General features: G+C 37.4%; 2 protein-coding genes, 1 long non-coding RNA gene and 1 pseudogene across 4 annotated transcripts; 2 read left to right on the top strand and 2 right to left on the bottom strand.

The window, feature by feature from the left end:
- Positions 1–4,893: 4,893 nt before the first annotated feature.
- LOC105437772 lies at positions 4,894–8,493 on the top strand (annotated as a pseudogene).
- Positions 8,494–14,072: 5,579 nt separating this feature from the next.
- On the bottom strand, positions 14,073–19,736 carry LOC115928477. Its single transcript, XM_030995708.1, has one exon. It carries the CDS (start codon positions 19,734–19,736, stop codon positions 14,073–14,075), a length of 5,664 nt encoding a protein of 1,887 aa, XP_030851568.1.
- A 5,807-nt stretch (positions 19,737–25,543) lies between these two features.
- On the top strand, positions 25,544–32,825 carry LOC105437767 (zinc finger protein Xfin). Of its 2 annotated transcripts, XM_011664764.2 has the most exons (4): positions 25,546–25,743; positions 27,778–27,938; positions 28,665–28,775; positions 29,453–32,825. In XM_011664764.2, the coding sequence occupies exons 2-4, from the start codon at positions 27,809–27,811 to the stop codon at positions 32,278–32,280; spliced, it is 3,069 nt and encodes a 1,022-aa protein (XP_011663066.2). In that variant the 5' UTR covers positions 25,546–25,743; positions 27,778–27,808; the 3' UTR covers positions 32,281–32,825. The 2 variants fall into 2 exon arrangements, with proteins under 2 accessions (XP_030852814.1, XP_011663066.2); XM_030996954.1 differs by lacking the exon at positions 28,665–28,775 and having other exon boundaries at positions 25,544–25,743.
- Positions 32,826–49,705: 16,880 nt separating this feature from the next.
- LOC115928427 lies at positions 49,706–53,134 on the bottom strand. Its single transcript, XR_004066048.1, has 4 exons — positions 53,094–53,134; positions 50,931–51,024; positions 50,360–50,499; positions 49,706–49,805 (listed from the first exon to the last, which is right to left on the bottom strand). It is a non-coding gene; the product is annotated as an uncharacterized LOC115928427 (long non-coding RNA).
- Between the last annotated feature and the right edge of the window lie 8,368 nt (positions 53,135–61,502).

Raw genomic sequence — 61,502 nt, 5'->3', positions numbered from 1 at the left:
AATGCGAAGGGGAATTTTGGTTTCCCATTTATTGGCATTCTTTGAGTAGTAGATGACAAACGAAGAAACAATAGATAGTTTGGATAGAGTCTGTCGAACTTGTTTCACATTGACAGGTTTTCCAATTTCTTTCAACAGCTGCTTTAGCCTCGTCACATTGTCCGGCGAAATATGACCTCTAGAGCCGATTTCCAAAGGAAGATACACCACAGAATATCCATTAGCCTGTATATCGACAACTAACGGGGCATATTTGTTCGATTTATATTCATGTGCCTTAACTACATTCATTTCAAAGGGAACTGACAATTCAACTATGAGGATTTTCTTTAAGTTCTTCCAAAAAACACAAATGTCTGGGATGAGGTTGGTTTGGGTACACTCTAGTGGAATTGTGGAGATGCCTTCTTTTGTCCACCGCTCTACTTTCAGGTCTGTGTACATAATAGTGTCGCTAAGAGAGGCGATGCCTTCTTGAATAATTTCGGCAAGATACAAAAGTATGTTGTCATGGCGCCAATTATAGCGTCCCTCGTCAAGTGACACAGGGCATGCGTTTAATATATGGTGTACTGATTCTCTATTTTCACATTTTTTACAGTTTGCTGATGCCCTTTTACCCCATCTAGTAAGGTTTGCATTCGTATTAAGTGTATCTGAAAGCGAATTCATGAGAAATTTTGCAACTTTGTTGGGTAGGTTGTATATCAGGCTTTTCCATTCTACTGATTTTGATTCCAAGTTTGCAAGTTCAAAAAACTTGCCTTGGACTGAAAGTGACTGGATATGACTCAGCCAGTCCTGTGACCTTTTTTGTACTAGAGAGTCTTTAACCTGTTTCTTCAATTTTGGAAGAGTGTCATTAGGGTCTTGAAGCGATTGAAAAAAATTGTGACTGTTCACCACTGTTGACTTTTTTCTGGTCCACTGAGATTCTCTTTGAAGGGCAACATCTAAGCAATGATTAACCTTAGCATCACCAGTTGCTCTTATTCTTGTGTAGTTTATTGTGTGGGCTTCATAGTATAGATCAGAAATGTTGAGGATGTTAAGACATTCTGGCATATGAAGGAAGGCCAACGTGGCCGGTCTGGCAAGGCCAGACCATTTTTTCAAGTATCTATTGCATAAAGCATCAAGTAGTTTTAGATGAGTATCAGTGAGCTCATTGACTGTGAGGTGGAATCTCAGTGATGGCAGAAAATAGTCAGAAAATACTTTCAGTTTGAATTCATTACGTACCAGAGCTTTATCAATATTTGTAACACCGACTTCAATCATTGATTTTACATACTGATATTTATCATCTGATGAGTTGTCATACGATACAAGTGAACCTAGAAATTTGAACTCTTCCGTTTTGAGGGTTTCAAGTTCGATATTATCTAAGTGAAATTTCAAGTCAGTTGGTGAACCTCCAGATATTGAAAGGGTTCTACACTTTCTCTGTTTCAATTTTAAGCCAAGCGATGAAGTTCGACTAGAGATTGAATTCATGAGTCGTTGATGGGTTCTCTTATTACCTGTTATTAAACAAAAATCATCTGCAAATGGTGCAGTGATGAGCTTTTGGCCATCTAGCTCGTATCAAAATCGGCTGTTTTCCGACAGAACTTCAATTATTGGATTGAAGCAAAGGAGAAAAATTATCGGCGATAACGGATCCCCTTGGAATATGCCCTTTTTAAAACGAAACTGTTGTGAGTTCCATTCTTTAGTCGAAACAAAACCATTAAGGGAAGAGTACAGGTTCATGACATAATCAACAATCGGTCTAGGAATATTATTACGATTAAGACTGTATTCAATTAGATCATGCGGTACTGATCCGAAAGCATCTTCAAGATCAAACCAAGTAAAGTGTACCGTTCTACGGGACTTTTTCGTGTGTTTAATAATTTCATGAACCACTGTATTGTGGTCAAGACAACCAGAAATACCATGCAAGAATCCCTACTGGACAGTGCGATCTACAAAATCATTATCAGTGACAAAAGTTTCAATTCTATTAGCAAGTATTTGGTGAAATATCTTGCCAGTCGTGCTTGATAATGCGATCATTCGAAAATTCTCAGGTTGGCTTGTATCCCCCTTTTTATGAATTAACGATACTCTACTCCGAGACCAAGATTGTGGGGGAACTGGGTTGCTTAATAGTTTACTGTAAAGTGTTGCAAGAAAATGATGGGTACATGGCAGTTTTTTAAGCATACCGTAATAGATACCATCAGGACCTGGGGAAGAATGGGAACTTTTCCTTTGGAGAACATTTTTAACGTCCTTTGGTCTAATGGGATCTGTATTAAAGTCCGAAATTGGGTTCTTGAGCAGAGGAATCCAAGATAGACTAGAAGGGTCAACACTCGACGGGGACTCGTAACGTGATTTGAAGTAGTCATTGGCAGTATCTGCACTGCAAGTGGGCGTGGCACTACTAGAGTATAGAGAGTCTTTCACGATCTTTTTGCTGTAGTCCCAAAAGTTTCTTTTGAAACACCGTTCTTCATGTTGCGCGTTTCGCTCACAGGTTTGCTCATCGCGTCTTTTCTTAAGGTGAGTGTAGGTTGCGAGAGCTGCATGAAACATGTCTCTATCTTCTTTCGAGCTGGACTGCCTGAATGCACGACGGCGAAGACGATTCTTTATCTTCCGTGCCTCATCCAGAAGCTTTGGTTCACGTCGGGCGAATGATCTCTGTTCATTCTGATTGTTGACAAAGTCAGGTATTTCAGCGAAGAAATCTTGAAGAATAGATTCGAAGTTAGAACCCGCTTCAGCTGGCGTGAGCGTGTCTGTTGCTAGGTCATTATGCAATAGGCGTAGACGATCCGCGAGTCTGGTATTCAGAGAATTCCATTCTGCACCTGGCAACTGGGGTAGTGAGAACTTAATAACTGTTGCCAAAAGGCAGGCGGTTGCAAGGATAGGTATCATGATTTTGTATTCTTTCATATATATTTGACTTCTAAAACATTCGTTTTGAAAGTCTTTGCAGAAATGCGTTTCAAATTACATTTTTTTTCACATTATGATCAAATATAAGCAAAATTTTGCCATCCAATTTTTTGGGGTTTCAAACACTTTAGGGGGGTCTTTAACTCTCCTTAAAGTATACATCTCAAGTCAAGAGTTTGGACGACGGTTATGCCATTTTCAAGGGCAATCCAACCTTAACAAATATATGATGGAAAGCAAGGCATCGTTTTACAAAACCAGCTTCCTGAAAGTTGTATCTTTATCCACAACCTACAGAGATGTCAGGAAGTGGACACCTTATTTATTGTCTTTTTATACCACGACAAAGTGCTTTTTTAGTTTTACTTCTCACACGATTGATAAATCGGGTGGCTACGTGATGACCTAATATATAATTTCATATTTTATCTAGTGTATATTAATAGCTAAATAATGTTTTTTGCTCACTTGCAATATTTTAGATCCAGATGGTAAATCGTCGGGCTAGAGGAACCCACAGCCCTCACCCAAAATTCTGCCCATACATGTTTATGTATACAAGAGATGGAAAAAAAATTCCTCTTTTATGAATTTTGTATTGTGGTGACACAAAAATGTGTTGAACTCCTAAAAGGGTGCCTTGACTAAAGAAGAGGTTAAAAACAGTGATCTAAGTGGCTAAAGACTGGTGTCCCCCCCCCCCCCCCCCAATGACTGAGCCCCCGCTACGCCATTGTGTGGTACCATATGGACACCACTGATAATGGATGTTATGAGGTTGAGACTGGCGGAGGATTACCTAGTGGCCACCAGTCATTTTGATGGTGTGAATTTGTATCCCACCGCTGCCACCAGGGGGGCGTTTCACAAAGCCTTTTTTCAATGACAAATAACAAAAATCAATGACAAATCTGCCGATAACCAATCAGGAGCAAGGATTTCAGTAGCTTATATAACAAAAACTGTCATTTGTCACTGATGACAAGTTTTGTGAAACGCCCCCCAGAGGGATGGATTTAAAATTTCATTACAGACACTTCATGCATTAGTGGCCATTCTGCAAGTACTTTATTCAGATTCATCGCAATATTGTTGCATACACCCTTACACCATGGGCATAGTAGATATATTACCACAACACCCAGTATCTTTTATGCATACCCAAGTTCATGACTTACATTTAGTATTGGGAACACTTTGGGAATACCAAGGAGTTTTAAGAAATGGAGTCATATCTAGCTCATTCCCTTGTCCCATCTTAGATGCCGCCAGGAAAAAATATGTCGGGCATGTGTTTAACTGGATCTTCCTTGCAGATACGTAGACAAAAGTTTCCTGCCTAGCTCCAAACTAACGGGCCACTTTCAAAGGGAAATATGCTCTGTAATACCACTCGTCTGATAATACGAGCAATACACAGTGCTTACCTTTACAGGAAGCTAATCAAAATTACTAGACTGGGCATGTGTGGGCATTTATCTGACATAACATAAAGAACTGTACATTAACAAAAACACTTTTTATTTTCGTGAGCCGGAAGTAATCAGAAAAGTGTCAATTTGCAGGTTTTAGGATTGTAAAATGTTGCTATTTTTCACAAATAGAAACTATTATACAATGTAAGCAAATTTCTTGACACAATTAGGTTTTTGTATTCATATTTTATCATATGTTTGATTTCCCCTTGTTAGTTCAAATAAAAAAAAAAATATTAACGATATTTCTTTGTGAACAAAATCACTACTCAAGCTTTCCAATTATATTGGCGGCTTCGAACCTTGGACATCAAAGATAACAGCACACCTGTAGATTCTATTGTGCAACCTTAGAAAACGGCAGCTGCTTGGAATAATTTGTTGCCAGTTGGGACTCCAGCTCTCAAAACTCCTTTAGAATACACAATGCGTGAATGTATGTGTTCCTGCATGTCTTATGAAGATTTAATTTTTGTAGTCATCAAGATAAACGGTACATGTATCTTGAAGCATACAAGTACATCTGGACTCCTTCCTATTTTCCTAAGCATATTTTATGCTATTACTCTTTTTTCTCAGTTGGAAACCCCACAAGATCAAATCAGCAGCTGTCAGGACATGGTGAAGAATTGGACGAAAGGAGATGTATGAAGCCAGAAACACAGGGTAAAGTCTCAAGAAAAGGCAGCTCAACTGTTCTGCCAAATGCTGAACCATTGACCAATTGTGATTTATCTCAAAGAGACTTCAGGAGCATGATTAATAAATCTAATTCAAATGATGTTTCAGTTCGAGAAAGCGATTTGCTAAAACAGCCTCCAACAGCAGTGGACAGAGGTGGTGCTTCATGTTCCTATAGGCCTGAGCATGAAGGGATGAACAAGCAAAGAGAAAGTCCATCGGAAAAGCAGTGTTCTGATGGTGATGAAAGAGTTGCAAACACTGACAGCACAATAGACATGGTATCTAACAGAAGAGAAAAGCGGCATCAGTGTTCTCATTGTAACAAAAGGTTCATGAGCAAGTCTTCCCTCTATAGGCATATGAAATCCCATACCGGAGAAAACCCATTCCACTGCTCTCATTGTAATATGAAGTTCTCGCTGAAAAGTTATCTGTTATCTCATTTGAAAAGCCATTCAGGAATAAAGCCGTTCCAGTGTTCTATTTGTAGCAAACAGTTTTTAGGGCAGAAAAGTCTAACATACCACCTGATATTCTGTGATAAGACACAACACAGAGGAGGAAACACTAATTATGAGTGCTCTGTTTGTAACAGAATATTCTCTGTCAAGCGAAGTCTAAAAAGACACATGTTGACCCATAGTGGAGAAAAGCCTTTCAAGTGTTCTCATTGCAACAAAGTGTTCATAAGAAAGGTAAACCTAGATACGCATATGAAATCACACACTGAAGAAGAGCTGTTCCAGTGTTCTCATTGTAACAGACGGTTCTCAAGAAAGCGTTACCTAGATATACACATGCGATCCCATACGGCAGAAAAGCCATTCCAGTGTTCTGATTGTAACAAAGTGTTCATAAGAAAGGTAAACCTAGATACGCATATGAAATCACACACTGAAGAAGAGCCTTTCCAGTGTTCTCATTGTAACAGACGGTTCTCAAGAAAGGGTTACTTAGCTATGCATATGCAATCCCATACATCAGAAAAGCCATTCCAGTGTACAGATTGTAACAAAAGGTTCAAAAGAAAGCGTTACCTAGATATGCATATGCGATCCCATACAGGAGAAAAGCCATTCCAGTGTACTGATTGTAACGAAAGGTTCACCTGGAAGGCTGGCCTCAGCAAACATATACAATCCCATACAGGAGTAAAACCATTTCAGTGTACTGATTGTGGCAGAAGGTTCTCGAGAAAAGGTTACTTAGAAATGCATATGAAAATCCACACAGAAGAAAAGCCATTCCAGTGTTCTAAATGTAATAAGAAGTTCTTGCTGGGAATACATCTGGCAGGTCATATGAAAACCCACTCAGCGATAAAGCCATTTCAATGTTCTGTTTGTAGCAAACAGTATTTTGAAAAAAGAAGTCTAACAAACCACATGAAATTACATGATATGATGCAACAAAGGGGAGAAAAAATTCATTATAAGTGCACTGTTTGTAACAGAAAATTCTCATTCAAGTTAAATCTATCAAAACACATGAGGGTCCATAGCAAAGAAAAGCCTTATCTTTGTTCAGTTTGTGGCAGACAATTCGCTTGGAAGACTGGTCTAAAATGTCATATGAACACCCGTTGTGGAGAAAAGCTGTTTCCTTGTTCTGATTGTAACAAAAGGTTCTCTACTAAGGATATCCTTAACAGGCATATGCAAACTCATACAGGAGTAACTGCCTTTCATTGTTCTTTCTGTAGTAAAAGATTTGTTTGGAAGAGAAGTCTAATACACCACATCAAAGTTCATGATAAAGAAAATCCATATCGATGCTCTGAGTGTGGAAAAGTGTGTCCAAACGAGTCTTATCTCAACAGCCATCTGAAAACCCATATGAAGGAAAAGTCCTATCAGTCGTATCAGTGTTCTGTTTGTAACATGATATTTTCATGCAAGAGTGCAATAACACAACACCGGACGACCCATATAGGAGAAGGGCCTTTTCGGTGTTCTACTTGTAGCAAACAGTTTTCTTTGCAGAGAAGTCTAACATACCACCTGAAATTCTGTAATAAGACACAAGACATAGGAGGAAATACCCATCATGAGTGCTCTGTTTGTAACAAAATATTCGCATTCAAGGGAGGTCTAAAAAGACACATGTTGACCCATAGTGGAGAAAAGCCTTTCCAGTGTTCTGTTTGTAACAAAGGGGTATCAAGTAAGATGGTGCTAGACATGCATATGGGAACCCATACAGGAGAAAAGCCATATATCTGTTCAATTTGTAGCAGACAATTCACTTGGAAGTCTAGTTTAAAATGGCATATGAAAACCCGTTGTGGAGAAAAGCTGTTTCATTGTTCTGATTGTAACAAAAGGTTCACTACTGAGTATTTCCTAAACATGCATATGGAAACCCATACAAGAGAAAAGCCATTCCAGTGTTCTCAGTGTAATAAGAAGTTCTTGCTACAAAAATATCTGCTATTTCATATGAAATTCCATCTAGGAGAAAAGGCATATCATTGTTCTGTCTGTAGTAAACAGTTTGTAAGGAAGAGTAGCCTTTCACGCCATAACATCAAAGTTCATGATGTAGATAATCCAAGACCATGCTCCGAGTGTGGAAAATTGTGTCTAAGCAAGTCTTCTCTCACCAGCCATATGAAAACCCATACGAAGGAAAAGTCAGCTCAGTGTTCTATTTGTAACAAAATACTCTCATGCAAGAATGAGCTAAGAAGACACATGCGGACCCATATTGGAGAAAAGCCTTTCCAGTGTTCTGATTGTAGCAAATGGTTCTCAAGAAAGGGTTACCTAGATATGCATATGAAATCCCATACAGGAGAAAAGCTATTCCAGTGTTTTCATTGTAATAAGAAGTTCTTGCTTGAAAGTCAACTGTCAGATCATATGAAAAGCCATTCGGAGATAAAGCCGTTTCAGTGTTCTATTTGTAGCAAACAGTTTTTTTGGAAGAAAAGTCTAGCACACCACCTGAAATTCTGTGATAAGACACAACACAGAGGAGGAAACACTAATTATGAGTGCTCTGTCTGTAACAGCATATTCTCAGCCAAGGCAAGTCTAAAAAGACACATGAGGACCCATAATGGAGAAAAGCCCTTCCAGTGTTCTGATTGTAACGAAAGTTTCTCAAGGAAGGATTACCTAGATATGCATTTGAAAACCCATACATGAGAAAAGTCATATCTTTGTTCAGTTTGTAGCCAACAATTCACTTGGAAGTCTATTCTAAAATTTCATGACAATCCTCTCTGTATAAAATTAATATTAGTACAACTGTATTCTGTTGAAGTAAATTGTTTCTTTGAAAAAAGTAGTCTCATATATATCGTATTTAGTGCATTATTTATTATTTATTTATTTATTATTTATTCAGGGTTTATTTTAAAGGGACTTGGTAACATTGTTCAGATGAGAGATAGTGGTGCTAAGGTAGTGACTTCAATGCTAGATGTTCAATTAGAGATAATCTGAAAATTTGAGTGAAAACGGACCATTATTCATGGTATAAATTGGGAAAAACTGATCTGATCGATTCCTTAATTCTCCTCACTATATTATTACAATTTAATGACATTTTAGGAGAATGGAAATCTCACAAAGCAATAAAATGGCTCTACATTCCATTCTAGACATTTAAGTGTTGACAGATTTTTTATAGCCTGTTTTATGTCTTTTTTTCATGGAAAAACGGTTGGGAAAATTCAAAAATGGTTGGGAGAATTTACTGTTAATCACTGTTAGAGGGTGCCGTACATCAACGCCTTTAAAGAAAACCATAGATATCTTCGTGGTTTGAGAATTTTGTCAGGATTTTTTGCATGTCAGAGGGTTAGTACAGTATAAGGAATATAGTAAGTAACATTTTATACAAAAATTCAGCAATTTTTTTCATCAACCTTCAACAATGTTACCAAGTCACTAATAGAGGGTAGGTACATGTGTACATACAGTTTAAAAAAAAAAAACTGCTTTCCAAGTACGCCCTCTAGGATGACATTACAAGCATGTGATATACACAAATACTAGGAACACATGAAAATATAACATTCATAAAAACTAAACATCGACATATTTGACGTAATATAGAGTACAAACATAACATAAGAATAACAATTATACCAGTAAAATGATACAAGAACAGAGATTCTACTATAATGAATGCTTGGCCAATTGGCATCATCGCTTAAATGTTTCAATTGATTTGGTTGATTGAATTGAGAAAGAAACTTTGTTAAAACAGGGTGCTTACTTTATACAAGAATGATCTGTTTTTAAATTTGGTTTTGGGGTATATGTGATATAATGAAGAGAATTCAATGAATAGCAGGTACAGTAGTTGAAGGCGCGATAATTGATAAATGATTTTAAATAAGTTGTGGCCATAACATTTATAATTTTAAAAACTAACAAACAGTAGTGATATTTGAATTGTTGTTCGACCGATTGCCAATTTAAAGTTGTACGAAGCGTACACTGTGGTGTGTTGTAATCCTTATTCAAAATTAGTCTTGCAAATCTATTTTGTAACTTTCGTAGCTTCGATAAATTTTCCTTTAAGCAGTTTCCCCAAGCATGCTGTACAACAATAGTTGACATGTGGTCAAATTAATGCAAAATGGAGGTTTACAAGAGTTTTATTAGGTATTACAGTACTGTTGGTGTTTTATATGACGAAAACATCCAATAGAACAAGATATTTTAGTACTAATATATTTTATACGTTCAGACAACTTCAGTTGTGAGTCAAGTAAAACTAATATGTATTTTATTGTTTCGACACACTGTAAGTTATTACCATTTAATTTAATTGACAGACGATTGTTCTCCAACTCTCTTTTTCATCCAATGGACATCACCTTGGCTTTCTGAGGGTGTATATACATCTTATTTATACCAAACCATTTACATATTAAATCAAGGTCATTCTGTAAAAAAAACTTCAGAAACATTATTAGAATTATTTTAAAAAGACAGTATCGTCAACACAAAGTGATATCTTGAAATTATTATGAAATTTTAAATTATTAATATTAATATACAAAAAACAAACAAAAATCAAGGGGCCCAGAATTGACCCAGGTACCCCGGATTTAACAGTTAGATACTCACCACAATGATTATTGTTAGTGCCATATGGCCCTGTGGGAATACTTGTAGTTGGGTCTAAATAATATCTGACATAGACAGTGACTAGTCTTCATCCTAGACTTCTGTAGTGTATTACTGTGTAGGTTATGTCGTCTGCTACTGTGTAAATTCATTTTACTCCTTTCTATCACTGTCACTCATCACTTCAGTGTAACTGCTTAACTTCGTTAGACTAGGCTACTCGTTCCAAACACTCCACATGCAGCTCTTCTTTGCTCTCTTCATCGCTCTTTCAAGTCTCTGCTCATTTAATGTGCACACATACTTAATGACATACCTATGCCATCCCTTGCAATGATCTCGATGCGATTGTCGTCACACATGTTCCACATACCGACATTCGTGTAGCACAAATTGACTCAGTCTGAAAATGTCCAATTGTTTCCATTATAGTTATAATATCATAATCACATGAAGACTTCCGATGAACATATTCAAGCGATGATTAACAGAGGTCATAGTATAGAGTTCACTTTCTGCCTGTTATGGAGCTTATAAGCTTATGAAGGAGGTTGAAAACTGGTAGGCCTTCCGACATTCTTCCAACAACTACAAAATTCGTTTCCCTAGCTACCACGTTCTTCTAACCTGCCGCAGAGGGCCTAAATTCAATTTCTGCCAATAACATCCCGGCCCCTTAATTGTATTTCTTGATACAATTACAATCCACACTTATGCATACATGCACCTTTAATAGTGTAGCTTACCGGATACCACCAACAACTGAGTTACATACGTGCACCTAAATATGAAACAGATTTCCTATCAAACTGACTACAACCTTGTAATCTGGAACAAACTGCCCGCCTTTATTCACTGCGCCCCCTCTGTATCTCAATTCAAATCTCTACTCAAAACCTATCTTTTCAAATTGTAAATTGCAGTTGTGCGTCGGTCAATGGAGGTGCGCACCATATTTGTCTTTATTTAGTTGATTGCCACTTTTTTTTCTTACCTTATCTATGTTACTTTTGTATTTTTGCTTTTTCTTCTAATTTAATTCTACGGGTTATAGTCTTCTCTTAATCAGAACACTGTGCGCTTAGAAACATCAGTATTAAGCGCCTAATAAATGTTATGTATTATTATTATTATTATTGTAATCCTTACATAACTGCATTTCCTTTATCATTACGCATATGTAGCTGTTAATGCCCGAGGGCGACACAATTTCTATACCCTGTTTGCTCACTTACATAAAGCTATGCTGTCCAAAATTTACCTGAACCTCTTGCGTTTGAGCTAATCTGTCACATTGATCAGACATTCTGTTAAAATAAACTACAACCTCCATTTGCAAGTTACCTGTACAAGATGAACCTGAATTAGAATATGCCTGCTTCTGTCCATTTTGATTTTTTAAACAACAAAGCAAATTAACATTATAACAACCAACTGGCTGTAACAAAAAAAACTCAAAACCTTTGTCTTATCATCAAACAAACATATTTCAAAGTAATACACTGTATTCTTTGATAGCCCACACTTTATCGTTTCTATTTGTTTACATTATAAACTCCTTTGAACTAATGCAACTTCCTGTAAAAGGCAAACTAATCGAATCAAAGATGAATGACTCTTGTCATCAATCTGTTTAACCAAAACTGCTTCATATAAAATGTGTTTGCTAGAAATCATCACTCAACATCTTCATAAAACCTACCGGTATAAACAATCTAATAATGTAGACATACAGTGGATTCTTGCTACACCTGCATATGAGTTCCAATCAACGAACAATAATTTGCATTTTAATCCAATATCAGGTCTCCTTTTCCTGTGATGCATTTTAAAATAGATTAACACTAAATTAGTTTTGACCTTGCAAGTTGCATACTGATTCCACTGTAGGTCTGTGTTATAACCCTAACTCTTTGACCTTCAAATAAACATAATGGCAAGCAATATTTTTATAATAGCAACTAAACAAACATTAGTCAGCTATATTTACTTATTAACCTACTCGTTACTTATGCAGATTTTTCCCTTGAAACGTTATAAATACAAGCTCCGCACTCATCAAACCAATGCTATACTTTGCCATTGGTAGTTCTTCAAACAACAACATTTAACTGTGTCTCAAAACCAAAAACTGATTTCTTTACAACTGCATTCCAGTCAAATTAACAAACATTCAATTAACCATGCAATATCTTCACAATTAACAATAAGGTACGAGTCTTGGAGTTATCATAACCTTTGTTTACTCCCTATTAGAAACATTAACCAATTAACCCATAGTATCAGTTTTTAACCTGAAACTGAAATCAAAAATACCTTACAAAGCCATTCAAAACCACGAGCCTTTGATCATAATAAACATAATACATAAACTCCCATGGCTATAATAATGTGTTCTGATCCCAGTGTTTGCTTAAACAGGGATTGACGGTACTTTCGTCATATATTCTCAACTCTTTCTATGTTCACATGGTACTGTATACAAACTACCGTATGATGTAATGTCAACAAACATTATGCTGAGCAAACTATGACTTTAAAACAAACTCATCATTTAAGAAATCTTTGTTATTAAAGTTCGTACAATTATTAATTGATATACAATCTGTGTTACAAATGTTTGAAAAACATATGACAATGTCTTTTTGTCAGGTATTCAAAAATATAACAATCTAACAATAATTCACATCACCAAATTGTACATGTATGTGCACTTCTTTCTAGTGATTACTTTAATGGTCTTTTTATCCCAACAAATTCACAAAACAAGTTCAACTTTATCCAGCTTTGGTGTGACATGGAATCCAACCTACATTAGAGCGTCATGTACATATATTGTCTTGTATTACAACCTGTAAGTAACACTAATTCGAATTGAACAATTCAGCCATTGTTCCTGCACAAAATGCATATCTACCTTTGGAAATCTAAAACTCAAACTGATAATTCCAAATCTGAATTATATAAATTCTTTGCCTATGAAATCGAGGTGGCTGATCAAACAAATAGTGTCACTGCACCACTTGTGCTTTAATACCTGCCAAAATACAAAACATAATTTTGCAATTTTATCAAACGTTTAAAAACATTGTTTAGCCTGACAAAACATCAAATAAAAAACTTATTCAATTTCACAAAATCTTAAATACTCATGCAATGCAAACATTTAATATAATGTCCTCCTGTCTTGTTGCTATTCTCTGAAAGTCTGAAAGTTTATGGAACATGGACATCACAAATTGTTCTTCATATGTCTTGTTTTTTGTTCGAAGTTTGCAGTTAGTGAGATTCTTCTGAAATTACTTTATCAGCTGATCATTTATCACGCTTCAAACACTTGAATATCTGATGGAGTAAATTATTCTCCATCACAGAAGAAACTCGACTCGCGATTTATGAATTGCTTTCAACACACGGTGCTTTAATGTTGCTGGAAATGCTCTTGATCCAAAATAAATTGACGTTGATCACAAAATAATTTTCATTGGCGGCGCTTGGCTCGCACCAATTTTACAAAGGTATTTTATCACAATCCAAATCATTCTCTGTCACGGAAGAAACTCGACTCGCGATTTATGAATTGCTTTTAACACTCGGTGCTTCATAGTTGCTGAAAATGCTCTTGATCCAAATAAATTCACGTTGATCACAGAATAATTTTCATTGGCGGCGCTTGGCTCGCACCATTTCACAAAGTATTATATCAATTCCACATGGCGGTTGCAAAAATCGACGTCGATTACAAAATAAGTTTCATTGGCGGCGCTTGGCTCGCACCAATTTCTCTTTTTGATCCAAATTAAATTCACAGTGATCGATCCAAACTTCACAAAAAACATGCTATCACATTCCAAATGATACGAGTTGAGCACTATTCTGCTTCCAGGAGCGAACACAGCTTTATCACTGGCCTCGTGAGTGTTGTGGATTTTGTCTTTATCCTTGCACTGCGAACTAGACCATCTTTACCCGGATATACTTCCTCCACTCGTCCCATCTGCCAGGAACATCTAGGCGCGTCCTTATCAGCAATCAAGACGACGTCTCCCACTTGTAGACTGCGATTTGGTTGGGCCCACTTCTGCCGTTGCTGCAAGGTAGGAAGGTACTCACGCACCCATCTCCGCCAGAAGGTATCTGCTAGTAACTGCATCTGCCGCCATCTTTTCTTAGAGTATACATCCTTCTCTGAGAAGCGCCCTGGGGGTGGACTTGTAGTCATCTTGGCCTGTAGTAGATGATTAGGTGTAATGACATCCAGGTCACTGGGGTCATTTGAAGCTCTGGTTAGGGGCCGACTGTTTATAACTGCCTCTATCTCACACATTAAGGTGTGAAGCTGTTCATCACTCTGGGCAGTTTTCAAGTACTGCTCATGTAGTATGGCATGAAGGATTTTTCTGATAGTTCTTATTTGTCGTTCCCATACTCCTCCAAAATGTGATGCAGCAGGTGGATTGAAATTCCACTGAATTCCACGATTACAGCAAAAGTTCATGATCTGCTCCTGACTCCATTTCTGTAGAGCCTGCTTCAATGCACTACAGGCACCCACCAAATTTGTGCCATTGTCTGAATACATTGTCTTGACAGAACCTCTTCGACTAACAAATCGTCTTATGGCATCTATGGCAGAACTGGTGTCCAAGCTACTTGCCACTTCTATGTGTATCGCTCGGCTGGTCATACAGGTGAACACAACACCATAACGTTTCTGCATGCTTCGACCACGCCTCGTCTCGAAAGGTCCGAAATAGTCCATGCCTGTATATGTGAAGGGTGGTTCACATGCTGCAACCCTAGGCCTTGGAAGATCTGCCATCTTTTGTGTGTTTGTTTTGGCTTGGTACCTTCTGCATGTAACACATTTTCTGATGATTGTCTTTGTCAGCACACCTGCTCCAATTATCCAATACTTCTGAAGAAGTTCTGCTAGCACATGGTTTTGACCTTGGTGTGCTACACTTTGATGAACATGTCTTACTATCAAGGTAGACACATGGTGCTTTTTGGGCAAGATCACCTGATGTTTTGCATTTCCATCAATCTCGGCATTCCTTAGTCGTCCGCCAACCCTCAGTACATTGTCATGCATTTCTGGATCTAGCTTTATGATGCTGCTGCTCTTGCGTATGGCCTTTCCTGGCTGATTTCCTTTCTGATTCAAGGCTTCTACTTCTTCTTGGAAGGACTCAGACTGCACCCACCGAACGATAGCCAATTCTGCACCATTCACTTCTGCTACTGTAAGGGTGTCAGAACACACTTTATCCGAGGACAACTTGGCCCTTTCTTTCAGTTTTCCTTTGAGCCTTAGCCACCAAGCAACAGCCCTTCGTAGCCTTGTCCAATCTGAGAAATATGTGGTCAACTTGTGTACTGTTGAAACTTCTCCTCCAGGCCTTGTTAAACCCACCATGCAGGTTTTCTTAATCTCAAGCTGCTCATCCTTTCCATCACGAGACATGTCAGGTGTCTTAGGCCATTCTTCTTCAGACTTCAGAAGAAACTCTGGGCCACTTTTCCATTCTTCATTCAACAGTAATTCTTGTACTTTCAACCCCCTTGAGCCTGCGTCTGCTGGATTGAGACTTGATTTGACATAATGCCACTGGTCCGGACTAGAGCCATCTTGAATCACTGCTAGCCTATTAGCTACGAATGTCTGGAATCTTGCTGTTGAGTTGTGAATGTAGCGCAATACAGTCTGGCTGTCGGTCCAAAAGTAGGTCCTCTTGACTGGTATCTCTAACTCCCTTTTGATCACCTGATCTATCTTCACCGCCACGCTTGCAGCAGTCAATTCCATTCTCGGGATAGATACTTGCTTAAGGGGTGCTACTCTTGATTTACTCAGCAGGAATGAGCACCTGGTCTCTCCTTCATTATTTTCCATTCTGAGGTAGGAGACCGTCCCATATCCAACCTCGCTGGCATCTGCAAAATGATGGAGGGAGATAGATTCTGCTTGCTCATATGAGGCTGGCCTCAGACATCTTTCTATCTTGTACTCTGACAACATCGGTAGTTCCTCTAACCAGCCTTGCCACAATTTCATCTGTTTGGCTGGTATCTCATCATCCCATCCTATCTTGAGTCTACATAGGTCTTGTAGTAGTTGTTTTGCTGTTAAGATCACAGGAGACACAAAACCCAATGGGTCATACACTGAGCTGATGATTGATAGCATGCCCCTTTTTGTTGGCGGCCGATCCTTGATCTTGATGCTGTAGCCGAATGAGTCTGTTTCAGCATTCCAAAGTATCCCAAGAGCTCTTTCCTGTGGAAGCTTGTCCTTTTCAAAGTTTAGCTGTTGAACGCTGCTGGCTCTCTCGTCCTTTGGTATTGCGTGCAAAACTGCCCTATGGTTACTGTTCCATTTGGTGAGGTGGAAACCTCCTCTTCCACATGTGGCTTGTAGCCCTTTTGAGAGCTCTACAGCCTTCTCAACAGTAGAGGATGAGTATAGACAATCGTCTACATAGAAGTTGTGTTGTATGATATGTGCAACTTCTTCGTGTTCACACTGTTCTGCTGTCTGTTTCAAAGCATAGTTGGCACACGCTGGTGAGGAGGTGGCCCCAAATACATGGACATTCATGCGATACTCCTTGATTGGTCGTTCGATATTGCCATCAGGCCACCACAAAAACCTGTGGAGATCCTTGTCTTCTTTCCGTAGTCTTACTTGAGAAAACATCGCCTCAATATCTGCCATGACTGCAATGTGGTCTTGACGGAATCTGGTCAGAACACCCAACAGGCTATTTGTCAGGTCCGGCCCCTGTAGAAGATTTTGGTTTAGGGACTGCCCCCTGTAGGCAGCTGCACAGTCATATACAACTCGTAGTTTCCTTTTCTGAGGATGGTAGACACCATGGTGTGGGATGTACCAGACTTCACCATTCCTTTTCTGAAGTTCCTTGTCTGGCACCATTTCAGCATAGTTCTTATCTATTACCTTGTGCATGAAGTCCTTGTATTCTCTGTGAAATTGTGGCTGACGCATGAACTTCCTCTGTAGATGTGCTAAACGCTGTTCAGCCTGAGGTTTATTGTTAGGCATATTCATACTTTGGCTTTTTAGAGGCAGACCAATCTCATAATGCCCATCTACATGCTGAATAGATCCTTCAACTGAGTCTATAAACTGCCTATCCTGTCTTGACTTCTCAGGTTTATCATTTATCACCCTTTCACTGAAGTCTTGGTTGAACATATCTACCAGCTGCTGATTAATATCTGCTTGAACCGAAACATGATGAGCTGAGATCCTTTGTGACTCGTCAGACTTAGATAAACCACACACTGCCCAACCTAACAAGGTTCTAAATGCAAAAGAACCATCATGTTCACTGTGGATAACTTCCAGCGGTTCTGACGCTTTTGGAATGTTATTTCCAATTAGTATGCCCACATCCTCATCAATTTCTGGCAACTGAATATGGTGGAGGTATGGAAACTGCCTCAACTTGGCTTGTGTTGGAACTTCCTCTTTCCCGACTGGAATAGACTGCTGGACAAATGCTTCTCTGATTTGAAGGTTGTTCTCCTGCTTTAAGTCTAGAACCTCTATATCGTTGATTACTTCACAGTTTACGGCCTTACTCTGTGTCAAGGTTTGCAATTGTATGTTTTTCCTTTTTCCAGATAGCTGGAGCCTGTCCTTCATGTCTTGGCTAACAAAAACTGCATTGCTTCCATTGTCCAGAAATGCATATGTCTGTATTTGCTTTCCACTTTCCTTTGAGCGCACCACTACAGGAATCACAACAGGGAGGCTGCCGGATCCACTGCTGAAACTTGACAATGTGCGTTTTACACCATTCTCTGATTTGTCTGTAGCGGGGGTTCCACTGTTAGTAGAAGTAGCATCAGTGTCTTCATGTACTGTGTCCTTATGTACTGGAACTTCTTTCTGAGACTTTGGAACACCATCTTGGTTTGGAATTGAGGTTCCCTTTTGAAATTGTCTGTGCAGTACTGATGGATGCGTCCTTTGGCACAATGTACACTTCAGCCTACTCTTGCACTCCTTTGCAAAATGTGATGCTTTCTTGAGACAGGAGAAACATAAGCCCTGTGATCTGCAAAACTCGATGCGTTCTTCATGTGGCTTGGCTCCCAAATTTCTACAAGTCTCCAAATCGTGCGTTGATACCCTGCAATAAAGACAGTATTTGTCAGAACTTGACCTTTCTTGCCTTTGACTAGAAATGTTTGTAGCAAAGCCTTGTCTTTCATTCCTTTTTCCGGGCTGGCTAACATTGGAATGCGTAGTGTCACTTCTTCTTTGTGGCCCTTTAATGTCTCCGTACACAGGGTTAGATATCACACGAGCTGCCTTGGCCACAAACGTCACCACATCTTCAAACTGGATACACTTTCCCTTTTCTTCCTGAATGTAATCAGCAGTATGGCGCCATTTTTCCCTTAGGCGATATGGCAACTTGGAGATAGCTATCTTGACATTGTTAGAATGATCTATCTCATTGCACTGTTTCAAATCCTTGGCAGTGTTCAGGAGCTCGGTCAAGCAATGCGAAAAGTTATTGAGCTTCTCTGCATCATCGGTCTTTATTTCTGGCCACTCCTCCATACGCTTGATTATGGCATTTGTAATCCTGTATTTGTTGCCATAATTCTTCAGAAGAACTTCCTTGGCCTGCTTGTAGGCTATCTCAGGATCTGCATTGTACATGCAACTTCGGACCATGGTGTTAGCTTCACCCCTCGTGAATTGTTCTAAATAACATAACTTGTCTCTAGGATTCGAAGTCTTCTCCTCAACACTATGTTGAAATGCTCTCATAAAGGAATTGTATTGCAACGGGTCTCCATTGAATGGTGACAAAGTTCTCTGAGGCAATGATGCTCTTTGGTGGCATTCCACTAGAACCTTGGTGAGGTCATTTTGTCTTTGAATTACATTAGTTTGTTGCATTAAATATGCTGAAAGGTCAAACACTGGCTGGTTCTCACCTTGTACATTATCAGCACGTTGAGTTGTTCTCTCATGAGCTACAGATGAAGGAGGAATGTATCCTGGCTGTCTTTGTGAAGTTTCACTTGCAAGCTGTCTTTGAACTTGACCTTGACCTTGGTATTGTGAAGCTTCCACCTGTTGAATAGCTTCCAATCTTGCACTTGCTGCAGCTACTTCTGCTTCTAATTCTAACTGCTCCTTCCTTCTCTGCAGTAATTGTATCTCACTTTCTAGTTCATGTTTCTTTCTGAGAACTTCTGCCTTTACTTTGAGTTCTGCATGGCTTGCTGCTGCTTCGACTTTAGCCCGAGATGCAGCACTCCAGTTGCTTGCCCCACTGACAACCGAGTGTGACCCATAACTCTTCATCTTTGGTGCAAATCTTGGTGCACCAACATTTGAAATACTATCACTTGGTTCAATTAGTGGTACATTCCCAACATCATCTTTAGTACCTCTTGCTTCTTCCAGATCCAATCCAAATTCAAATAGTCCCTGGTCATCATCCAGATTACCACTAAATAGTGGATCATACGTCGCACTATTCATGACTGACTTAGTCTTAATTCAACTGAACTTCTGAAGTGAAGCAATAACTATATGGCTAGTATTCTTCATAAACTAAAGCCTCAGTTTTCAACTAATGTTAGTGCCATATGGCCCTGTGGGAATACTTGTAGTTGGGTCTAAATAATATCTGACATAGACAGTGACTAGTCTTCATCCTAGACTTCTGTAGTGTATTACTGTGTAGGTTATGTCGTCTGCTACTGTGTAAATTCATTTTACTCCTTTCTATCACTGTCACTCATCACTTCAGTGTAACTGCTTAACTTCGTTAGACTAGGCTACTCGTTCCAAACACTCCACATGCAGCTCTTCTTTGCTCTCTTCATCGCTCTTTCAAGTCTCTGCTCATTTAATGTGCACACATACTTAATGACATACCTATGCCATCCCTTGCAATGATCTCGATGCGATTGTCGTCACACATGTTCCACATACCGACATTCGTGTAGCACAAATTGACTCAGTCTGAAAATGTCCAATTGTTTCCATTATAGTTATAATATCATAATCACATGAAGACTTCCGATGAACATATTCAAGCGATGATTAACAGAGGTCATAGTATAGAGTTCACTTTCTGCCTGTTATGGAGCTTATAAGCTTATGAAGGAGGTTGAAAACTGGTAGGCCTTCCGACATTCTTCCAACAACTACAAAATTCGTTTCCCTAGCTACCACGTTCTTCTAACCTGCCGCAGAGGGCCTAAATTCAATTTCTGCCAATAACAATTATCTATATTGTCTATTGTCTACCAATTAAGTAAGATTTAAACCATTGACACACATAGTTACTTATGCCATAGAAAATTAGTTTATCAAGTATTATTTTATGTAGAATAACGTCAAACGCTTTTTACAGATTGTAAAGATATTGTGCCAGTAATTTGACCCGAATTCATATTATCAAGAAGGTAATCAGTAATTTATGTGAGACATGTGGTTGTGGAATGAAGTGGTCTAAGTCCAGACTGACGTTTTGATAATGAATACAATTGTTTACGGTATGTACGGCTTTCTTTAGAATTGTTGACAAGGCGGCCAGTATTGAAATGGTCCTGAAATTATCAACACTAAACGTACCTCCCTTGTGAATATGAGTGATTTTTGCAACCTTAAAATCAAATGGAAATCGTGAATTTTTTAACAATTGAATAAATGATATGGTGAGTGGTACTGCAATGGTATCTGCAGATAATTTGAGTAACTTTGGATGTAGACCGTCCATTCCTATAGCCTTTTTACAATCAATATTGCGTAGTTAATTTCTAACTGAATATTCTGATTTGATTTCTTGAAATTCGAAAGAACAATCGGTTTAAAAAACGTTTGTAAAGAATTGAAATAACAATCTACAATGCTAGGACATTTACCAGTTTGTAGATTTGAACTCACATTATTAAATTTTCCTTCAATAAATTTGCCACCATTACTTTGTCAGTTATTATTTCATCGTCAATTAAGATTGTGTTGTTAACCTCCTTTTGCTTTGAAGGCAAGAGTCTTTTCAAAACCTTCCAATGTTTGTTCAAATCATTTCCGCATTCTGAGAACTCGTTTTGGTATTACTCTTTTAAGGTTTTTGTTAAGGTTATTTGCTTTGTTTCTTTAATACTTGAAGTTTTCCCAGCAACAATCACACTTCATCTTTTTATACCTTTTCTTATAGTAATCACGGTCACGTGCAAAAGTAATATATTCATCTGTAATCCAAGGCACCCCATCTTCTTCTGACAGTAATTAAAGGTGCATGTTTAGCACATAATATTGTAAACACAGATTGATATAAGACCACATTTTATCAACATTCTCTTCATTAAAGTCAGCCCAATTTTTGTATTTCTCAATTCCTCTTGAAATTTGCTTTCGTTAAAGTTTTGAAAAAATCTAAATTTACTTATTTTCGAAAGAAGCATAGGATATTTGCCTCTTACGACTAGAAATATTAAACAGTGGTCACTAAAACCAATAGACATTACACCGGACTTCAAGTAGCAATAGAATTCGAGGTTAGTATTTAATCAATGAGTGTACTACTATGAGGTGTAACTCGTGTAGGTTCATTGATTGAGCTAACAAATACGACAAATATCTTTAGACGATATTATTATCTTTTCTCATATTACAGTTAAAATCACCCAGCAAACAATATCATTTGACAATGACATTAATTTCTCAATATTCCCTTCAAGGATGGTAAAAAAATGTACCTGGCAGCGAAGGTTTCCTGTATAAAATACAAACAAAAATCAAACTACTTCTTGTTCTTTTGATTTCTAGCCACATAGTTCAAGTTTCTTTGTTTCAAGAGCTCTTCTTCTTTAGTTACATTTCTCATTAATGTAACATCCTACACATCACCACCAGTTGCATCCCTGTCCTTTCTGTCGATTGTGTAATCATCGATACTAAATCATGTGATTTGAAAAATCCTCATTCAACCATGTGTCGGATATAGTCCTAAAGTGTCGAAAGGGTTTGACGTAAGAAATTGTTTTACATCTGTAACTTCATTTCTTAAACGTCTGATGTTAAGGTGTGTAGAATTTTGTGTAATATTTGGAAGATAAGAACATCCAAGACGAGTTTCTACGGGAAAGATATCTTCATGTTCCCAAAAGGGAAACTGTTTCAGAGTACATACAGTAAATTGCTAATTTTCAAAAGATTTATTAGCCCACTTTGTACATGAAGTACATAAAAGGGCCTTTTGATTGTTCCTTACTGCTTTATTACAGTTTACTGCATGGATATTTAATATTATAAAGAGTAGGGTACAAATTGTATTCATAATTGATATTGATTGAAAATAATTATCAAAGTGTTTTTAAGTCCTCAAAGTCTTTGATTCCCTTAGTCACTGTCTACCCACCGCACCGGTGGCAGGAAGGAGTGCAACGACATGTCCATCTGAGGTCCACGCCTAACTTTTCTATGTTTCCTCGATTCATAAAGCAATCCGTGGTTATGTTTGGTAAGATCTTAATGGATCGATATGCCAGTGTCTTTCATCTTTCGTTGTTGTAGTAACACCGATTTCCTAGCTTGGTACGACACAAACTTGACAATATTGGACAAGATCGCTTTTTGTGCATTTTCTAATATGAATATCCATACCGTAGAAAACTGCCCTCAAGCTAGACGGAGCATACATGTTTAAAACACAGCCTCATCTCTGGCATGGAAAATGTAATCAAACATTACTGACATAACATGCCATACACAGGAGAAAAGCATTTCTAGTGTTCTCATTGGGGTAAGAAAGTTTTGCATACCGGTAGAAGTAATTTGTCATATAATTGAAACCTATCCAAGAGAAAAGGTTTATTGGTGTTCTGTCTGTTGTCTTAAAGCGACTCGGTAACATTGTTGAAGGTTGATGAAAAAACTACGAAATTTTGGTATGAAATGATACTTATCATATTCCTTCCACTGTACTAACCCTCTAACATGCAAACAATCCTGAAAAAAAATTATCGAACCACAAAGATATTCATGGTTTTCTTTGAAGGCGTCCCTGTGCGACACCCTCTAACAGTAAATTTTCCCAACCATTTTTGAATTTTCCAAACCATTTGTCCCTGAAAATAAGCAATAAGACAGGCTTTTAAAAAACTGTCAACACTTAAAATAATGTCTGGAATACTATATAGAGCCTTTCATAGCTTTGTGATGATTTACATTCACCTTAAATGTAATTAAATTGTAATAATATAGTTTGTAGAATTAAGGAATTGATCAGATACGTTTTTCCCAGTTTTTGATAATGGTTTTTTTTTCACTCAAACTTCCAGATTATCTTCGATTATACATTTAGCATTAAGTGATTTTGAGTCACTAACCTTAGCATGATTTTATCTCATCTGAACAACACCTATTAAAGTCCCTTTATAGAAGTTGTAGACTGCACCAATGTCCACTCGTGTTTTAAATGTGTACCAGTAGGAAGAAATTTCTTGAAAGCTGTGAGCACCATCGTTGTACATGTATTTATTATTCAATATATTATTCAAAAAATAAATACATGTAATGATCTGACCCTCTATGTAAGAGTAATGTAACAAACAGGGGCGACGGGGCGTCTTTCACAATCGGGGGGGGGGGGGGGTGGCACCAAAAAAAGGGGGCACCTACAAAGGGAGACCTTGAAGCGATAATATACAATTTGTAGACATTGGTAGGCAATTATATCCCTACTGTGATTATATTATAAGGGATGATTTCATCGTTTGTTTCTCTCTTTACATTGTCCAAGATACTTCTTAAGCATCATACTTTGCAGTTGGGTGTGATGGTCTGAATATTTATTTGTGAGCGAGTAAAACGAGCTAGAAAAAGATTTAAGATTAGTGAGGTCGCAGTACGAAAATTTACATCTTATAAAGAGGAAAAACAATTCTAATCAGGAGAGACTGAAAGGATATTTAATGAGAAATAAATTTGTATTAACTTAAAATCAAAGTAATTTCAGAGAAATTGAAGAAAAAGGTTGCTTGATCTAATTTAGGAGCACATGGAAAAGAGGCTACACGACTACCACTACCACCACTATACCACCACCACTACTACCATGTTTAATTTCACCCAAAGCTATATAGATCGCTTTACGCTCGCTCGCACTTTTTGTTAATATAATTTTGTTCCTTACCAAAAGATTTTTTCAGTCTTTCCTGATTAGGATTGCTTTTGATCCTCTTTATCTTTTTTTTCTTCCTTGTTGACAAATAAATATTGAGTCCATATCACAACCACCTACTAGAGAGAAACAAACAATGAAACCCTCCCTGATAATCTAATCACAGTATAGAGGTTTCCCTTTGTAGGTGCCCTTTTTTGTTGATATACCCACCCCTCCCACTTTGAAAGACGCTCTGTTGTCCATGATTAAATCACTTTAAATAAAAACTTTACATAATTATGGGCCATATTTTGACGCAATTTCAAAGTCAATTGCAGCCATCCTCACGAACCCGGCCTGTTAAGTTACCCTAGACGGTAACGTTTTGAGCCCGGTCTTTTCATCTCTTTACACAATTATTATATATTGGCGATAGCGAGAACTGTGCACTACTATAGTAACTGCACTGTAATTTGAGTAAAATCGGATAATTAATTACTTATTAGAAAGTTATCTTTTTTTTTTTCAAGTATGAAAAAGTATGGAACTAAAACTTAGAAAATCACTACACAAATTGCCAGTTTGGTTATCAGTTTGTGATGTCATTGCCTTAACCTGTTTAGTGCTTTATATATTTTTATCCCCTTAATTTCCATTTTTATATTGATTTCCCCATGCCTTTGCCCAGGTTATATGATTTCAATCACATTGTGTGCATATGACATTTCACAAAATCTTTTATAAACTTTGAAGAATTTATGCTATACTGAATATTATATATTCATAATCATCATGGTTTATAGTTTATCAAAATTTACATGTTTCATGATTTAACTGAAAAAAATAACTCTATATAAGTGCATGCATCCACACAAAAACACATTGGGCCTACTATCTACCAGGTTCACCTAAAGCCGTCGGTCCTCTGGTTGGTTACTTACAAGCATTTATTCTAATTAGCAGACAGGTAAAATAACCACCACCTTTTGTGTGGTATACCGCCTATACTACGTGGATGCTGTAATGGTGTCAGGAAGGCACAGATGCATGAGTGAGTTGTCAGATTATCTTTGGATTTTCAGTTTTTCATGTCATTAAAAATTCATAACTAACTTATTAGTTATCCGATTTTGCTAAAACTTTTTTTGATTGGTTTGTCTGATCTTTCTGCTTCTATTGAAAGTAAGTTATTTCTGGAGTGGACTTTAAAGTTTAAATTAAGTCGCAGACCTAGCAGCTACAGCCTTTTTGGCATCCCATACAACATGACAACAATTGACAACGACGTTGGTTTATAAAACCTTGGACCTTCTTTTCTGTATTTGGCCGTAAAAGCTCAGGATCACTAAAGGGTTACCTTTCCTGAATACGGTGAGACTTTATCAATTTGTTTTTCTGGACTTTTTAAAATGTCGTTTGATGAATGGTCGCCTGTTGTGAAGAGTCGATCCCTGACAAAGCTGAAGCTTAAGCTGCTAGTTCAGAATCAACCAGGCCAGCCATTGAGCCGTAACTCCAGCGTGGCGATACCCTACTAAAACCCACACATGCATAGGTACATTACTATCCTTCTGTGTAGTAAAAGCTGTGGTTTTGACTCTCAATATTTCAAACACCACTGTACAAAACTCAGCTGATTTCACTCAAAATCGGTACTTTAGTGACAATTGATGAAACCTAAATAGCATTAAAATACATTTTTCAACTTACTGATGTTAAAAAGAATAATTTAAAAATTCAAATTATAAGTCTAGTGTCAAATTTGCCGATCAGCTCAATCGGTCCTATTGTGTGCAGTCCATGCAATATTGTGTGGTGTGTATATTTGTGTATAATACCTGTCTCACAGCAAGTATGCAGTGCTAAAGGTCAAAACGCATTAGCATTGACTCTCTATGCTTTGCTGGAGTGACTAAAACCATGGACCTAGTACTTTTAGGTCCATGCTGAAACATGCCAAAAATCAATTGTTCAAATAATATGATTTAAAAATGTTGATGTTTCTTACCTGTTCCATTTCATTTTTTCTTATCTCTTTTGGAGAATTTTTCCTAAAAAGGAAAACATTATTTTTTTATTTCATAGTCCAAATATAAATTATAATATAATTTTCTCACTGGTTCATGGCAAGCCGGCCACTGCTAAACACTCCAGCAGAGCATATAAGTCAATGAAATGCTTACTACACGTACTGACGGTGGGGTGCGGGCATGCGTGATGTTAGCGACCATGATGATGATCATCATCATCATAATGTGAATTACTAACATAAATTTAATGAGGATCTGTGATAACAGTCGCTAGCTATTAAACACACGAGCGCCCGCACCCCACTGTCGATACGGCATGCAATTGATCATCGTGAACAGCTTCATCAACAAATTTTGATACTTAATAATGATAATTAATAGCAATTGATAAATTATAAAAATGCATGGCAGGGAGTTAATAGCTAAATTCAGGAAAAACAGTGCATGCGCCTTACTTAGTTATAATAGTATACTAAACTGATTGAAATAGGTAAAGAAATGAAGGAACGAGTCCAAAGTTCATGCACAAGAGTTTACTGCAGATGATATACTAAATTTTTTAACAAGAATTCTAGAATCAGATGAATATTTCCTGGAAATGATTGCATTTCTACAGAAATGGGAAAGAAATAATATGGGTACAGCTTAGAATGATACATATAATAATATAAAAAATGAGACATTAGGGTTAGATGACTAGTGAATAGCACCATCTACAACTCAGGAGAAATAGTCTGAAGTATCTATAGCTTATAATATCGCCGCACAAGCTCAACTCGTTCTCGCAGGTACATTGGTAGCTTGCTGGACTGCAGACCAAAGGATCAGACGTTCAAATCCACCCAGAGACCACAGGTTTTTGAAGTTTGTGTGATGTGCAATCATTAATGTAAGAGTGTTTGCTTGGATGGACAGCATGCCAAGAATATGAATAGATTCAAGGAGGAATGGTAGGAGAGAAGAGAGAATGTTGGCTAGAGGTGGCTGTCAAGTCCTACTTGCAGCCTCAATATTAGACGATAAACCACCTACCGTCAACTGAAACGAAATCCATTTATTTCTAAAGCATATTTATTTAATTTAATTGAAAAGTTTGTGAATTGCATATTTGTAGTTCTTTATTTGAAAATATCAGTGTGAAATTTAATTTTGAAAAACCTGAAACTGGAATATATTCAAACCCGGGTTTCCGTGCGACAGTCGGGGACCAGGTGGGGAACCGTCTTGACTCAGCCTACTGTCAACAAAAGGAAATCTTTCCAAGAAATTATCCCCTTCAATCACATACTTGCATTATCTGCAAACTAAGTCAAAATCAACCAGCAGGCTTTTAATGCTTTTTGTTTTGTTTTGTAATGTGTCTGTTTTCATTTAGGATAAAGAGGGGTTGGAGACGGGAAGCCAAGATGAGTGAAATCAAGGTTCTTGAAGAGCCCCTGCCCGATGTGGATAAAGGATTCCAGGTCTTCTTCTTGAAGATAGAGGATACAGAAGATGAGGAAGTTGAGGTGACCAGAGACCCATCAAGAATACACGGTATTTGCACAAGGCTCATAACTATTCTGGGGGTGTTTCACAAAGATCCTTAGTTGGATTAATCTCTAAGTTGGACTTAACAATTATGGAAAGCCATCAGCATCTATGAAAATATTTTGTAAAAGTTATTTTGAAAGGCATAAAATGTTGATTCAGAATCATTCATATTTTCTATCAACAAGGAGATTTCATGTTCTTGATGTGGAATTTATAAAAAGTCTAAAATAGTTGAGGTTTCGCTTTTGAATATATTTTAATTAAAGGCTACAAATGGCTTTCCATAATTTTTAAGTCCAACTGAGAGTTAAGTTCGACTTAAAATCTTTGTGAAACAACCCCCTGAAAGATAATATCTCAAGTAAAGCATTCGGACAACGGTTAAATGCCATTTACTCATTTCCTATCGAAAGAAGACCCTGATCTTATTTCTATACACAAAATTATTTTAAAAAAGATATTGTATAACTCACAATTTTAACATGTATTTATCAAATAATCATGTGATAATGATTTGTATCAAGATTTTGCTTGAAATGGAAAATATCTAAAAGAATGCCGACATGAAAATTGTCGTCATTCTCATGGGTCTTTAATTCCAAACTGTTTTGATGCATTTACTCTACTATTTTATGTAAAACTACATTATGGAATTTTGTCATGAGTTAAAATTGTTTGACATTTCTATTCAAATCAAAATACTGATTCTGGCTCACTATTATTCAACAGATGATATCCTCAACCTGCAGTGTAGTTGTCGGGATGGAAGTTTTAGTCAAGAAATTTCAGGAGAGGATAGGGAAGAGGAGATCAAGACAAGTAACGTGGCAGAGCCTCAAGGTAAAATCTTTTGATCTTCATAAATGATAATAAGGATTATAATACCAGCTTCTTATGTAGCGCTTTTCCTTTTACTGACCAAAGCGCTGACAGTATCATTATTATCACTCTGGACCCGTCTTACAAAGAGTTGATCTCAATCGCAACTTATTTGCAATTGATATCAATCGCAACTATGTACATAAGAGATAGGAAACTGCAAACTTGCGATTGATTGGAGGATTTGCGATTGATTTGCATCAATCACAACTCTTTGTAAGACTGGTCACTGCATTCAATTACTGTTCTGGGGGGTGTTTCACAAAGATACTATTAAGTTGAACTTATCTCTAAGTTGGAATTAAAAATTATGAAATTTCTATTTCCAGTCAACTGATTCAATCCTTTGAACTCTTCAAAGATTATAATATTATGTAAATCATTAATGAGGGGACAACATCACAAGTCTTGAATATAATCGCATTAAACAATTATCAGAAGCTGTTTTGCGGTAATCCGATACTCGTGAAAGTTACGGGGAAAGAGATAGAGGAAGAATGTAAAGTGTCCTTCTGTTTCACTTTCCCCACTCTAAATGGGCAAGGGTACATGTATATCCCCTTCTGGCCTAATCATTCGATTATACAATTATTTGTGAATTTCCAAATAAATAATACATAAATTCCTTTTTGTCTTAGCTGGAAACCCCACAAGATCAAATCAGCAGCTGTCAGGACATGGTGAAGAAATGGACGAAAGGAGATGTATGAAGCCAGAAACACAGGGTAAAGTCTCAAGAAAAGGCAGCTCAACTGTTCTGCCAAATGCTGAAGCATTGGCCAATTGTGATTCACCTCAAAGAGACTTTAGGAACATGATCAATAAATCTGGTTCAAATGATGTTCCAGTTCAAGAAAGTGATTCGCAAAAACCTTTAACAGCAGTGGACAGAGTAGGTGCTTCATGTTCCTATAGGCCTGAGCATGAAGGGATGAATAAGCAACGAGAAAGTCCTTCAGCAAAGCAGTGTTCTGATGGTGATGAAAGAATTGCAAACACTGACAGCGCAATAGACATGGTGTCTAACAGAAGAGAAAAGCAGCATCAGTGTTCTGTTTGTAACAAAAAATTCTTATTCAAGAGTAAGCTAACAACACACAGCATGAGCCATAGTGGAGAAAAGCCTTTCCAGTGTTCTGTTTGTAACAAAAAGTTCATATTCAAGAGTGGGTTAAAAACACACAGTAGGATCCATGGTGGAGAAAACTATTTCCAGAAATTTCAGTGTTCTCATTGTAACAATAGGTTCACAACGAAGTTTGGCCTCCACAGACATAAGCAATCCCATAAAGGAGAAAACCCATTCCACTGCTCTCATTGTAATATGAAGTTCTCGCTGAAAAGTTATCTGTTATCTCATTTGAAAAGCCATTCAGGGATAAAGCCATTCCAGTGTTCTATTTGTAGCAAACAGTTTTTAGGGCAGAAAAGTCTAACATACCACCTGAAATTCTGTGATAAGACACAACACAGAGGAGGAAACACTAATTATGAGTGCTCTGTTTGTAACAAAATATTCTCTGTCAAGCAAAATCTAAAAAGACATATGTTGACCCATAGTGGAGAAAAGCCCTTCCAGTGTTCTGTTTGTAACAAAGGTTTATCAAGTAAGAGTGTGCTAGATATGCATATGAGAACCCATACAGGAGAAAAGACATATCTTTGTTCAATTTGTAGCAGACAATTCATATGGAAGACTAGTCTAAAGTATCATATGAAAACCCGTTGTGGAGAAAAGCTGTTTCATTGTTCTGATTGTAACAAAAGGTTCTCTACTGAGGACTTCCTAAACATGCATATGGAAACCCATACAAGAGAAAAGCCATTCCAGTGTTCTCATTGTGATAAGAAATTCGTGCTAAAAAGTTATCTGTTATCTCATATGAGATCCCATACAGGAGTAAAGGCATATCATTGTTCTGTTTGTAGTCAACAGTTCATGTGGAGGAGAAGTCTAGCACGCCACATTGAAATCCATGATGTAGGTAATCCAAGACCATGCTCCGAGTGTGGAAAAGTGTGTCTAAGCAAGTCTTCTCTCACCAAGCATATGAAAACCCATACGAAGGAAAAGTCATATCAGTCATCTCAGTGTTCTGTTTGTAACAGCAAGTTCTCATGCAAGAGTGAGCTAAGAAGACACATGAGGAACCATATTGGAGAAGAGCCTTTCCAGTGTTCTGATTGTAACAGAAGGTTCTCACGAAAGGGTTACCTAGATATGCATATGAGAACCCATACAGGAGAAAAGCCACATCTTTGTTTAGTTTGTAGCAAACGATTCATTTCGGAGACTAGGCTAACAAACCATATGAAAACCCATGGTGGAAAAAGGTTTCATTGTCCTGATTGTAACAAAAGGTTCTCATTCAAGAGTGAGCTAATAAGACACATGTGGACCCATAGTAGAGAAAAGCCCTTCCAGTGTTTTCATTGTAACAAATGGTTCTCAAGAAAGGGTAACCTAAACAGGCATATGAAAAGCCATGCAGGAGAAAATACAATAAAAAAGCCATATCTTTGTTCAGTTTGTGGCAAACGATTTACTTCGGAGACTAGGCTAACAAACCACATGAAAACCCATGATAGAAAAGAGATTCATTGTCCTGAGGCTGATTGTAACAAAAGGTTCTCATTTAAGAGTGAGCTATCAAGACACGTTGTGACCCACAGTGGAGAAAAGCCTTTCCAGTGTTCTGATTGTAACAAAAGGTTCTCAAGAAAGGGTTACCTAGATATGCATATGAGAACCCATACAGGAGAAAAGACATATTTTTGTTCAATTTGTAGCAGACAATTCATATGGAAGACTAGTCTAAAGTATCATATAAAAACCCATATGAAGGAAAAGTCAGATCAGTGTTTTAATTGTAACAGAATGTTCTCATGCAAGAATGAGCTAAGAAGACACATGCGGACCCATATTGGAGAAAAGCCCTTCCAGTGTTCTGATTGTAACAAAAGGTTCTCAAGAAAAGGTTACCTAGATAAGCATATGAAATCCCATACGGGACAAAAGCCATTTCAGTGTTCTCATTGTAATAAGAAGTTCTTGCTTGAAAGTCAACTGTCAGATCATATGAAAAGCCATTCGGAGGTAAAGCCGTTCCAGTGTTCTATTTGTGGCAAACAGTTTTTTCAGAAGAAAAGTCTAACATACCACCTGAAATTCTGTGATATGACACAACACAGAGGAGGAAATACTAACTATGAGTGCTCTGTTTGTAACAGAATATTCGCATTCAAGCAAAATCTAAAAAGACACATGTTGACCCATAGTGGAGAAAAGCCCTTCCAGTGTTCTGTTTGTAACAAAGGGGTATCAAGGAAGAGTGTGCTAGATATGCATATGAGAACCCATACAGGAGAAAAGACATATCTTTGTTCCATTTGTAGCAAACAATTCACTTGGAAGTCTAGCTTAAAGTATCATATGAAAACTCATTCTGTATTAAATCAATTTTAGTATTCTGTTTGAAGAAAATTGTTCCTTTGAAAGAGGAGTCTAATCTATCCTATAAATATCCATACTGTAGAAAAGCCATATCAGTTGAGCAATGATAATAGTGGGTTCTTGTATAGTGCTCAAGACATGTCTTTTAGACTTGACACTCCTGGCGCTCCACGGCATTAGCAATATTGGTGCTCTAACATTTCAAGGAATTAATTCCATGCCAGATACCCGTTTACCTCACCTGGGTCGAGTGTGGCAAATGTATATTAATGTCTCTTAAAAGAATTATTCACCATCAAAGATGGCACAGGTAGGCCAGATTTTAATTAAAAAAACCCAAGTACTGTAAATCTCTGTGTATAAGATGCACCTGTGTATAAGACGCACCCCTATAGTAGAGGCTGAGGGGTTTTAAAAAAAAAAAAAATTGCCCACTTTGTCTGCAGCAAGCCAGGTTCGTGTTAAAAAACACATGCGAGGAAGGACTTTCATTTAACTGCATTTGTGCTTGTGAACCTGTCACAAATAATAGTAACAATGTCGTTTTTAAAAGAATGTGTAAGATCATTAATGTAAATTAAAAACAGTAGAGGACCTAGGATAGAACCTTGTGGTACGCCGTGTGTAATAGAAGAAAAATTGGAGAAATTATTATTATAAACTACATATTGAGAACTATTTGAAAGATTACTTTCAAACCAAGATGACAGACAAATTTGAGTGTTGTTCTAGTTTCCCAGTGGTGAGTCAACACTCAACACATCAATTACTGAGCTGGGAGACATTGCCAGGCATAGCGCCAGGTGGAGGGGCATAAATTGAAACTTTAAAAAAAGAGTGCGTCTCATACATGAACATTTACGGCGTATTCATTTTTCTCTGGTTGTAATACTTGGCCGAGATAATTGTATATCCTACATCGCAATAAAATCAGACAATTTTAAGTGCCTTTATTTAGTGTTTGAATCAGTGTTTTCATTTTACATCATTCTATTGTTCCTTGATTTTAAAGTGCACGGTAAAAATGTCAGAGGTAAAAATCTGACAAGTATGATATATTTTGTATTTGTCATCAGTCTTTGACACACATGTAGAAATATCTTTTTGAAAGAGAAGTTGCTTGTAACATTTCATTATGATTAGATTAGATTTGAATTTAATTAACGAAATAACAAAAAGAAGCCAATTGAAAAGGGGTCTAAATGCCCTGAAAAAAACATGAAGATTTCCGACCAGGAGGATGTATCATTCACTTTGTAAAACATTATTTTAATGCAGTTTATGATGAAACAGTTGCTATTGCATGCTATACTCGTTCTAATAGGATTTCCTTGTACATCATGGAGTTTCATACCTATAGAGTATAGACCCCATGCCGAAATTCACATGAATTTTCTTGTGTAATATAGACTACTTGAAAATTTGGAAAATACTGGAAATTTAAATTTCTTTCATCGTTTTGTACAGTTATGAGGCTATTTCTGTTTGAATTGTAGAGCAGGCTTTATATTCTTTTCGTTTAAAGCTTAGAAATTAGGAAACAATGTCTTTGTTGTATCAAAATAAATGATATTTTATTGAATCAGTAGAATTCTTGCCTGTGACTCATGACTAACAAACATTAAATGTAAAAATATGTGTTAATAATGAGATATATAGAATCTGTCGACCTTACCGAAACAAGGAAATGAAACCTGAATTTTTCCAAAGGTTACTAGGAAATTTGTAATGTCCTGAATAAAAGTCTTACTATTCATGTTAAAGTTCAATTCATCCTCTTTCGTATGATACCAATTATGTTATGATATTGCCGCGTATGAATGAATTTATAAGGTTTTTTAGCCAGTGATGTTGAAAGTAGTTTGCTCACAGAAGTGATGTGTAGTGTAATTCCATGTAATTCCATTTGAATACAACGCAAAAAAAGAAAACAAAATATAAAGACACAGAACAATGATAATTGATCTTTCCTTGTTTCTTTATTAATCATTTATGCAACCTTGAATGAGATACGAGTCCATTATTAGCCTCAAAGCACAGGACAAAGGGACCAGGGGGTGTTTCACAAAGATCCTAAGTTAAACTTATCTCTAAGTTGGACTTAACAACTATGGAAAGCCGTTAGAATCTATGAAAATATTTTGTAAAAGTTATTTTACAAGGCACAAAATGTTGATTAAAATCATTCATATTTTGTATTATCAAGGAGATTTAATGTTCTTGCTGTGGAATTAAAAAAAAGTCTAAAATACTTGAATTTTCGCTTATGAATATATTTTATTTTAAGGCTACGAATGGCTCTGCATAATGTTTCAGTTCGACTTAGGATCTTTGTGAAACACCCCTAGAAGAATATGAAAGCGGGATGAGATTCAATGAATTGTCTTTCACTGCGTTGCTGCATGAATTAGGCCTTTCACACAAAACAATAATTTATGCGACTTGAATCGCGATTTGGATCGATATTTTTTTTGCGGCCGTGCACACATGTCAATTTTTTGTTTTCATAGGTTTTTATTCTCTTCTCTCATAAAGAAAATTGTACATAATTTATAACATTGTATACAAAATAACAAAATAATCTTGGCATAGGTCTACAAAAATTTGCAAGTGAACTTTTAAATTTCCATACAAGGTTACAAATAAAGTTACACATTTACAGATGAAAAATATTGACATAAACAAAATTATATTTTTCACATTTTAAACAAATTGCAAATAAAGTTTGTACTATTTCCTCGACCACTGAGTTTGCGTATGAATTATTTCTTTTCTTTTCCACAATATTTTTTTTTCCCTCTTAAATTTGCTTCAGAGAAAAAACAGAAGGGTTATGATAAAAAAAGATAAATGATAAAAAGAGAAAAAGCTAGAAAACACCTACTACCCCCCCCCCCCCCCCCCCCGCCTCTCAACACTTAAACACATAACAAGTAGATCTAGGTCTAGGCCTACAACAGTCAGATACAAAACACACACCAACATATGGTGGCCCTGAAGGGACATCGCGAATAGACTAAATCGTGAAAAATATGCGATAAAATTCACGATATCGTCAATTTTATCGCATATTTTTCACGAAGAAATTCACGAAATTGACGATATCGTGAACTTTATCGTGAACTTTTCACAATGAAATTGACGATATCGTGAATTTTATCGTGAAAAGTTCACGATATAAAGTTCACGATATCGTCAATTTTATCGTGTACTCTATCGTGTACTCTATCGTGTACTCTCCTGACGGGCGCTTCGTAAACAAAACCAGCCCTAGCTGGGGGAGACAGAGAGAAGGAAAAAAGGGAAAGGGAAAGAGAAGATAAAAGGAAAGAAAGAATAATAAGAAGAAAAGAGGGAAACGGGGGGGGCGAAGGGCTCTTGCCTCCTCCTCACTCCCCCCCCCCCCCGCCAAAAAATAAATAAGGAGAGAGAAAAGGGAAAGGGAAAGGGAAAGAAAATATAAAAGGAAAGAAAGAAGAAGACGGAAAGAGGGAAACGGGGGAAGGGCGAAAGGCTCTTACCTCCCCCTCCTCCCTCCCGCCATAAAGGGAAAGAGAAGGGAGAGGGAAAGAAAATATAAAAGGAAAGAAAGAAGAGGAAAAATAATAAGAAAAGAGGGAAAAGGGGCGAAGGGCTCTTGCCTCCTTTCTTTTCTTTCTTTTCCTTTTTTTCCTATTCTCCCTCTTTAAGATAAGGTAAGAGGACATTTTTTTAATTTTTTTTTGTCCCCAAAAAATCGCAACGACTCAGCCGGTCGCTGAATAAGCGGGGGGGGGGGGGGGGGGGGGGGGGGGTAAGGGGACATATCTTTTTTTTTTGTCCCCCAAAAATCGCAACGAGTCAGCCGATTGCTGAATAAACGGGGGGGGGGGGGGAGAGGGACATTTTTTTTTTGTATGTGTGTCCCAAAATTTGAAAATTTTGTTGATCGGTATGGGGGGGGGGGGGGGGGGTAAGGTCTGTCTGTCATTTTGGGTCACCAATTACCACAATTTTTTTTTTTTATGTATCACTAGTAACAAAAAAAATTGCTGGGGGTGCTGCAGCACCCCCAGCACCCCCGCTTCCCAGGGCCATAGCACAAGAGTACAATGATGTAGGCCTACTCGAACGCCTAAAGGCTTTTAATGATTTTAATTGTATATATTTTGTCAGAGAAATAATATTTTTACGAGAGTACCGTCCATGATTGCATCAATTTGTTTGTCGTTTGATAAGCTCGTATCGCATTTCCGAATGTTCTTTGAATGTGTTTTACACAAAAATAATACAGAAGCGCTGAAACCAATTCTATAGAATACGATTTTATTTTAAATCTATGATCGAGCTTCATGATTTTTGGAAGAGTAACACCAACCCTACAAAGAATGATGACTGATAAATCAGGCGTCACTAATGTGCTTTTGGCTCTCCGTTCCGTTTTTTAAAGAGATTTTAATTTAACATTAAAGGTATTACAAAGTTTTGGTAAGGGGTCATGAATTTGGTTCAAATGAACATATCAGAAGCCTATGCTGCGATTTTACAATATTCAATGATCATTGTCGCGATTGAAATCGAGTCTAAAGTAATGAAATTGTAAATAATAAACTCTCTATGTTGTAATAGCGCCCTTTCAGGACTGATATTACTTAAGCTCTGAAACAATGTTTCTTGACTACAATCGACCGATTTGCTATTCCCGTTTGGAAATTATATATCAGAACTGCATATTCTGAGATTTTCATGATCGCAGCTACCATGAAATGGCCTTAGGCGCTATTGAAATATTTGAAATTAACCGGGAGCACCGGTAATTTTTTTTATTATTCAATTTCTCGAAAGCAGAACTGTTTTAGGGGCTAAATTTTCTAGTGCTGGGGCATCCAAATATATCAACATTTTAAAATTACTATCAATCCAATTTTCAAAATTTCCCGAAACTTTGCATTACCTTTAAATTAATGTTGTAACAATAAGAACAATTAAACAGATCTAAGCCAATTACTTTATTTTCCTCCAGTGCATAATACTGTCTCACAATTAATCATGCAAGATTACAAATTCATTCATATGAATGTTATTTGGTGAATTTATTTTGCCCATTTTCGACCATTTGATTTCATGATATCCTATTTGCCATTTTATATTAAGTGAACCGCTTTAATTTGATACGTACGTCCATAGTACGTTTATAGTAGCACCACCAAAGCGCGACGCATTTCACACCGACACCAACCCGACCGATTCTTGGTCATTCGCGGTATTGTAAATCTTGTTCGCAGTGTTGTCGGTCTCGTCGGTGTGAATGTGGTATTGGAATTGAAAGCTTGATTTGATATGTTGGGGTTACCAATAATTTGATGAGATCTAGTGCGAATATTTGGCGAAGTGCATGCATTTACAGTCATCATTATTAATGAGACAAGTACCGAGACTGGTGGTATGAAAGATGAACGACCGTTCTATTGTAATACTAAAGCACGTTCTACATAGAGCTACCCTTTCAGATGGGGGGGGGGGGGGGGGGGGGGGGGGGGGAGGAGGAGAGGAGCATGAAGGGGAGGAGAAGTTTTAATATCGTCATTTTTGCATGGTTTAAATGAGTTCTTTACGTTTAAAAATAAACGAAATACTGTGTTTTGGTCTAACTACTATCTATCCTCTAAAATAAAGCGTGGTATTATGATTTAGCTAAGCTAAAGAAAAAGACAACGCGACCTGAGACACTAGTTTAACGAAATGTAAGCATAAGTATTAAACACATCATAATGAAGCTTAAATATTCACGTAAAGACATGTGTTAAATTACACAATGCCAGATTGTCTTGGGATTTTCAAAGTTTTCCATGTCATTAAAAATTCATAACTTTCTTATTAGTAATCCGATTTTTCTAAAACTTGTTTTGATTGGTTTGTCTGATATTTTTGCTTCTATTGAAAGTTATTTATTTCTGGGGTGGACCCCGGCCCAATGCGTGTTACCAGGCGCGTACACAGGGGGGGGGGGGGGGTGTTTGGGGGTTAACCCCCCCCCTTTGGTAATTTTTTTGTGTGTAAACCCCCCCTAAATTTATCTAAAACCCCCCCCCCCCCCCCTTTTGGATTTTTTTTTTTTTGGCCCGATTTTTAACCCCCCCCCCCCCCTTGAAAAAATCCTGCGTACGCGCCTGCGTGTTACCAAAATGTCCGGTAAAGGGGTACTTTTCGTGCGACAAAGTCCGGCCCGAGAATTGTAAAAAAAGGGGTGTATTTGACTTTTCACCCGGAGATTTCTTTAAAAAGGGGGTGCATGTTTTTTCTTTTTTTTTCTCTCCCTAGTCTCTTTGGACTCCTGAGAAATTATTCCGAATTTAGGGGGGTACATTGAGCATTTTTCCTGATTTAGGGGGTCTCCAAGGCAGGAAAAGCCCGCGAAAGGGGGGGGGGGTTCGAAAATGTTGGCAGTCCTCAGATAGGGGGTGCTTTAAAAAATAGGGATGCGTACCTAAAGTTTAATTCGCAGACGTACCGTACCCTGCCCAGTTACCGCCCCCCTGTTACCAGTGGCTTATTAGACACAACGGCCGTCTTCCATCGCCCGAGTTTCTGCGGTGCGCAATGAAGGCGTGCGACTAACTTGCCTATAGCAGCATACACGTTGTAAGGAACATGTGCACGAAATATGGTACACTGTCGATCGCCCATTTAACGGAGATACGCGAATGACGTCACTGTGCAGCAGTCAGCTATGCGCTTATTTAGGTGTGAATCAACCTTTTTAAAAAACATCAAGTTCCTATTCAAAACGATCAGGAAAAAAATATGGTGGAAATTTTACTTTTGTTTAAAGAGATATGGAAGTTTAAATTCCTGATGTTTTACCTGAGCAAATTTCTTGCGAAAATTATTATTTATAAAAAAGTTATCGAGGCTTGAACTCGGCCATGTCGCCCTGTGATGCCCCTGCCCTATTTCCGCCCACTCAAACACACGCGCTAGTTCAGTGTATGTACCGTGCGTTGTTTATGCTCTAACAGAGAAAAGGTTATCTGCCCGTGGTTTTTTAGTCTATTTGTGTGTTTTTAGGTCTGCGGTTGGTTTTTTGAAAGTGCACACTTCATTGTCTTTTTTCCATGATAAAACACTCGGTTTACTCCATAAAATCGCAACTCGAGAGTATGAAGAAGGTGAAGAATACACAAATACTATAAAACTACATTCGACCTATAAACAGTTTGTAAATTGGGAATTCACCCCCCCCCCCCGTATATGTTGACCTACATTTTGCAAATAAAAGAAAGATCATAAATGAGATAACATGGTCACCAGGCATAAAACTCTTTACTGGGATTACAGCCATGCAGTTGTCAAAATCTGCCAGACGGAATGTTGTTCACTTTTTGATGAGCAATCATAACCGTGCTACTAAACTTAACATTTTGCAGGCTCACTTGCATGGTCTACAAAATAATCATTTAGAGGTGGCCATTCATTTTTTGTTGAGTTTACAACCAGAAAATAAAATTCAGTGTAAATTGAGTAGCTGTTTATTTATTGCCCTTTGAAGGTTCTAGGTCAATTACCCCTTGGGCATGTCACCCCCGGCCAATTAGCGGTACAATAATTACCCCAAGGACGATTACCCCCCCCCCCCCCCCGAGGACAACCACCCCGAGGAAGTTACTCCCCCCCGAAAAATTACCCTCTAGGACAATTATTACCCCCCCCCCGTGGACAATTAAACCCCCAGAGGACAATTACCACCCCCTGAAATTAATGATCTCCCCCTAAAAATTACCCAACTAATTATCGAGGTTGACTTCCCCCTGTTCATACTGAACAGGGGGTAGTCCTCGGGGCGGTTGTCCTTGGTTGTCCCAGGGGGGCATTGTCCTATATAGGGGTTAAGTTTCAGGGGGTGGGGGGGGGGGGGACTCTTTTCCGGGGGTAGCTCGTCGAGGCACGGTAATTGTCCTTAGGGGTAATTATCTTTGGGGGTAGTTTTCCGGGGGGTAATGGTAGGCGAATAAGGTGGGAGGCTGAGATTGAACCCCCCCCCCCCCCGAAGAATGTTGCAATGATGTTTGGCCGTTCGTTCGATAGAGCAACCGACAATTTCTGGTAACGATGTGGTAATGTGATAATCATGCAGTTAAATTTTGTGACAAAATTATATATGATTGATTAAAGTTGCAAAAAATGCTTGAAGTTCGGTTCTCCAAAAGTGATCCCGATGAGAACTAAGTCCGGCTTTTAAAAAAGTTGCCAGGTTTGGTAGATTTGCAAAAAGTTTGTATTTATGTTCTATGTCGCTGAAGCTTGTGTCGCCTTTCAATCCAGCGTCGTGGCTTTGTAGCGAAAAGAGTGCTTGTTTCTGATACGATACAGGATGCAGGCAGAGGATTGATGTATTAGTTTTTGTTTTAATTAATTTAGTTTAATTTATTCCCTCAATTTTCTTCGATTACACCCCTCCTTTCCCCGATTTTTCTTTTAGTCTCCCTCTTCACTTTTACATCCTTTTTCTTAGTGCTTCTATATATTAGGCTATAATATCTTTTTTCAAATGTTTGTGTGTTATATATTTTTGCCAACACGGACCATGACATTTTCGCTGCTATCAAATTTCCGTCAGCTGACTGTGAATAAAATAAATGTTGTTTTATGTGAAATAAACCTATATGAATGGCTATCGAAAGAGTAGTATAAAACTATAAATGATACATTTCACAAGGGCCAATACGCCTGTCAGCCTTTCAAATGGCTAGGGTAATTCTTATATACGTTGTTAGTTTGCTAAAGTTTTATGGCGAATAAAAGGTGAACATTTTTTTATCTCTATCCATCACATTAATATCTCTCGGCAATAAAATGAATGAATATTGAATGAATAAATAAATAGATGAATTATGTAGAAGATGTGGGGGAGGGGGTATAGTGCCAAATTTAGAGAAGGGCAATACATTGCAGGACATGATTTGAGTTGTTCTCGGTAATGTCAACAAAATACTTATACAATAGCTTTCAACCCTCTTTGGATGTTGAAGTGGCAAAAACGTGACTGGTGACCCCCCCCCCCCCCTACCACCACTCCTTTTGCATTAATTATTATACTACATTATTTTGCAAAAAAAAAACACTGACTTTCTATGGAAGTGAATCGACAACTTCGTTTTTAAGATCATTTCGGAAAGTTTTGTCTTTCAAGTTGTCTATAATTATTATTGAATGCATTATCAAAATATAATACTGCATAATTTAGAACAAGTGGAAAACAAAAAACACAACAACTTGAAGTCTTAAACAAATAATCAAAAAGGAAACCACATTTGCGTTATAGACCTATATACCCTAAAATTGTAATGATGATGATTTAGACGATGTCGGCGATGATGATAATTCTAATGACAATATTGCTTAGATGCTTTTTCCAACCAATTATTATGCCTAAAAATATACGCTAATTTATTTTTGAATCAAGATTTGAGAGATGTCGAGAATAGTTTGCATTTAAAAATAAATAAAAATGAAGCACCATTACTTTCTTTTACAATATGTTCACTTTGATAGTGGTTATATTTTTTTTTTAAATTAAATTCTTTCACCCTAGTGGTTAATTTAAAAATGATTAGCGATATGTTAAGTGACTTTAGTCAGATTTATCTGATTACCATTATTAAAACATTAAAGACAAGTCACAGGATTTTCCCGGAAAGGCAGTTACAGAATTTTCCCAGATCAGAAAGTGGTGAATAACAGTGAATAGACATTATTAGTAGGCCTACAGAGGCAAAAGAAGAAATAAAGAAAGAAATATCAATTATCAAAATATCATGTAGATCAAATTCTACTGGGAAGCAATTTTATTTGGCCTAACGTTTACCCGAGATGTCTCCCTTTTCTATACTTTTGATGCGCGTCCACCATCGGCACGAATTAGGGCAGGTCTAGGCGGAAATAGGCAAGGAAAATGCCTCACGCAGACGGCGCACTACGGACAATTGCTTACGATTTCAGGCATAAGAATGGCATGGTTGGATTCGCTAGAATTTCGGCTACAAATTGATATACATTAGCGCCTGTATAATTCATTTTCAGAAAAGTTATCTAAGAAAAATTGCCTATCGGGCGGATACCGGGCAGGGTACGGTACTGTAGCTGCTGCTGCTCCTATAGTATTAAATACAACCCACTGATCTCTACGGAAAAATCATGTTGTTGTTGTTGTTGTTTTAGTTTTAAGGGCGTGTGTCATTCAATTATGAATATTTACGAATCTTCTGATTCTTGTCCTAAAATCATATATAATTGATGGTTTTTAAAACGGTATCATTTGAATTTCCATTTCCCAGCATTATTTTGAACTGTCCCGAAATTGTTTTCCTTTCTTGAAATCAGACTACAGCCCCAGCCTATTCTTTTCTTATGCATGGGGATATTGAAAGGCCTTGTCCTCCCAGACAAGGATAAATAGCTTATTCAGTATGCTACCTTTAGAGACAATACTTTAAAATAATGCTGTCATTGTTGCAATGTCAGGAATGCTATTATTACCTCTTTGGTAATCCACGTATTTGCCAAAAGTATTCGCTCAATGAAGGGAGGGTCGGATTTGTTTTCTTCAATTCATTAATTGATGCCATATCTGAAAAAGCTGAGTAGTTTGTTACGTAACTATTCAAAAATTGCAGGTGCAAGCTATTGAAAAGCCAAGCTTCCTTTATTCATTGGTGCCCTTTTATAGAATTCGTAGCGTATACTAAATTAATAGACCCGTGTTCTATTCATCATGCTATGTCAGGGCAGTAACCTATTGTCATATCAATTTAAGTTTAAAGTCAGTAGTTTGCAGAATAAATGAAAATAACATAAAACATCCCTAATATATCAGTAACTGAAAGAAAAAAATTAGGGGCAATCTTGACAACATCGGACTACAAAAATAATAATAAATATGCCTCCCGAAAGCGTGAAATCAGTAAATCGGCATATTTTGTAAAGTCATTAACATGCAGAAAGTGTTAACAACAAACGAACCAGAGAATGGCACTGAGGCAAAGTGGTCTTGTGGATAAGACTGATCGCATCACAATGTAATGTATCCGGTTCGACTCCCAGCTTCTCCTTTATTTTTTTTGTTATTATTTTTCTTCACCCCATGATACTGACTTTCCATCTCTTTTTTAAAGGGGTCACCCCCCACCTTCTAAACTAAGGAGTAAATAACATGTGATACTCTTTTTTTTTTTTTTAAGGGCGACTTTTTGAATTACTTAGTCGTTAGAATACATCTTTTGCTACATCTACAACAATAAGTATCAATATGAAAAAATACATAGAGATTGGCAGTGTGACACATTTAATTTAGTCTAGTGGATAGGCAATTGCCTGGTAACTGGAAGGTATCGGGTTCGACACACAGCAAGTGCTTTAAAAAAAAAATCTTTGTAATAGAAAAACTTATGTTAAACCCCTTTTTTTTATCTCACTCAAAGTCCATACTTATTGCTATTCTTTTAATTGATTGATACAATTTTTTTTTTTTTTTTTTTTTTTGGGGGGGGGGGGGGCCGGGGGGGGGGTAGCTGGCGGTCGGTAGCGGTAGCCACAGAGCCATGTTCATTTTTAAAACAAGATTCAAGAGCCTAGCTCTTATTGCCAGGTCAACAACGTTTTTTTACATTTTCAATCCTAATTTCCTCGTTTAAATCACTCTCTACTGTCCCGTACTATCCTTTTCCAGTCTGTATACAACTTATTTGTAGCATGCATGCAATGAACGGTGTTTTACTCCTCCTATAAATTTAATAAAAGCGCCCTAATCTTGCACGAGGTGAGACAAAGGGCCTTTTACATTTGAAAGCATTCACCCCACCTCGCCTGTATACCCGAGCAAAATTAAATAGTGCTCAACAATAAAAACCCCCAGTCTTGGGTCAAGAGGTCTATATTTGTTTGTTTATTTAGTTATTTGTTTTAATTGACAGTGTACTATTACATATCAGGTATATTAGATACTCTGTTTTAAATACAATCAATTAGACTGTCGAGCAATGAATTATCTTCTGATTCTTGTCCTAAAATCATATCTAATTACTGGTTTTTAAAACGGTATCATTTGAATTTCCATTTCCCAGCATTATTTTGAACTGTCCCGAAATTGTTTTCCTTTCTTGAAATCAGACTACAGCCCCAGCCTATTCTTTTCTTATGCATGGGGATATTGAAAGGCCTTGTCCTCTCAGACAAGGATAAATAGCTTATTCAGCAGGCTACCTTTAGGGACAATACTTTAAAATAATGCTGTCATTGTTGCAATGTCAGGAATGCTATTATTACCTCTTTGGTAATCCACGTATTTGCCAAAAGTATTCGCTCAATGAAGGGAGGGTCGGATTTTTTTTCTTCAATTCATTAATTGATGCCATGTCTGAAAGGGCTGAGTAGTTTGTTACGTAACTATTCAAAAATTGCAGGTGCAAGCTATTGAAAAGCCAAGCTTCCTTTATTCATTGGTGCCCTTTTATAGAATTCGTAGCGTATACTAAATTGAATAGACCCGTGTTCTATTCATTATGCAATGTCGGGGCAGTAACCTATTGTCATATCACTTTAAGTTAAAGTCAGTAGTTTGCAGAATAAATGAAAATAAAATAAAACCTCCCTAATATATCAGTAACTGAAAGAAAAAAATTAGGGGCAATCTTGACAACATCGGACTACAAAAATAATAATAAATATGCCTCCAAAAGCGTGAAATCAGTAAATCGGCATATTTTGTAAAGTCATTAATCGACAGCTAGCTGGCAATCGACCAGCTAGCTGGCAATCGACCAGCTAGCTGGCAATCGACAGCGTAGCCTGGCGGCGGTAGCGGGTAGCCCCAAAGCCATGTCCATTTAAAAACTGCATTCAAGAGCCTCTTATTGCTAGGTTTACAACGTTGTTTTACATTTGCAATTATAATTTCCTAGTTTTATTCACTCTCTACAGTCCCGTACTATCCCTTTTTCAGTCTGTAAACAACTTTGCAACACGAAAACAATGATGAACAGGGTTTTACTTCTCGTATAAATTTATTAGAAGTGCCCTATGTCATTTTGCACGAAGTGATACAAAGGGCCTTTCAAATTTAAGTCTATTGAAAGCATTCCCCCACCTAGCCTGTATGACCGAGCAGAATCATTTAGTGCTCAACAATAAAAATCCACAGTCTTGGCTAAAGAGGTCCATTATTTGTATGTTTATTTAGTTATTTTATTTAATTGACATTGTACAGTACTATTAAATATCAGGTATATTGGATGCTCTGTTTTAAATACAGTCAAGATTGCCGAGCAATGAATTACATCCTGCTTCTTGTCCTCAAACCATATCTTTCTGGTTTTTAAAACGGTATCATTTGAATTTCCATTTCCAAGCATTATTTTGAGCTGTCCCGAAATTGTTTTCCTTTCTTGAAATCAGACTACAGCCCCAGTCTAAAGTGCTTGTCCTCCCAGACAAGGACAAAGAGCCTCTTCGGTAGGTTTAGGGACAATGCATCAAAATAACGCGGTCATTGTTGCAATGTCAGGAATGCTATTATTACCTCCTCTTTGGTAATCCTCGCATTTGACCAAACAAAAGTCACTCAATGAAGGGAGGGTCAGGTTTGTTTTCAATTCACTAATATTATTGATGCCATGTCAGAAAGAGCTGAGTAGTTTGTTACGTAACTATTCAAAAATTGCAGGTGCAAGCTATTGAAAACAGAATCGAATAGCCAAGCTTCCCTATTCATTGGTGCCCTGTTATAGAATTCGTAGCATATACTGAATTGAATAGACCCGTGTTCTATTCATTATACTATGTGAGGGCAGTGGCCTCTTGTCATATCACTTTAAGTTTAAGTCAGCAGTTTGCAAATTAAATGAAATAAACATAAAACCTCACTATTATATCAGTAATATCAGTAACTGAAAGAAAAAAAATACGGGCAATCTTGACAACATCGGACTACAAAAATGATGATAATAATGCATCCCGAAAGCGTCAAATCAGTAAATCGGCACATTTTGTAAAGTCATTAGCATGCAGAAAGTGTTAACAACAAAAAGCGAACCAGTTATCACGGTGAGGCAAAATGGTCTTGTGGATAAAAGTGATCACTTCACAATGCAATGTACTCGGTTCGAGTCTCAGTTTCTCCTTTATATAAACCCATGTTATTTTTTTTTCTTCACTCCATAATATTGACTTGTCATCTCTTTTTTAAAGGGGACACCCCCCCCCCTCAACAAAGAAAAAATAGCATGTAATACTCTTTCTTTAACAAGCGACTCTCTGAATTAGTCAGAAAACATCTTTTGCTACATCTACAACAATTAGTGTAAGTATGAAGAATACATGAAGATTAGCAATGTGACACTTTAGTCTAGTGGGTAGGCAATCGTCTGATAACTGGAAGGTATCGGGTTCGACCCCCAGCTGTTGCGTTTTTTTCTTTTGCTACATCTACAACAATAAGTATAAGTATGAAAAAAAAACATGGAGATTAGCAATGTGACACTTTAGTCTAGTGGGTAGGCAATCGCCTGGTAACTGGAAGGTATCGGGTTCGACCCCCAGCTGTTGCGTTTTTTTCTTTTGCTACATCTACAACAATAAGTATAAGTATGAAAAAAAAACATGGAGATTAGCAATGTGACACTTTAGTCTAGTGGGTAGGCAATCGCCTGGTAACTGGAAGGTATCGGGTTCGACACCCAGCTGTTGCTTTTTTTTTAATCTTTGAAAAAGAAAAACTGATGTCAAACCCATTTTGATCTCACTCAAAGTCCATATTTATTGCTATTCTCTTAATTGATCTATACAATGAGCTTGCAATTAACTTGTAAGCAAGGTAAAGTATTATATTTACGAAGTACAAGAAGGACAGGAATCCTGTTTTATCTATTTATCAAACATTATTACATTCAATACTTTTTCAGTCCCAATGAGAGAGAGAGAGAGAGAGAGAGAAAGAGAAAGAGAGCCAGAAAGAGACAAGTGAAGAGAACCCAATACACCTCATCAGTGTAATAAAGTCTGATGATCTTAATCTACATACTTACTTCAAATATTTTGCCGGGCAGATATTATTATTTATAAAAACAAACCAATTTTGGAGTTTTATAATAAATATTATTGTTGTTGTTGTTGTTGATGTAAAACAATGAGAAAATAGGGACCTTTTGCGGGGGGGGGGGGGGGGAGCAATGTAGAAAAAAAAATCGTGCCGGCCGATATTTCACTCAGTGGTAGAGGGGGAAGGGGGAGGGGGGAGGGGGGGGGGGGGGTAGAGAGCACTATTTTTTTGTTTGGCCCTCGAAAATTTGAAAAATCACCCCCCCCCCCCACATTAATCGCCAGGGGGGTCCTATCTAGACAGCTAGCTGGCAATCGACAGCTAGCTGGCAATCCCAAAGCCATGTCCATTTAAAAACTGCATTCAAGAGCCTCTTATTGCTAGGTTTACAACGTTGTTTTACATTTGCAATTATAATTTCCTAGTTTTATTCACTCTCTACCAGGCCCCCCAAGCTCCGCCATTTTGTCCGGATCCATTAGAAGCCAAAATAAGCCCCCTTGCATAATTCATGAGCCCTATGAATTATGCATTCTGAAGGATGCTCCCCACGAAACGTGTACTGGAATGATGTTCACTACATGGTAAAAGACAATACGCATATCAGCGTAATTAGAGAGGTCAAATAATCTACTGTACGGAATTATGGGTAATTTATTCATCACGCTGCGCGCTAGCAACGCAAGTGATTCAGCGAATCAGCGTAGATTATTCTGATGCGATCACCGTTAGGTGAAATACGCGCTCGAACTTGTATTATCGATCACCAGTATAACAGCTGGTGTACCCAGAATGCATCGGGAAGTGGACCTCTCGTTGTTGTGTTGTTGTTGTTTTTTAATATGGGGAGTGGCCTTAACTCATTGAATAAGAAATACTGATCCGATCTTATTCCCTTTTTAGTCTATCAATAACTGGGTCTGTTTTTGTTTTATTAACTCAAACATGCTATAAGCCATATAACAACACATTCTCTGGCTATGATTATACATGTTAAATATGCTAATGTATAAAGTGTCCTTATTTTATACAAACAAATTATGTGGCAAAGAGGATGGTTTTTCTCCACCCACTCTCATCGTACCTTAATGATCCCCCTTCTCTCTCTTTCTCTGTCTTTCGTAAATTATCTTCTGCAACTAACGGTTTGTTGTCTTGACTGAACAATCTGTTGCAGTTAATTCCTTTCTGTCTCACTTTCAGTCGTAATACCATTCATTTACATTTACTCGTTATCAACTACGATCAACCATTGATCCATATTCACTCCATTACTGTCCGCATTTCACTTGGATTATCTTCACTTTTCCTTTTTGCAGCCTTTGCAGGAGCTTTGAACATTTTTAATGTAGAGACCAGAGAGATCGGAAAATATGTTAATCATTTTATTCGAATTGAAAACGGAAAGTGAAACATTGTTTTTCAATATCTTGACATATTTTTTGTTTAAAGACAATGGAATTTAACACTGGAAATTTTGAATTGGGGCGCCCCCCCCTACCCCCTCCAAAAATAAAAAACCAGGAGTGGTACCAGGGTTAGTTAGTTGGGAGGCCCATGTCCTTTATAATTTTATTTTTAGGAATAGTTTTCTCTTTTTTATCAATTTGACATTGGTATACCGTTAATTTCACTGGGAAAACCACCCCTTCCCTTACACATCAATACTGCCATTACTTCTAGCAACAGTAATTCTATAATTCAAAACGTTTTCATTTTCTAAATCCTTCTAATATAAACATATAACAAATATAATATTGTTTACACTTTTGCAACCTGTTACATGGTCCATTTAGAAACAGCACCAGGAAGAGGATAACAAGCCCCCCCCCCCCTCCTGTTTTCTTAAGCTAGGAAGTATCAAAACATGATTCTATTAAAATTAGCAGTTTGGATACAACAGGCAATGATGATTAGCAGTTTCCATATTTAGTGCATTTAGAGGGTTGTCTTTCAAACCTTCTTACATACAATACTTGAAGCAGCAATAATGTAATAATCTACAAAACTTCAAATACAGAAGTCCATAGACTGAGGTAAATGAATTTCAACATGTATAATTATAATTATAAATATCATTGATTGATTCAATCTTTGATATAGACTGATAAATCTTTATCACTCAAATTTCAAGGAAATTTCTTTCTGCCCAGCACTCAGTTTCATCCTGTAAGATGTTAAAATGTCATTAATGTTTATTCATTGATGATTAGTTATCTTTAATTATTTGAAAGTTGACAAGATAATAAATTCATTAGCTTTTTTTAAATGTGGTATTCTACAAACATATAATACAAATAATAAATAAATAGTATGTAAATATTCAAGATTAAACCCATCTCTACTGTCCTCTTTCATTATATGAGGGGGCATCTTTAAGACGTAGTCCCATGTAGATGTCTTCTGCATTCATCGATGAAGTTGTAGGCTAGTTTTCAGAAGAAAGGGCTGTGATGATAACCCAAGTCTGTTGAATGGAAAAATGAAATAAGATACAGTGTATAAGAAAATAAACAACAACTAATAACATACACCCTGATACCTGCTCTGACAAAAAGAGGAAGGACTAATATTCACTTGGGGTTCTAGTGGGAAAACCTAAACTTTTTTTCCTACAAAACTAGTTACTGACCACATGTTAGATTATTTCTGATGATCCCATTAAGACAATAGGCCTGATGGAGCTTGGATCAGACAAGTATGAAATAAGTAATACTGGTACATGTACAATGTACTTGTAATGTAAACTTGTGGTCATAAATGAATAATACTCGGTTTACATAAAATGACCAAACAACTTGGAACAGAGAATGTACAGGAAATAATGCTATTGTCGGAAACATACGTTATGTAGACTTATATTTCATGTATATTGACATTTTAGTTTTAATCTAAATCACAATTGTGATATTCAGTCAAGTATTCTTTTACAAGTCAATGGACAATGAAAAATATAATTGTCAGATCTATAACTTTCTGCATGATAAATGTGTCCTACAATAGTTTATTGGGGGTACCTACATGGTATATTAGCACACTTGCTTGTATGAAGTGCAGTAGGCCCACATCTCTAGATATGATTCTGTCAATATATGTTCTTTATTCCTCTCCTGGGTTTGTAATCAGCATGCTTTCATCATCCACTGTAGAGAAGCATCATCCTACATAAGAGAAAGCAATGTAGGTACTTCAATTAAAAAGTGATAATAATAGATACATATCAACCATAATTCATCGTATAAACAGACTTTCGTTAATCTTATGTTGTGTTCTTCTTCATCTTCATTGCTCAAGAAGTGAAAGGACCACTTACAAAAAAAAAAAGTAATGAGTGGTCCTGTGTATACCCTACATGTATGATCATTATCATTATTATGTAGTGCTTTGAATGTGCATTAGACATTGTTCTTCTACACACAGGACCTCCTGTAAATAAGGACAAACCCCTTTGTAAACAAAGAAAGGAAAGAACTAGAATAAAATATTCCCTCCACTATACACACTTGAAACATACACTTAGTTCCATTTCCTTTTTAGTGAATTAATAGGTGGTCGTTTAATATTTGTGTGCTAAATATCCTGAAAATTTTACCTGCATGGGACTTTCAGCTTCATCTTGAAAATATAAGAAATGTTGTAATGTCTACTCATCAGTTAGCTCCTTCCAGCTCTTCATCAGTTTCCATCTGTTGGAACAAAAAGAAAACAAAATCAATACGACAATCAAGGCGTCCCTTTCTCCTTAACAAAATAAAAATAGATCTAGCATAAAAGATATTTTTCATGTCATGGTTGGCCTTAATTTTAATATAGTGTGGAAATCAACATTCCAATTTAATGGACCACAGTACAAAGTAAAATCAAATGGAAGATTTAACTTGTGCCTCAAAAAGTGCTTCATATGGCCTATAAATATAAAGTAGTCTTAAGTAGAATTGGTTTATTAAGACAAGAAGAAGTGGACTTCATAAGTAAACATAATTGTGGACTAGGGAGTAGGGGTCTTCTCTTACACAAATAGATTTATCAACATGAACTGCACAATTCCAAGAAAAAAATCTCTAATAATATATTAAAAGTAATAACAGGAGTCAGAAGCGTACGCAGGGGGGGGGGGGGGGGTAAACCCCCCTACCTTCATTTTTTGTTATGTGTATGTTTTTCTGGAACCCCCCTTTTTTAGTGTTGTTGTGTTTTTTTTTTTTTTTTTTTTAATACAACAAAAAATCCAAATGGATGACCTAAACCCCCCCCCCCCCCCCCATGCTTATTCAGTGGCTGGCTGAGTCGGTGCGAAATTTTTGGTCCAATTTCAAAATGTTAACCCCTCCCCCTTGAAAAAATCCTGCGTACGCCACTGATAGGGGTCTACATCTAGATCTAGTAGACTCTAGTAAGGTCAAGGTCTAGACCGAATTTTCCGTCTCTTTCGTTCGTTAGCCTAGCCTCTTATTGGGGTAGGGTCGGCCGGGTAGAGAGCCGGCCGGGTAGAGAGCCGGCCGACCCTACCCCAATAAGAGGCTAGGCTAACGAACGAAAGAGACGGAAAATTCGGTCTAGGTCAAGGTCTAGACTCTAATGATAACTTGACAAGCATGCTGGACCCACACAAAATCTAATTATTAAATAAAGAAATCCTAGTGTTGATGTTTTTTGAATACTTTTTATTAATAAGTTCCAGGTTTAGGGTCTACATCTAAATGAAATAGGATTTGAAGTTGTTTGATTATCAATGGTCACAGATAATTTTGGTCTAGTCTAGGCCTATATAAAGTTGACACGGATGCAACTGAGCGAACGGATGGCACTGATAAAGTAAAGCCATCAGAGTCAACATCTACTAAAGATTTTAACAAGAATTAATCCACTTGGATTATCAAAAAAAATCATGCTTCAGAGATTATTGTAAGGTGTAACTAACGTATTTAAATTAAATCGATGATTGGTGAATTAGATTCATGATGACGATCAAATCTCAAATAAAACTTGATTAGAAAGTTTGATCTTGATGCAGATGAGCACCGAAATTCCCCAGGGTGGGCCTGGCGGAACGGCCGGGCCGCGCGTTTCCGTTTTACACCCTGCCCTAGGCTTTTCGGCAAGAAATTACACGAAACATGCTGTATCCGAAGTCTAAGTTTGTTTATATCGACGTCAAGAATAGCGAAGCCAAAGCTTATGTACAATTTCAATTGGGGATGCGAGGGTCTTCTTGTTCAAGACGGTTTTCCCGATATATTATTGTTTTGTTATCGCTGGGCTAAATTTTGCGAGCTGATCACGCATCCTCACGCTCTTAGAGTATTGCGTATTAATGGATAAAAATAAATGATACGACTAGGAAGATCAACTAGTATAGAGAGTTAGCTAGCGCTACGTGACGTTTTCAGAGTTCTGGTGGTGTGCAGAGCGCCGAGGCAAGATGTGGACGACTAGACTCCGAATACCAGTCGGTTTGTAAAATTTTATTGGAGAAAAGCCTAGGGCAGGGTGTAAAACGGAAACGCGCGGCCGGGCCCCTAACTGGAGTACTAGGGTGAAATGACGGCAAATTACCGCAGTCAAACTACTTCATGACGATGAAAATCAAAGTTCAATTTCAAGAGCAATAATTTCCTAGTCTTTTCCCCAAAAATCTGTTGAGAACGGTCTCACAATGTAACGAAATTACCGTAGATCACAAAGACTATTGCAGCTTTTTCAAAATTGATGACTAAATTCACTTAATCTACTCATATTTCAATCAATTACTCACCCATTCTCAATGAACTAAATCTTCTCAGTTTGTGCGAGTAGCCTGCATCGTGCATAAATCTGCATAATTAAAGTGACGCAATGAGGTCAAATATATTATCCGGTTTCTTAAACGATACTATCGATAAAATACATATTCATGAGGCTCATATCCAATCAAAAAGCCGCCTCGGGTGCTTATTTTGTCTTCAAATGATCCAAAAGAGGCGGAGCCTAATCACATTCGTCTGCATGGTTTCCGCGCGTGCTGCTTTCCGTCTAGTAATTATATTTAAACGTCTTTGCTCTCTACAGTCCCGTACTATCCCTTTTTCAGTCTGTAAACAACTTTGCAACACGAAAACAATGATGAACAGGGTTTTACTTCTCGTATAAATTTATTAGAAGTGCCCTATGTCATTTTGCACGAAGTGATACAAAGGGCCTTTCAAATTTAAGTCTATTGAAAGCATTCCCCCACCTAGCCTGTATGACCGAGCAGAATCATTTAGTGCTCAACAATAAAAATCCACAGTCTTGGCTAAAGAGGTCCATTATTTGTATGTTTATTTAGTTATTTTATTTAATTGACATTGTACAGTACTATTAAATATCAGGTATATTGGATGCTCTGTTTTAAATACAGTCAAGATTGCCGAGCAATGAATTACATCCTGCTTCTTGTCCTCAAACCATATCTTTCTGGTTTTTAAAACGGTATCATTTGAATTTCCATTTCCAAGCATTATTTTGAGCTGTCACGAAATTGTTTTCCTTTCTTGAAATCAGACTACAGCCCCAGTCTAAAGTGCTTGTCCTCCCAGACAAGGACAAAGAGCCTCTTCGGTAGGTTTAGGGACAATGCATCAAAATAACGCGGTCATTGTTGCAATGTCAGGAATGCTATTATTACCTCCTCTTTGGTAATCCTCGCATTTGACCAAACAAAAGTCACTCAATGAAGGGAGGGTCAGGTTTGTTTTCAATTCACTAATATTATTGATGCCATGTCAGAAAGAGCTGAGTAGTTTGTTACGTAACTATTCAAAAATTGCAGGTGCAAGCTATTGAAAACAGAATCGAATAGCCAAGCTTCCCTATTCATTGGTGCCCTGTTATAGAATTCGTAGCATATACTGAATTGAATAGACCCGTGTTCTATTCATTATACTATGTGAGGGCAGTGGCCTCTTGTCATATCACTTTAAGTTTAAGTCAGCAGTTTGCAAATTAAATGAAATAAACATAAAACCTCACTATTATATCAGTAATATCAGTAACTGAAAGAAAAAAAATACGGGCAATCTTGACAACATCGGACTACAAAAATGATGATAATAATGCATCCCGAAAGCGTCAAATCAGTAAATCGGCACATTTTGTAAAGTCATTAGCATGCAGAAAGTGTTAACAACAAAAAGCGAACCAGTTATCACGGTGAGGCAAAATGGTCTTGTGGATAAAAGTGATCACTTCACAATGCAATGTACTCGGTTCGAGTCTCAGTTTCTCCTTTATATAAACCCATGTTATTTTTTTTTCTTCACTCCATAATATTGACTTGTCATCTCTTTTTTAAAGGGGACACCCCCCCCCCCCTCAACAAAGAAAAAATAGCATGTAATACTCTTTCTTTAACAAGCGACTCTCTGAATTAGTCAGAAAACATCTTTTGCTACATCTACAACAATTAGTGTAAGTATGAAGAATACATGAAGATTAGCAATGTGACACTTTAGTCTAGTGGGTAGGCAATCGTCTGATAACTGGAAGGTATCGGGTTCGACCCCCAGCTGTTGCGTTTTTTTCTTTTGCTACATCTACAACAATAAGTATAAGTATGAAAAAAAAACATGGAGATTAGCAATGTGACACTTTAGTCTAGTGGGTAGGCAATCGCCTGGTAACTGGAAGGTATCGGGTTCGACCCCCAGCTGTTGCGTTTTTTTCTTTTGCTACATCTACAACAATAAGTATAAGTATGAAAAAAAAACATGGAGATTAGCAATGTGACACTTTAGTCTAGTGGGTAGGCAATCGCCTGGTAACTGGAAGGTATCGGGTTCGACACCCAGCTGTTGCTTTTTTTTTAATCTTTGAAAAAGAAAAACTGATGTCAAACCCATTTTGATCTCACTCAAAGTCCATATTTATTGCTATTCTCTTAATTGATCTATACAATGAGCTTGCAATTAACTTGTAAGCAAGGTAAAGTATTATATTTACGAAGTACAAGAAGGACAGGAATCCTGTTTTATCTATTTATCAAACATTATTACATTCAATACTTTTTCAGTCCCAATGAGAGAGAGAGAGAGAGAGAGAGAAAGAGAAAGAGAGCCAGAAAGAGACAAGTGAAGAGAACCCAATACACCTCATCAGTGTAATAAAGTCTGATGATCTTAATCTACATACTTACTTCAAATATTTTGCCGGGCAGATATTATTATTTATAAAAACAAACCAATTTTGGAGTTTTATAATAAATATTATTGTTGTTGTTGTTGTTGATGTAAAACAATGAGAAAATAGGGACCTTTTGCGGGGGGGGGGGGGGGAGCAATGTAGAAAAAAAAATCGTGCCGGCCGATATTTCACTCAGTGGTAGAGGGGGAAGGGGGAGGGGGGGGGGGGGGGGGTAGAGAGCACTATTTTTTTGTTTGGCCCTCGAAAATTTGAAAAATCACCCCCCCCCCCCACATTAATCGCCAGGGGGGTCCCATCTAGACAGCTAGCTGGCAATCGACAGCTAGCTGGCAATCGACAGCTAGCTGGCAATCGACAGCTAGCTGGCAATCCCAAAGCCATGTCCATTTAAAAACTGCATTCAAGAGCCTCTTATTGCTAGGTTTACAACGTTGTTTTACATTTGCAATTATAATTTCCTAGTTTTATTCACTCTCTACAGTCCCGTACTATCCCTTTTTCAGTCTGTAAACAACTTTGCAACACGAAAACAATGATGAACAGGGTTTTACTTCTCGTATAAATTTATTAGAAGTGCCCTATGTCATTTTGCACGAAGTGATACAAAGGGCCTTTCAAATTTAAGTCTATTGAAAGCATTCCCCCACCTAGCCTGTATGACCGAGCAGAATCATTTAGTGCTCAACAATAAAAATCCACAGTCTTGGCTAAAGAGGTCCATTATTTGTATGTTTATTTAGTTATTTTATTTAATTGACATTGTACAGTACTATTAAATATCAGGTATATTGGATGCTCTGTTTTAAATACAGTCAAGATTGCCGAGCAATGAATTACATCCTGCTTCTTGTCCTCAAACCATATCTTTCTGGTTTTTAAAACGGTATCATTTGAATTTCCATTTCCAAGCATTATTTTGAGCTGTCACGAAATTGTTTTCCTTTCTTGAAATCAGACTACAGCCCCAGTCTAAAGTGCTTGTCCTCCCAGACAAGGACAAAGAGCCTCTTCGGTAGGTTTAGGGACAATGCATCAAAATAACGCGGTCATTGTTGCAATGTCAGGAATGCTATTATTACCTCCTCTTTGGTAATCCTCGCATTTGACCAAACAAAAGTCACTCAATGAAGGGAGGGTCAGGTTTGTTTTCAATTCACTAATATTATTGATGCCATGTCAGAAAGAGCTGAGTAGTTTGTTACGTAACTATTCAAAAATTGCAGGTGCAAGCTATTGAAAACAGAATCGAATAGCCAAGCTTCCCTATTCATTGGTGCCCTGTTATAGAATTCGTAGCATATACTGAATTGAATAGACCCGTGTTCTATTCATTATACTATGTGAGGGCAGTGGCCTCTTGTCATATCACTTTAAGTTTAAGTCAGCAGTTTGCAAATTAAATGAAATAAACATAAAACCTCACTATTATATCAGTAATATCAGTAACTGAAAGAAAAAAAATACGGGCAATCTTGACAACATCGGACTACAAAAATGATGATAATAATGCATCCCGAAAGCGTCAAATCAGTAAATCGGCACATTTTGTAAAGTCATTAGCATGCAGAAAGTGTTAACAACAAAAAGCGAACCAGTTATCACGGTGAGGCAAAATGGTCTTGTGGATAAAAGTGATCACTTCACAATGCAATGTACTCGGTTCGAGTCTCAGTTTCTCCTTTATATAAACCCATGTTATTTTTTTTTCTTCACTCCATAATATTGACTTGTCATCTCTTTTTTAAAGGGGACACCCCCCCCCCCTCAACAAAGAAAAAATAGCATGTAATACTCTTTCTTTAACAAGCGACTCTCTGAATTAGTCAGAAAACATCTTTTGCTACATCTACAACAATTAGTGTAAGTATGAAGAATACATGAAGATTAGCAATGTGACACTTTAGTCTAGTGGGTAGGCAATCGTCTGATAACTGGAAGGTATCGGGTTCGACCCCCAGCTGTTGCGTTTTTTTCTTTTGCTACATCTACAACAATAAGTATAAGTATGAAAAAAAAACATGGAGATTAGCAATGTGACACTTTAGTCTAGTGGGTAGGCAATCGCCTGGTAACTGGAAGGTATCGGGTTCGACCCCCAGCTGTTGCGTTTTTTTTCTTTTGCTACATCTACAACAATAAGTATAAGTATGAAAAAAAAACATGGAGATTAGCAATGTGACACTTTAGTCTAGTGGGTAGGCAATCGCCTGGTAACTGGAAGGTATCGGGTTCGACACCCAGCTGTTGCTTTTTTTTTAATCTTTGAAAAAGAAAAACTGATGTCAAACCCATTTTGATCTCACTCAAAGTCCATATTTATTGCTATTCTCTTAATTGATCTATACAATGAGCTTGCAATTAACTTGTAAGCAAGGTAAAGTATTATATTTACGAAGTACAAGAAGGACAGGAATCCTGTTTTATCTATTTATCAAACATTATTACATTCAATACTTTTTCAGTCCCAATGAGAGAGAGAGAGAGAGAGAGAGAAAGAGAAAGAGAGCCAGAAAGAGACAAGTGAAGAGAACCCAATACACCTCATCAGTGTAATAAAGCCTGATGATCTTAATCTACATACTTACTTCAAATATTTTGCCGGGCAGATATTATTATTTATAAAAACAAACCAATTTTGGAGTTTTATAATAAATATTATTGTTGTTGTTGTTGTTGATGTAAAACAATGAGAAAATAGGGACCTTTTGCGGGGGGGGGGGGGGGAGCAATGTAGAAAAAAAAATCGTGCCGGCCGATATTTCACTCAGTGGTAGAGGGGGAAGGGGAGGGGGGGGGGGGGGGGGGGGGGTAGAGAGCACTATTTTTTTGTTTGGCCCTCGAAAATTTGAAAAATCACCCCCCCCCCCACATTAATCGCAAGGGGGGTCCCATCTAGACAGCTAGCTGGCAATCGACAGCTAGCTGGCAATCGACAGCTAGCTGGCAATCGACAGCTAGCTGGCAATCCCAAAGCCATGTCCATTTAAAAACTGCATTCAAGAGCCTCTTATTGCTAGGTTTACAACGTTGTTTTACATTTGCAATTATAATTTCCTAGTTTTATTCACTCTCTACAGTCCCGTACTATCCCTTTTTCAGTCTGTAAACAACTTTGCAACACGAAAACAATGATGAACAGGGTTTTACTTCTCGTATAAATTTATTAGAAGTGCCCTATGTCATTTTGCACGAAGTGATACAAAGGGCCTTTCAAATTTAAGTCTATTGAAAGCATTCCCCCACCTAGCCTGTATGACCGAGCAGAATCATTTAGTGCTCAACAATAAAAATCCACAGTCTTGGCTAAAGAGGTCCATTATTTGTATGTTTATTTAGTTATTTTATTTAATTGACATTGTACAGTACTATTAAATATCAGGTATATTGGATGCTCTGTTTTAAATACAGTCAAGATTGCCGAGCAATGAATTACATCCTGCTTCTTGTCCTCAAACCATATCTTTCTGGTTTTTAAAACGGTATCATTTGAATTTCCATTTCCAAGCATTATTTTGAGCTGTCACGAAATTGTTTTCCTTTCTTGAAATCAGACTACAGCCCCAGTCTAAAGTGCTTGTCCTCCCAGACAAGGACAAAGAGCCTCTTCGGTAGGTTTAGGGACAATGCATCAAAATAACGCGGTCATTGTTGCAATGTCAGGAATGCTATTATTACCTCCTCTTTGGTAATCCTCGCATTTGACCAAACAAAAGTCACTCAATGAAGGGAGGGTCAGGTTTGTTTTCAATTCACTAATATTATTGATGCCATGTCAGAAAGAGCTGAGTAGTTTGTTACGTAACTATTCAAAAATTGCAGGTGCAAGCTATTGAAAACAGAATCGAATAGCCAAGCTTCCCTATTCATTGGTGCCCTGTTATAGAATTCGTAGCATATACTGAATTGAATAGACCCGTGTTCTATTCATTATACTATGTGAGGGCAGTGGCCTCTTGTCATATCACTTTAAGTTTAAGTCAGCAGTTTGCAAATTAAATGAAATAAACATAAAACCTCACTATTATATCAGTAATATCAGTAACTGAAAGAAAAAAAATACGGGCAATCTTGACAACATCGGACTACAAAAATGATGATAATAATGCATCCCGAAAGCGTCAAATCAGTAAATCGGCACATTTTGTAAAGTCATTAGCATGCAGAAAGTGTTAACAACAAAAAGCGAACCAGTTATCACGGTGAGGCAAAATGGTCTTGTGGATAAAAGTGATCACTTCACAATGCAATGTACTCGGTTCGAGTCTCAGTTTCTCCTTTATATAAACCCATGTTATTTTTTTTTCTTCACTCCATAATATTGACTTGTCATCTCTTTTTTAAAGGGGACACCCCCCCCCCCTCAACAAAGAAAAAATAGCATGTAATACTCTTTCTTTAACAAGCGACTCTCTGAATTAGTCAGAAAACATCTTTTGCTACATCTACAACAATTAGTGTAAGTATGAAGAATACATGAAGATTAGCAATGTGACACTTTAGTCTAGTGGGTAGGCAATCGTCTGATAACTGGAAGGTATCGGGTTCGACCCCCAGCTGTTGCGTTTTTTTCTTTTGCTACATCTACAACAATAAGTATAAGTATGAAAAAAAAACATGGAGATTAGCAATGTGACACTTTAGTCTAGTGGGTAGGCAATCGCCTGGTAACTGGAAGGTATCGGGTTCGACCCCCAGCTGTTGCGTTTTTTTCTTTTGCTACATCTACAACAATAAGTATAAGTATGAAAAAAAAACATGGAGATTAGCAATGTGACACTTTAGTCTAGTGGGTAGGCAATCGCCTGGTAACTGGAAGGTATCGGGTTCGACACCCAGCTGTTGCTTTTTTTTTAATCTTTGAAAAAGAAAAACTGATGTCAAACCCATTTTGATCTCACTCAAAGTCCATATTTATTGCTATTCTCTTAATTGATCTATACAATGAGCTTGCAATTAACTTGTAAGCAAGGTAAAGTATTATATTTACGAAGTACAAGAAGGACAGGAATCCTGTTTTATCTATTTATCAAACATTATTACATTCAATACTTTTTCAGTCCCAATGAGAGAGAGAGAGAGAGAGAGAGAAAGAGAAAGAGAGCCAGAAAGAGACAAGTGAAGAGAACCCAATACACCTCATCAGTGTAATAAAGTCTGATGATCTTAATCTACATACTTACTTCAAATATTTTGCCGGGCAGATATTATTATTTATAAAAACAAACCAATTTTGGAGTTTTATAATAAATATTATTGTTGTTGTTGTTGTTGATGTAAAACAATGAGAAAATAGGGACCTTTTGCGGGGGGGGGGGAGCAATGTAGAAAAAAAAATCGTGCCGGCCGATATTTCACTCAGTGGTAGAGGGGGAAGGGGGAGGGGGGGGGGGGGGGTAGAGAGCACTATTTTTTTGTTTGGCCCTCGAAAATTTGAAAAATCACCCCCCCCCCCCCCCACATTAATCGCCAGGGGGGTCCCATCTAGACAGCTAGCTGGCAATCGACAGCTAGCTGGCAATCGACAGCTAGCTGGCAATCGACAGCTAGCTGGCAATCCCAAAGCCATGTCCATTTAAAAACTGCATTCAAGAGCCTCTTATTGCTAGGTTTACAACGTTGTTTTACATTTGCAATTATAATTTCCTAGTTTTATTCACTCTCTACAGTCCCGTACTATCCCTTTTTCAGTCTGTAAACAACTTTGCAACACGAAAACAATGATGAACAGGGTTTTACTTCTCGTATAAATTTATTAGAAGTGCCCTATGTCATTTTGCACGAAGTGATACAAAGGGCCTTTCAAATTTAAGTCTATTGAAAGCATTCCCCCACCTAGCCTGTATGACCGAGCAGAATCATTTAGTGCTCAACAATAAAAATCCACAGTCTTGGCTAAAGAGGTCCATTATTTGTATGTTTATTTAGTTATTTTATTTAATTGACATTGTACAGTACTATTAAATATCAGGTATATTGGATGCTCTGTTTTAAATACAGTCAAGAT

Source organism: Strongylocentrotus purpuratus, unplaced genomic scaffold (genome assembly GCF_000002235.5).
Source record: "Strongylocentrotus purpuratus isolate Spur 01 unplaced genomic scaffold, Spur_5.0 spur5_scaffold_3, whole genome shotgun sequence".
In the NCBI taxonomy this organism is placed as follows: Eukaryota; Metazoa; Echinodermata; class Echinoidea; order Camarodonta; family Strongylocentrotidae; genus Strongylocentrotus; species Strongylocentrotus purpuratus.
The sequence above is the reverse complement of the archived record's forward strand: the minus strand, read 5'-3'. Positions and strand labels throughout refer to the sequence as shown.

Excerpts from the sequence above, each read along its gene's own strand:
- LOC105437767 (XM_011664764.2), top strand. The coding sequence starts at position 27,809 with ATGAGTGAAATCAAGGTTCTTGAAGAGCCCCTGCCCGATGTGGATAAA. Across the intron at positions 27,939-28,664 it reads AGACCCATCAAGAATACACG|ATGATATCCTCAACCTGCAG; the intron begins GTATTTGCACAA and ends ATTATTCAACAG. Across the intron at positions 28,776-29,452 it reads TAACGTGGCAGAGCCTCAAG|CTGGAAACCCCACAAGATCA; the intron begins GTAAAATCTTTT and ends TTTTTGTCTTAG.
- LOC115928477 (XM_030995708.1), bottom strand. The coding sequence starts at position 19,736 with ATGAATAGTGCGACGTATGATCCACTATTTAGTGGTAATCTGGATGAT.